Source organism: Hetaerina americana, unplaced genomic scaffold (assembly GCF_022747635.1).
Source record: "Hetaerina americana unplaced genomic scaffold, ioHetAmer1.1.p SCAF_6, whole genome shotgun sequence".
Taxonomy (NCBI): domain Eukaryota; kingdom Metazoa; phylum Arthropoda; class Insecta; order Odonata; family Calopterygidae; genus Hetaerina; species Hetaerina americana.
Window position 1 is genome coordinate 49,025,045 of NW_027287205.1, and position 72,089 is coordinate 49,097,133.

Below are 72,089 nucleotides of genomic sequence, written 5' to 3' on the forward strand. Positions count from 1 at the left end.
TTTAGTTCCCTCTCTTCACCTCTGAGGCGTCTTCCCCCAGACCCGAACTTTCCTCGAGCGTCGGACCCCTCAGCTCCGCCCACTAAAACCCTTCTCACCCCTCTTCCGGGCCCGAAGAGCTTTCTCCCCAACGCCCGACTCCTGCCCCACCCGTATCACCTGTTCCCGTTTGATGGTTCCGTTCCCTCTCTGAAGGGGAAAGGCGGCGGCCATATCCCTCCCCCTCCCAATTACGCCTATCTCTCTTATACTGCCCACCCCCGCCTTCGCGGCGGCTCCCCTCCTCCCTCACATTTGTTCTCCACCTTCCCTGGGCGTTTTTAAACCTTCTCCCGGTAGGTGCACACACTCCCTTTCTCTCCCCCCCCCTTCTTCCTGTACCTCTCTCTCTCTCTTAACCGTATCTCCTTTCCATTCCCCAGGGACAGGAAGGGTGTCTGTATCTAGACCTTTAAAAATTTCAATGCGTCGAAGAATTATTCAGCACGCGGTTTATGCCACTTCACTCTCGCGTTGGCCCCTCTTACCCTTCGATAGGCACTGCGCGGTGGATTTAGCGGAGCTGCAGCCGAAGAGGAACGAGCACACTATCATTTGTTCTCCTAACCCTTCGGGGCTTTTTACTCTGAACAATACACCAATGCAGCAGGTAGGGGAAAACTTCGTTAAGGCTAACGCTTTTGTCTCACCAAGTCAGTACGCTTGCGGCAGTAAAATTTTTTCCAATGCTAATATGGAAATTATAAATACTAAAATTTCCAACTTGAACGTTTCTTTTTCCTTTTGGATTCCGTATCTAATTCTTCAACGGGGTTCTCCGTCAATTCCAACTTTTGAGTCAATACCAAAGTCTTATTGAGGAGATAATTGTGCTAAATCAAATATTACATAGAGTAAGGAAATTGAATTTCAATTTATATATTGCTTTAGGAATAATAACCCAAAAATATAGATTTTAAGCTATATTTTTCAGCATATAAATTCGCAAGTTCTTATGACAACTATTTCATAAATATTGCCATAAATCAATGATTATTTAACAGATATCTTATATTTTGTCTTAAAAGCATTCAGGTGTGCAACCCCCTGCCACACACCCTAGCGATGGCTCGCAGGATACGGTGCATGCATATATGACACCAATGCAGTTCAATGAATGTATGTAATGGCACTATTCCTGAAAAGCATAAACAAGAACATAACATATAAGCGTATATAGCATATTCTTGTATTTTAACTACAACTGTGGTAAGAGAAAAGAGCCACCCACTGAAAAACAACGCGACCATGAAAGTTACATGCATGTAAAAATGAATAAATTTGATTACTCAATTTTTTAATAATTTAACATACAAAAAACCAAATTTGCTCAAATGAAAAATAATCTTATTGTCAAATAAGGAGAACTGATTCTATTCGACTCGGGGAAATCTGAGATTATATACGCATTAACACAAACTTATGCAGACCAATTTCCCTCATTTTTTAAAGCAATGCAATGAGAGCCCATAATCACATATTTAATAAATATTTTGTTCACCTTCTTGAGAGAATTTGAAGTTTAATTCCAGATCACCGCATCCATGTGTTAATCTGGGTCAAACGGCAACGTATGACCGTATGAGGGTGGGAATCCGATTAATAGTAGTGCAAATTAGTGTTAACACTCGATTCGTAAATTTTTCGAATTCGAGATAAAAATTCGAGAGAAATATTTATAATCGACCGAATCAACTAGCCGAAAATTATGCTGGATTCAATAAATGGGGCTTATATCGTTAAATTTAATACTTTTATTTTTTTATTTCGATTTGAAGAGGTACAGTAATCATTATATATATATATATATATATATATATATATATATATATATATATATATATATATATATATATATATACACACATATATAAACTTGATAAATAGTACCAGCTAGTCATTTGACTATTATTAGAGGTATCCTAACGTAACAATTTTGTCTACAATGGACCTAGAATGAACATCGATACATTCCTTTGTCTAATAAGACATATCCTGCTACGCCAAAATACGACTCGTACATCTTCATTCGCGTATTCTTTCAACCTCCCTTCATCAGGGGCATTGGTATATCTTTTAATATAATAGGTATCTGAGCAATATGCACATTGTCTCGAATTTTGTGAAAATTGTGGTATGAATTTCAAAGACACTTCATTTCTGCATTATTTGCCATTCTAAATATTGCAACACTGTTGAGAACAAAGGTTGTTTCTACCAGAAGATAGAACAAACGCTACTTCAAATAATTTAAAAAGATCTAAAATATATCTTGAAGGCATAAGATAAAGGACGTCTACCGATTAAGGTAGGTTTTGGATGGGCAAAACGACCAAATAAATATCTTGCCTCTCTTAACAAAACACAGCCAAACTTCCTTATCTACATCAAGTCCCTCTTCCACTCTGTTTGATTCCTTCCCCTCTTAATTCCATCCAACATTCCTATCCCATTCCTGCCCCTTCCTCGTTTGCCTAACATTCTCACCTCTGTCATAGTCTTCAACATTCCACTGCCAGTGAACATGCTTTGCAATCAATTCTCCTCTCCTCTTATGATTTCTCCCAACAAACCAATCTCATTTCTCACCGTAACTAGCATTTCATAATTTGTTTTCCTTTCTTCTCACTTCATCTTTTCTATCCCTATTGCTGCAATACTTCAAAGCATATCTATTTCACATCGTTATTATCTTAAAAATAGCCTAATGAGTTGTGCACTCCCATCATGCTGTCTCAAATTTAAATTTTCTTTCTCTCTCCTTCGCTTAAAGGCACGTTTTCCCTTCTGCCCGAACCTTAGGTACCCTGCCACCTATCACTATCTCCTGCATCCAGTATTTCTGTCTGTTAATATCCTACAAGTAAATTTTCTATTCTTTCAAACTTTTTTCGCTTTTCTTCCTTTCTGTCCTGCGTACTTCACCATCCTCATCCAAATTCTAGATCTCAAAGCATGCAGTCTTCGAGAATTACCTTTATTCGAAACCGTCCCAGAGTCATGCGAAGCTTACTTCACTTCAAAATGTTACTGATCGTTTTTGCAGTTTTTGATGCCGTCCAGAGATGGTAAAATGAGAACGGATTGAAAAACTGAATGCAATTGCCACAGAACGTCATCCTTTGGTGACCAAATACTTTGGTCTCATTAGCAGCTGAAATATTTGTAATAATTAGACTTCGAAATCAAACATTCCATTTCGAAATAAAATTCCGTCTGATGAAATAATATTAATAATATAATATTTTTATCACTCAGAAAATCTGAATAACCGTAGGTTATAGACAAAATTCCAAGAAGTTTATTCCTAGTCTTGCAGTGAACGAACTTGTCTTTTTCGTTAGTGCTGGTTTCTTACGGTTGCGTAATGAATAACATCGTTAATCTCAATAAATAGTTTAAAGTACGCAATTAGTTATTTAAAAATTATGTTTTAAATTTTCCTACGAGAAGCGCATTCGATGAGAGGATGATGAATAATTTATATTATAATACGCAACAGCATACATATGCTGTCCTCAGCTGTTTGAGCACACAAGTAATCCTCTCATTTTAAATATGTCATTGCAATTTCATTAATTGCACGACTTACTATGACCATCATTAATTTTAATATACAAATGATAGCTGCTGCTAAAACTGGTTGCATTTTTGCCCAACTATTTATTTTCCATTTTTTATATTTACTGTTATTAGCTCTACTTTAACTGAGGTTACTTATAATTGAAGTAGTTTAACAATAGATAAATAACCTTCCCATGTATTCGCGCAAAAATCAAAGGCAATCTATCATTAATGCAAACATTGCCGAGTAGGTTACACTGAAACAGAATTTAACACGAAAATAATATTTAGTTGTACGCATATTATTTGCCTAAGGCCACAGCATATCATCCCAAAGACCTTTGGAAGCAATCTCTCTTCCGAAAACATAATTTCTCACCACTTCTGCATTCTGTTCCTTTATGCGCACGTCCACTGGTGTACGTAATAAAGGTAACCACGATTCCCCTTGACCATGGCTTCCACCGTACCTTAGCAATTCCCTTTGTAATTCAGTGTATTAAATGACGCACGAGAGGATAGGTACTTATTAGTCACTAAGGCCGCAGCTGTGCGGTTTGGGACCCTTTTTTTTCATTTTATAGTGCTTTATAGGGCATTACTATAGGGTTATAGTGCATTACTAATGTGATTAAATAGGTGACGCCCCTTTTGCGACCGTCTCACTACCCTCGTATATCTCCCTATTAAGTCTTTCACTAAACTCTTCTTTCTACTAAAACTATCACTAAAACTATCTTCAAGTGTCTTCTGGAGATACTTATTTTGCTAACGGAGACGCAATCTACCTCATATTTCTGATCCTTTCTATAAAATTCAGATTGAGAGACGGACCTTTTCTCTTTTTTTCTCTTAATATCGTGATGATATTCCGTTGTATTTCCGGTGGTTTTCATAAAAATTTCTCGAATCTCAGCGACACAATGCATTTCACAAACTCCCAGAAAGATACTAAGTCTAGTGATTGAGTAGTACAATATGGCAGGTATCCAAGTTAGGAAGCCGTCAAAAATTCTGTTTAGTCACTCAAAAAGGAAAAATAATTGAAAGGATCGGGTGAAATTTAGCAACAAGCCATCAAAGAAATACATTCACCCAGAAAAGGTTTTAGCCCGAAAAATAGAAACAACTACTGCATAACGCAAAGAAAACTTTAAACGGAAATCGCAATAATATTCCGTGAAAATATTCCAGGAATACGGAATGAATTCATTTCTTAAGTTATAGTGATAATAAATTCGGTAAGGAGAGCTAGGGTGCGCACTGGCACGAAATTAATGGCTGCAAAGTAAGTCAAATATTGGTAAACTTCGAAAAAGGAGTATTACAGATGATGAAAGGGAGATCAATGGCACCAATCAATATTAGTGGCAAGTGCTTTTACGCAGAAACATATGTTGGGCAAGTCCTGGTTTTAATAAATTGTCGGCCTTGTTAAGTGTACTTACCCTATCCTTTTTAATCATATAACCTGAATGTGTACCATAATAGTCCGCTCAATAAAGTTTATAGAGAGGATCGATTTGGCCCTTGGATATACCCATCTGAGTAGGATGGGATACGCGTTTGAAAAAATACATTAGGGAGAGTGGTGGAAGGGTTTCCGGAAAACGCAGGTGAGATGGAGGGTACAGAAGGCGAGAGAAGGTAAAGGGACCAAGAGGTCAGCAGATAAGGATATTACTTCTTAAAAGAAGTCCAGGGGCGGAACTGCTTATCAGGAGCTGAATGCGCGTCTCCTTCAAAAACGAAAGAAGAATGTAAATTTGTTGTTTAACTTAAAATCCAGTCACCTCGGAATAGCGTTTGTTGAAAAAATTAATTTAAAAATAATTATCATGTAAAATACTGTGAGTAAAATCCACCACGTTGACCAAAGCTACACTTATTGAAATACACAAATCCACACACACACACACACATACATACATACATATATATATATATATATATACATATATATATATATATATATATATATATATATATACATACATATATACTATATATATATACATACATATATATATATATTTATATATATATATATATATATATATATATATATGAAGTACAAAGAATTGAGCAATAAATTGAGGCGGGCAACAAATAAGGCAAAAGACGCATGGTGGAAGACGCAGTGCGAGGATATGGAAAGTCTGCAGAGGAAGGGTGAAATCGGTGCGCTGTACAGCAAAGTTAAATCGTTATCGGGAAGTAAGAAAGGAAGAGCTACGCTAAGAGAGATAAGGCGGGTAAGGTAATAGTTGACGCAGGAAAGATCCAAGAGAGATGGAAGGAGTATATAGAAGAACTGTATAGTAAAGAACTCAGACCAACAAAGTTAGACATTGAAAAAGAAAATGACGTAGAGGAAGACAGCTTAGGTCCAGGCATACTAGACAATGAGATAGAAAGGGCATTAAGGGAGATGAAACTAAATAAGGCCGTGGGGGTAGATAACATTCCCGTGGAACTTTTAAAATGCTTAGGAAAATGTGGGAGGAAGAGGCTATATGGGCTGATCCGTAGCATTTATGTGGAGGGAATCTGGCCGGAAGACTTTGTGAGAGCAGTTTTAGTTCCGATTCCGAAAAAGGTAAAGGCTACATCTTGTGAGGACTACAGGACGATAAGTTTGATATCCCACGCAGCTAAAGTTGTTCTCAGGATGATAAACAAAAGGATAGAGTGTAGGGCAAATGATTACTTAGGGGATGATCAGTTTTGGTTTATGAAGGGGAGAGGTACGCGTGATGCCATTGCAATAATGAGAATATTAATCGAGAGGAATATAGAACACAACCAGGGGGTATTTGCCTGTTTCGTAGATTTCGAAAAAGCGTTTGATAGTGTGAATTTGGAAAAACTAATGAGTATATTGCAGAAAATAGGAATAGATTGGAGGGAAAGGAGGCTAATCCGCAACCTGTACATGTCTCAGACTGCTCAGGTGCGGGTGGGAAACGGGGAGTCAGGATGGGCAGTGTTAGGAAGGGGTGTAAGGCAGGGTTGCCCATTATCAACGTTGCTGTTCAACCTGTATGCAGAGGAAATGATCAAAGAGGCATGGGAAGAACTCGAGGTAGGAATGAAAGTGGGCGGGGGATTCGTAAAATCAGTTAGGTTTGCTGATGACCAAGCTTTAGTTTGTCAGTCAGCCAAGGGGCTGCAAGCATTGCTTAGTGAATTGGATTTTCAGTGTGACAGGTATAGGATGAGAATCAATATTAATAAAACAAAGGTTATGAGATTTTTTAGAAAGAAAAAGGCTAAGCTTAACATTAAAATAGGAGGGTACATACTGGAGCAGGTAGAACAGTTTACGTATCTCGGTAGTGTTTTGGACCAGCACGGTCAAAGTAGTAGGGACATAAGGAGGAGAATTGCGCTGGGAAAACAGGCTTTCACAAGGAGAAGGGAGTTGATGACGTGGACGTTGAGTAAGGATGTTAAGAAAAGACTCGTAAAAACTTTGATATGAAGCATCTATGTACGGCGCGGAAACGTGGTCATTGGAGCAGGAGGATAGACGTAGATTGGGGGCTTTTGAAATGTGGGTATGGAGAAGAATGGAGAAGGTGAAATGGACAGAGAAGAAAACAAACGAGGAAGTACTTGGTATGGTGAGCGAAGAGAGGGTTTTTTTTGGGAGCAATCCTATGGAGGCAGGAAAAGTGGCTGAAGGGGATGTTGAAGACAAGTTGTGATAGAGGGGAGAATGTTGGGCAAAAGAGGAAAGGGAAGGAACAGGATAGGGATGTTGGACGGAATGAAGGGAGGAAGAAAGTACTCAGAGATGAAGAGGGACCTGATATAGAGTAGGATGATGGATTTTGTGTTTTGTTAGGAGTAATAAAATATTTGTTTGGTGGTTGTGTCCATCGAAAAACCTACCTTGACCGGTAGATTACCTAAAAAAAAAAATATATATATATATATATATATATATATATATATATATATATATATATATATATATTTATATATATATATATTTATATATATATATTTATATTTATATATATATATATACATACGAGAAGTTAGTAGCTCTCAAAAACTTCACCATTGTGGCGCACACACGGGCATCGTTCACGCTTATCATCGCTGAGGCCTAGCTGATCGGGTGGTGGTTGAGATAATATTTACTATATATCATTTTATTTTAATCATACATTATGTATGTAAAGTCAAAATTTTCCACCGCAGGCAAACTATTTTATAAACGAAACTGACAAATGAATACCGAACCATTTTCCAATTTCGTACTGATTTAAGGAGGAATCATTGGGATTTCTTCAATTATGCGCTATGGCCATAGGCTTTTTCGGGATAAAGTTAATTTTTGATTTGAAGAAAATCGGTATGAACTTTTTTCATTATGACAAAATGTTTTTAAATTACTAAGAAATGACATTTCATTGAACGTTGTATCTTCTTTATTATTTAACTGCTAATTACAAATGGGGTATTTCTATGATAATTCAGTAACTTAAATGCAGTCTATAAACTCGAAATTAATAAAGATGAACTGCTTTACAGCGGTAATAGTGAATTATGTGTGTTTCTACTTTATTATAAAATTAATTAATTAACATACCAATTAATTCTGATAAATGTAAACGCGAAAATAAAATTCCAAATACAGTAGCGGCGCACACATTAATAAATGTGTGTGTGTATATATATGTGTATATATATGTATATATAACTTTTAACTTTATATATAACCTTACCGCTTAAGCATTTCACATTTTATCGTTACATTTCTGCGCTACATCCAGGATACAAACTTGGCATCCCCATATTATACCTTTTCCTTCAATTACGTATAGTTTCCGTCCAAAATCTTCCCCCTGGTAACGTGGTAACGGACTACTTCTTATGTGTCTACTAATTTGATCAGATAATACTTCCAAGATAGATAAACTGTTCTAATTACTCGAGTTTTCACCATCCAATTTTAACGTTTTACAGCACCTTCCTCTTCCTTGAAAGTCTTATAGCTTTTGTATTCATTTCATTGATTCTCATCCATGCCTATCACACTGATTTTCTTATGCGCTCAGTAATGATTGCTACGCCTTGGCTGGCTGGCTTAATAAAACTTGATCATCCGCAAAAATTATAGAATTTATGAATTACCCCCCTAACTTTCATTCCTATCTACATGTTTTCCCACACACATTTCTAATAGCATTTTTGCGCACTCATGATAAAAATATTTATCTGTCAGCAACTGCTAAACAAAATATCAAAATAAATTTTTTATATCATTTCTTTGAAAATTTATCGGAGGATAGATATCCAAATATTACATGATAATTAGGTGTTGAATTCCTCCATAACAACCTATTATTTTAAGATGATAAATAATATTTAAATAGTTGAATGCCAATGAAAGTATTTCCATAAAATTTATGGTAGCGCATATAAAAGGAATATTCAATGGAATTTAAATATTCCTTGAAGCCATTCATTTACCGTGTATAACGGATTTGTACCATTTCTCTCATGTTCGCGAAGAGTCCGTGGACACACCACGGCCGAATCATCAATTTACCCACATCAAGCTGGCGTATCGCTTAAGAAAAGTGGTTCATGCGTGATCAGCAGGTGATTCAGTGCACACCCCAATTCATTTTATGTGTGTTTCATCCCACGTCCACACATGACTCGGGTCCTGTTTTAGCGTTTCCATCGGATGGGGAACCTAGGGCAGGGACATTTCGGGGAGAGGGCTTGCGAGTTTGGTTTTGACGGATGATGATTTTGACCATATGATAGGGTGATTGTCTGCAGTCCACCGCTCATTTATCGCCTACAGCTGTTGGACATCACACCAGTATATACTTCATTTTTTCGGACGTTCTACTCGTGATTGTTTGGGCCATAAATTGACGAAATGAGAAAGTGAACGACGGGGCGTAATGCCTAATGCGTTAATTCTCTGACTGCAACGGTTGAGGTGCAGGGTATGGGATGAGAATGCGCGAAAGGGTCAAGCGCAACCTATTAGTTGCGAGACGCATTTATTTCTGTTTTAGCGAGCTCGTAGCGCTTATTCCTCAAAAGAATCAACTTAAAATTCGAAAAGATATTGAAACAATCTGAGAAGTCAGCAATTAAAAACTTCGTATTCTTGCGATCACGAGTCAACCCAGTTAAAAATGGGGAAATTTATGACCTAGACATCATAAAAGAATTCTTATTCCTAATGCGTTATAATTTTGAGTACTGGGTGTATATTCTCAAACGTAGAAGTTCATGCATATACTTTACCTTCTCTTGAAAAAAATAGATGACTAAGCATTTGGTGACCCACTCACCGTATTCATATTAGTTAGATAAAACACAAAAATCGTTGCCACAAGAATGATATTATCTATACAAAACTTCGATTGCCTAATTCATTTTGAAATAGATAATATCAATAAAAAATATCATACTTGGCAAAGCCATGGAAAAAAGTTAGAGAAAATATGTGCCAGGTTACCATTGGTGGGTACATATGTAGAACAGACTAAAACTTCATTAAAAATAAGTTGTACTCAAACGCTGATATAAGCAATTAATATTTATCTCCCGTATAAAATATTAACTAATTTAATCATTACCATTTTTGGCAATATTAATTGACTCCAAAGTCCCCATGTAATAATCAAGGAAATATCCAACCTTTTCGGCTGACTTTCCTGCCCGTCAATCAACCAGTTTATTTGATAAGTGAAGAAAGGATATATCAAAGTTCCAATGGGCAGCATTCTTGTATCGAAAGCATAAAAGGCTAATGAAAAGTGACTATAACTTCATATTTCACAACGCCATGAAACAAGGTAAGGATTTACTTCTGAATAAAGTGGCATTTTTTCCAATGGATTGAATAGAGTTGAAAATATGAGACATTCACTTTAATTTTCATAGATTATTCACTTTGGCGCACATATGGTAACATGTTTCATTGGTTTTAGTAATTTACTGGGATTTGGGTTTCAGATTATAAGTACTTTTCCATTATTTTTTTAATAATGATACAACTACAGTTTTCATTAATTGGAGGGGGCGAAAATACCGTTACTTCATTGTTGATCCGAGTTGGATTGTGGGTCAATTCTTACGCTGGAGCAATAAAAAATGATGAAAAACTGATTGATTCCTATTTTTAATTAAGGTCAAAAAATAATTAACTCGGGTGACGTGTAGACTCCTACTCAATGCCCAAAATGAGCGTAGGAAATACTAAATAATCGCTGCATAAAAGCGACTCGAGAATGGGTTAGAAAACTTCCACAGCGAGGCTTTTTGAGATGATTGTAAAAATGTAAAAGAAAGAGAAGTATTATTCACAAGCTCAAAATGAGATAAAAAATATTTTGCGTCGTCACTCAATTTTTTTCTCTTCCATCTTACCTTGAGCGAAGAGGAGACCTAAGGAAAACAGGAGGAGAAGCTCCATCGCGCCCAATTAGCGCTCCACTAATAGCGGAGGCCTTCCAGGGGGTGTTCAACCCTTCGTCCTCTCTCCCTCTCCAAAATATCCGCTCTACCCTCCCTTCTCTCTTTCTGCCCTTCTTCCTTTTAAAAGTACGCCTTAGCAAATATTTCTCTCACACTCTACCTCACTTCGATCACTTGTTTCCACATTCACACTCACTCCACTAAGCTCACTTAAGTGAATTAAGTACCCTTTTTTCTTAGAGCTGACGGTGTTGTTGGTGGCGTAAAAAAGGTAAAAAAGGAGAGTAAAATCAAGATTTTTTTCTCTCTTTTCTCCGTCAATCAGTGAGAACGATTCAAATCCAACTGCAAAAAAATTCACGACACTCCTCTTTAAGTTCCGCGCGTTCGAAAGAACCCCGCGGGTGTGAGCGAATGACGCGCGCCGCTATGTCACCGGCACCACTGAACAACAAGGTTCCAACGGAAACACTGCCGAAGAGATTCGTAGCGCGCCTCGCCGAGAAGCCCGAGAGGTTCGAATGTGTTAGGGACCCGGGGACAGGCAGAGCTACCATGCGACGAGATAGGAACTACCAGGCTGCCGGACGTGAAACAGTAGCGCTCTCGATTGGACGGAGGCTAAAGCTGTACGATGCGAGGTTCGAATTCAAGCAGTGCTACACCCAGACGCTCTCTCTATCTCTCTAGTCACTCTTTCTTTTTCTCCCTCTCTCTCGCGAACAACCAGACTTAGCTTTGGAGACTGGAGAATCAAATTAGTCACGTCACTAAAGGAAAAAACCGAACGTAGCTACAAATCCCTGAATTTATACAATTGCCGTTGATAACGATTTCAATCATGCCTAAACATATTCTCGAGTGGCCTCACCAAAAAGGAAATCGTTTGCAATAAAATGATAGCCAACATAATATGAAATTAAATTTCATATTTGGTGTTTATATTTTTAACTTTTGGAAGTGTAATATCCGGGAATACTCTCGGTGGTGATAATTTTACGCGATTTCCGATAACCTGTAAAACATATTTTAACTATAAACCATATTTAATTAAACAAAAATCACAAAACTATTTAAAACGAGATACATGCTAAATTATCATCGTTTCATAGAAAAATATTGTACAGTTTTATCTATTCCAGTTTTTAATAAAATTCAAATAACTACGGACGATGCGTCAACTTTCAGTTAAATGGAGTCAGCTGTTGATGAGTATTGACATAGAGAAATTCCTTAGAGTCAAACTATTCGCCTTTACTGGAACTCGGACCAGGATCCAGGGCTGAATGATTTTTCCTCTTTGAAGTTCTGCATGCGATGCTCTTATGCGGATAACTCCACTAAGGTACAAGTCGCGTCATCTCTCGCAGTTCTTTATTTTTATAGTTTGTATTTTAAAAAATCTTCAGTGCTTAAAGAAGGCTTTAACTTCGTTAACTGGGGCCCAACGCTCCCGCATACGATTACTTGTGAAATTGAATGCACGGCAATACTTAAAATAAATAATATCTTGCCACTTTAAAAAAGCAGAGATATAATTGATTTTCGTTATTTCGAAGGGGTTGATTAGTACGAGAAATCCGCTGGCAAACAACTCTGCTCTGAAATTTGCTGCTGTGAGCCGCTTCATTTGTGTTACGCATTTGCAGTTTAGTTCTGTGTAATTTACATTGTAATAGGTAATCCGTAACAAGCAATGATGAGAACATTAAAAAATCAGAGTGATAGATGTGGGAAGGGAATCAATAAGGAAACAAGTTCCGAAGTTTTACACAAAATAATTATATTTTTATCCTAAAAATAACCCCTAATTAAAAAAAGAAAAGCGTTAGAAACATTAAAGCATAAACTAGAGCAGCTGATAAAGTCAAAAGATTGACAGAGGCGCTCGAGGAAGGAAAAAAATGCGAAATGCAAAGAGGCTTTTAAAAAGAGAAAGCAAATCGACAGGAACCCTGAGTCGTAATACTAAGAAATAATAAGCGAAACCTGTGATATGGAGCGTAGTTATCCACAGCGCGGAAAAATAATTAACGCAAATTGAAGGGTATTGAGATGTAGGTGTGGGGAGAGATGGAAAAGGTAAATTAGACGGAAAGAAAACATAATGAAGTACTAACAGATAGCATATGCATGGTGAGGGAGGAAAGGAAATCTTTTGGAGAGATCAATAGGAAGCAATGAAGGCAGAGCATTCTGAATGGTGTCGGAATGTTGAAAACCTAACGTAGAAGACGGTAGACGGGGTAGGGGGTGCAAAAAGATAGGCATATTGGAGGGAATGAATTACGGTAGTAGGCACGCAGATTGGAGGAATGTGTTAATTTAAGATGTGGTCCATGGTTGCGTCTTGTTAGGCAAGACTTGTGAATTTATCGGTAGTTAATCTGTCCATCCAAACCCCAACTATAAGGTCAACTACCTAAAACTAAAATTGAATTTCTCTAAAAATATCACCATATGTACGATCAAATACCGATTATTATAATGCAGTTACTATTAATAATTTTGAAAACTATTTAAGATTCATGAGGGTGTAACTACAAGTAAACACGCTCTAAGCAAACAGTTGTCCCAAAATTGTCCAAACAGCGGTTTCCTTCATTGCAAATTGTTGCATTGAAATTCATATTAGCGGATGACTCCGTTAAAAGTTACTGTTACGGCATATCCCGCAGGTTCTTGGAATTAACAGATCAAAACTCATCCGCAAGAAGTGTATTTAATTCGCAATGAAAATGTCAAAACTTTCTTCGTAATAACACTGCTTAAAAATAGTTTAACGACACATTCACCTCAATAAAAACTCATTAAAGGTTAATAGAGAGAATAGAAGCATGACCTATGAAAATGATGAAGGAGATTAACTAAGTTATCCATGCGTGGTGCCTTCTAATTTATATGCAGATACAGGAGAACATGTTACCATGAGGGTTCATCTGTTTCAATATTTGGGTGAGAACCTGTTGTATTGTTAAGTCAAATTGTTTTCTTATTTAATTTCATTTAAATCACATTTCCAATCATGCATCATTTCCTTCCATTCTCATATCCAAGTAAAAAATATTGAAAAACAATCCTTAAGGCCAATTGAATGAAAATGGTATTCCCAAAGAAACTAAAATCCTAAAAAGAGATAGTAATATTGGTCAAAATTCATTTAATATTTAAGTAAATTTACAGCACTATTTCTACAGAAAAAAAATAAAAAATATCCCAGATACGCCTGGGTATTTTTTACATTTTGATACCACACCTTACCAATTTATTCGTGTTCATGGGATTTATAACGGCTCTGGAGGATTTGATGACAAAGGTAATTCGAGTTTTGTCGAAGCCTCTACGATTGTTTTTGCTTTTCCTTACTAAAGCCGGAAGTAAAACGATGAACATAAAAGTTTCGTCAGTGGATGAATGATCTTAAGTGTTTCTAAGCACCCATGAGTTTATGGCAGGTGTTTGTAAATATTGACTTGAGTTTCCTTTCCCAATTCACCTTACCCGCATTACTAAAAAATCTCTTCCACCATCCACATTCAACCGTTTTCAACCTTCCTGATTTTCTCTGAATATACGGGATAATACTTCAGGCAATTTAGTAACTATTTTAATGTTTTCCGTAGAAACAACTACCTACTCAAAATACAACTGTAACAGGGCATCATCTAAAATACTAAGATATTCATTTGTCTTTTTCGATTATTAAGAGGATTATTGCATTACCACGTTCATATTTAAGAAATAAGGAAGGAATTTTCTTAAGTTTTTAATTAGAGGAGAATTTAGCAACAAAATAAGGCAAGAAAACCGCAACTTTATTGGGAACGGAAAATGTTTTTGGACTTAGAACTTAAATTCCAAATCTTCCATTTATTGGGTCTCCAGAATCTATAGAATATATAGACCAACCAGCTTCTTCTCATCCTTTTTCAAAAGTGTATGATGGAAAATGACTTATTTTGTATTAGCTCATGGTGACCCTACCCACTTCAATACTAACTTCCATCTTAGCGATACACGCACTGGTTAAATGAAATAAAATCTTTCAGAGAAGCCCAAGCTAAATATTTCATTAACGCCAGAATTTATGACAAAGAATATCACCAATGGCCTACTTTCTAGGAAACGGTTATTACAAATTATTCCCTTTTAGTTATTCATTAGGTTATTAATATTATGTCTTCACAATTAAGTAATACTGAGTAAGAGTTTGAGGGAATTATTGCTGGTACAAATTATACTGAAATATTCGACCACCGGGATAAAAAAGGTGTATATAAATCGACATACATGCAGACTCAACTACTCGTTCTTCCCTCGGACTATATGCAAACAAAAGAAAAATAAGCATAACCACTCGAAAAAATTAACTCAAAATTAAAATTTAATTATTCAATCAAACACACCAATTGGTGCATAATGTGAGCCGACATATGTGTGTTGAAGCACACATGTTTATGTATATCAGCTGATGTATCTTTATTTTATTATATATTCTACCGTTTAAGGTAGGTTTTGGGAAGACTACAATATTATATTTCTTTGAATGTCCCAACTATCAAATATCTGGCATCCAACAGTACAATAAACCATTCTTCAAATTAGCAGAGTATCGTCCTCCTTCATTCCGTCCAACATCCCCATCGTATGCCAACCACTTCCTCGCTTACCCTATATCAAATTCTTAAGCATCTTATTAGAAGTCAAAATGTTCCACATTTATTTTTCTTCCCCCTCCTTGTTTCTTCTTATCTTTATATAAAGTCTATGAGATAGCACTTGAATTTAATGAACCAAGTTTCTCACGTGGAACCTTTTTTTTAGAAAGTCATGATTATACAAGGACTACCCAAATCTTACGATTTTTCTAGCGGAAATTCCTCTACTAATCTCCTTTTTCCTTTCCCATTTTTTTCTTCTATCCTGAAATTTAATTTTTGCACGATGCTTTGAAGGTTTCTTTTTTCTGTGGCCGGCTTTTGATATTGTTCAAGCCTTACAAGAAAGGATCACTTAGCAAACGGAGGATGTTTTCACACGCTAACTTCTTGTTTGTAAAATTAAGCTCTCGTTCCCACCCAACTACGCAATGCACCCGAGGTCATCGCAAGGGTACGTTGCAGGCTTCCTTTAGGAAGAATAGTCACCGTGTAAAACTCCTCAGTTTGGACTCTTTTGCGCCTGGAACCCGTTAAACGTCCGCCACACACATTCCACGACTGCCCTAGCAGGAGAAAGATTGCCTTTTGTCTAATTTCTCTCATCGTATCCCAGAGTAAGTGCACTCAGTTTCTTCCCGTTTCGCGATAAGAATTTAGTACTCTTCTTTGTAGTTTTCAGGTAACTCCCTCCATTCCAAGTTGCATTCAAGGATAAGTACAAGTCTTCTTCTAGGTTGCTTACTTTGTCCTTAAGGAAACAGAAAAATGTTAATATCGTCCCAGTTCATTTCAATAGTTTGAAAACAATTCTTTGCGGTTCGTTTAAATCTTTTTTGAAAAATGTGAAATCACTCAGGTAAGAGAGTTCGGATACTAATACCACCGAATCAAAATTGATTCTCAAAGAGGTTATTAGTTCATTTCTTCTAAACTTTGACTGAATAAGTATGCTAATAATTGAACATTTTTGATAACGAAATTGAGTGATTGTTGCTTCCCGTAGGACACAATCCTCATATTCTTTGTATCGTAATATTTAAAAATCCTCTTCAAAAAAGTTCTCCGACATGCTCTTTTTCCATGCCTATCTTTGTGTATTCAAAATGGATGTCCATAGATTTATAATCAATCACCTGCATAATCTGATTTTTTTCTACAACTTGCTCCTTTTTACTCCAGGTAGATAGTTGCAAAGGATAGCTGGAAAAAGTTGAGATGCACGTTTTGAATATAATGACTATTTAAGGAGGATTTAATTTATGCGTAAGTAGTTTAAAGGAATTTTTAACTTGATGCTAACAATGCCGCGAAAGGGATGATATTTATGTTTAGCTGAATTTATATTCAGAAAACAAAAATTACTTCTTTTAGTTGAAGAGTTTACTTAAAAGATAAGACCACGGCAAAAAAAATTTGAACACTACTTCGTGAAAAGATAAACTTCAGGTGACCGACAAAAATTGGAAAGTTGTGACGATAGGAGGGATACGCCCCAACGCCTAATAATGTTATCACTAATATAAAATAGAATTTTACTTATTGTAACCCGTGGAACTCTTCCAATAACTAAGAGTGATCGGCAAAAAAATGACAATGGGTAAGCAGAGCATGGCAGGGGAAGCTCAGAAGACAGCTCATTTCAGAGGAAGGAGAGGTGTCCAAAAGAACGGAAATGTTGACCTCGAGTAGGAGATGACCCGGATCCTCTTCCATCTTCATATCAATTCGGTCCCTTCTCAGCCCGGCTATCAAAGGGCGCCTTTTAAGTGCCCCTTCTTTCTGTAACTCTCCTGGAGAGCCCTCTGAAAAGTCTCGGTCCAGTGATAATTGAGCATCATAATTGACCCATCCATCACGCTGAATGATGGCAGTTGAGCGTCGCTATTCCCTCGTCCCTTTGTGGGGAACTCAAGAGAGAAAGTTTGGAGAAGACGGTTGTTGTCCACTCGTCTGATACATTGGTTCAAAATGAGATATGGATAAGAGGGCAGGACTGACTTCACAGAACTTTTGGCACAAAAGCGGGTCGGTACTCTCTGAAATTTCATGAGTGCATGAAACAAGAGAGGATCGAATTTTATGTTATATGTGGCTACAAATTTCACTGCTAGTATCACAAGTTCGTTTCGAAATCAACCGGCGTACCGCTGGGCTAATGAATATAGCGTCATAGTGAGATATCTTACCGATAAATCTACCGCCTTTACAACTGCCGAATGATCGCAGTTTCGCGGTAAAAGCGCAAGAAGGAAAATAAGGAAATGGCGACTGTAAGAACGTTTATGGAGCTAATGAAAAGGATCATAATTTTTCGTCATTCATCAATTTCAAAATTTAAGTTCTCCGTACAGTATCAGCTATTTTAAAACAATGGAAATAAGGTTTCAATATTTATGCATCAACGATTTACTTTTGCCAAATATATTAAAACTACTACGTGGCTGATAACTATTACATGATGGCTCTTCAATATGACCCATTTATAGTAAACAAGAGTATATGAGCCTTCAAAAATCAGGTGTTTTTAAATAAAAAAATGGAAAATCACGATAAATACGCAATATTACAAAGCAATAATAATGTTTACCGCTAAAAATTAGTGCTTTATTGCCGACGACTACAATCTCAAGAAATCCCCCCTTGACGGTAGTACAGGTATACATATATCATCTCTCTAAAGTATATTGATATATATTTACGAATATTGGTCACGTCAAAGTTTTTTCACATGGAAAAAATGACCCTAGCTTATAAACGTAGATTATCTAATGATACCCACCCAATCCTAAAACTAAACTAAAAAATCTTAAGTCATATTCCAAACCAATCATTTTCTCTGGCATTCCCAATTTAAAGGGAGAGCTAAACAGTGGGACTATAAAAAGTGCCACTGTGGTGCGCAAGAATAATATGATGATGCAAATATATCAAGTAATAAACAATAAATAAACGAATACTTCAACGTGGATCTCTTAACAAAAGCAATGCACTAATTGCAAACGGTTGAAATAAACATATTACAAAATGATTACATTTACCAATTTAGAATTGCATAAGAAAGCAAAAAATAATTATAAAACGAAATGAATCATATGCTAACAAGTTTCATTCTTTAAGCTTTAATTAAAAATTGATACCATGTAAAATATTTTGATATTTGCGCTCATCTCTAACGCTTATTAATTAGATATCGTAATTTGCCGATGATATGGAAACAGTAGGTACCGCAGAACTATTTGTCTCCGATCGTTTAGATATATCGTGCCACTGCTACTTAGCAATAAAGTTTTACGTTAGAAATCAAGGTAACACTTGCGGCACTGACAGTAAAAATGTTGAAATCCACCAAATCTTTCGTCCTCGCTCTGACTATCATGTGACCAATTAAATGATATTCGTTAACTCTTAATGTAAATATTCATTTTCATATCAATAAGTGCGCTACTAGGCATACATTTACCCAATATTTAAACATAGCAATACGTTATCATTCATAAATCGCAGCGATGATTTATAGCAAGTTCTACATATTTTAAATGCACACTCGCCACTATATTCTCAGTAAGCATTGTGCATATGACGATTTAGTTAGATCGACCATTCTACATTTTTAAATTGTTTCATCCATATAACCTTGCTCAATTGTTTATTTTAATTACAAATATTCAAAAATTAAGGACGTCAACGTATATTCTCTGAATGCTAAACAATACACAATATTTTCGACTACCTCTATGCCAATTTTGGTGAAGGCATTTATCTTTGATAACGGACCAACGGCCTGAACTATTTACGAGGGATTTGAATCGGCTTAATTCCCTTGAGGTTCTTCAATCATAGTTCCTCTAGCACTTAAAATTCTCATTAAGTTTTACAAATCTAACAGATTATTTTGTAATTACATTTTTCTTAAACCAATGTTCTATACCGGCAGCATATTTCTAAGTTTGAGGTAGGCGTGTTGAGTTCATGAATCAAAATGGAAATTAATATGCAAAATACTCACTGAAAATATTCCAGCATTTTCCCTAGTTCAAGCGATATGGTATCTGAGATATATCATCATTGCGTGACAAACACCATTTTGGCCGAGGGTAATATCACCTCATTTCAACAGTGAAGATTTATTTTCGCTTGCCCTTTTTCAGAGAAAATAAAAATAAATCAAAATAAGCAAAATGTTTTTGTCTTGAACTGTCTGAACACAGCGTGGATAACTGGCTCAGTTTAGAATTCATTCTCTCATTCCGCATTACGTAAACCACACTGCACTCTTAGCGTTTTGTGGAATTGCTACCCTCTCCTTCTTTTGCTTTAGGGCACAGGCATCATTTAATGAAATTTATCCACCTCTTTTCCTCTGCTTCCTATTAGCGCTTATCAAGCAAAATCCTAGGATCTCGGAGTTACACTGACGTTTCATTTCGAGAAAAATTTAGGACCAGGCACTCCATCTTCCAAGCTTAATCCCACCACCTAAATTCAGAAATATATGTTTTCCTGGACTCTGTAGACGTAATTATCCACATCGAGTTTCAAGGCCCTTTTCAAAAAAACATAAAACAGTATCCACTGATGATGATTTACTAAAGGAATAACTAACAGATTATATTAAGATTAGCCATTTTACCTTGTGATTAGTGCACTCCTCAGTTACTTTACATATGAAAAACTGCCGCCTGAGTACTCTCGTTTGGATTCGTAAGAATATCCGCTGAATATCCAAGAAATGATGGTTCGTCCGTCACATGAATTTTACTTTGGCCTTGAGCAATAGCATCACGCATCTTAGTACTCGAGGGGATTATTGTGTACCTAAGATTTAAATTCAAATTCTATTGTTCGTAAACATTCCCCTCTCAGTAACGCCTACATCTACGACTATGTTTTTACAAATCTTGAACTCTTACTTGGGACTACCCGTTCAAATATAGCCATTACTTCTTAATCATTCTACCATTCCTAAGTAGAGAATTCAAGCAGTGAAAATAAACCTGCATTAATATAACACTCAAGTTCAAGAATACAGTCAACTATTTAACGATGATATTGGGAAATGTATTCATGATATACACGTTTCCTTGGTTTCCTATTTCCCGTAAAATCTTTAACATGTGTTTTAGGATACAAGATTCTTCAATTATTTAATGTATATTAGGAAAGATAGATGTTATCTAGATTCTTCAAAATCAACTAGCTCAATGTTAAATGTTCGTTACCAAATCTTAAACGCTACGAGGTATGCAAGACATGTTGCCAAGGGGACGACTTGTTATCATGGGTGACGAGGTGGAGAACGTTATACTATTTATAGAAAGAACCTGGGTACAAAACCCAAGGTGATTACCTTACGGCAATCCAAGCGGCGCGGTGCTCTGATTCAGAGAATGTCGCGGAAAATCAAATGGCAGCGAGGGTAAGTTCCACACACAATGACTGTCTGAATTCCACATGCCATCAGATGACCTCAGTCGTCGATACATCTGATAAACGAAATTACCACTGGCCTTGAGGTTTTTTTCAGTTAGTAGGGTTGATCACCGTCGTTATGGTTGTAATATTAGACATGTAAGGTATGCGATTGGCCGAAACGGGCCAATTTTGAAATGATCTCCTTAGATTTTGAACATTTAATCATGGGTAGTAGTTCCATATGTATGTAGATAATATAGAATAATTTTACTGGCGTGTGTGTGTATGTGAATGGAATGGTTGGGAAGTTGGATAACAATAGTAAAAAAGTTTCCTTGACCGGGACTTGAACTACAGATTTGTCGACTTGCGGGACCGATGCTTTGCTATGATATGTTTACGCAAACAGCATATGTTTGCAAACTGTTCCGAACGATTGAAGTGGTAGTAGTTATTGGGGGAGGAGACCGACAACTGTGGTTATTTGCACCATTAGGAATGGATGCGAATATAGGAAGGGTAGAGAGAAACTCAACGTCGGCGTTAGCTTACTCTCAACGAAAGGCACTAAGCGGTCCACCGTTTAACGACCAATCCGACGGACGGCTCAAACGGTTGAAGTAATGTAAAACATTCCTTCCTATGTGAGGCAATTGGAAATAAAAAGGAATGTAAGAGTTGAAATAGTTTTTAAATGGTTTGGCTAAATAGAAAGAAAAACGCGTTGGACAAAATCCGGATCAAAGTAGCGTCCGACAAAATCAGGATGGTAGGTGCAATAAGGTCTTTGGTAGGAACTGTGCGTATCACCTGTTGGCGCTATTATATGCAGCTGAGTTAAACGTAGACATAAGAAATAAAGTACTGTAATTTGTAGATTTAAAGGAGGCTTACATAAGAAATCTTCTAGAAGATGGCATAAGGTTTTCAATTAATATAGAGTGATTAGTACTTACTGAATGCTACAAATGGGATTCATGAACATATCAACGCAAGCACAAGAGTGAATGTGATTATGATTGATTTGGAATATACCTAAAATACATATTAACATTGGTATAAAATGAATTACGGTGCTAAACAAGGATGCGAAATATCACTAAGTTTGATCAAAATTATAGGGGATAAATTAAATGGATGCATAGAGAATATCCGAGTGCTTACATTGATCTATTGCTCTGTACTCTGACGATGACATTTTGCTGATAGATCAAGCAGAGATAAATTGCATCCTGGGAAGCTTTAGTGAAGCAGAAGAAACAACGAAATAGAGGAGAAATGCGTTAAAAAAGAAGTAGTGGTGATTGAGAGGGAAAATGGGAAAAATGTGTGCATTGTGGGGGCCAGTGGTCGAATAAATAAACAGGTGGTAAATATTGTGTCTTCGTTATATGCTTGTATGATACGGTAGTTGCAGAGGTCAAAGCATGTGAGATGACATACAGTAAGGTTATTGGTATAAAGTGGAGTAGAGTAAGAAATAATTGTTTTTGCAAGGTATAAGAAATAGAAGGCTATGAAAATGCACTCCAACACACCTGATTGCATGGAAGGAAAATTTGGAAATTCCATAACTAATGTTAGTTTAGACAAAATGAAGTTAATATAGTACGTTTGATGGGTGGGTGTAACGAAATTAAAAGAGGATGAGTAAGGAATAAGCGGATCATAAATGATTGTGAATTGAATGCTTAGACAAATATGAAAAAAATGTGCCCTCATGGTTGAATCAAATTTAGAGAATGGATGAAGGTCAAATCACCAAAGAGGAGCATAATAGAGGGGCATATGGTATCAGAGGAAGGGGTAGACCAATGAAGTCTTGGGTGCATGTGGTCTTGGACTCTAGGTAAGCGGACTATGGCCTAACAATTATGCGAGGGTAGTAAAGAATTTATCGAATAATTATTTCTAATAATTCGTTTAATTCTACATAACTAATATCTTATGATATATTTTTTCTCTCAAGCAAATTATTTGCAAAAGAGAGCAGGGGTTCTTAAATGGCATTATATTAAGTGTTTTGACTCTGCTTAACTCGAACCAGATGGCAGAAGGAAGTACAAAAGTTAAAGTAATAATTTGAGACAGGTAACAAATAAAGCAAAAGCAGCATGATAGCAGACGCAGTGCAAGGATTTGGAAAATTTGCAGAGGAAGGATGCAATTGGTGCACTCTATGAGTACAAGAAGGCTAGATCACTATCGGGAAGTAAGAAGATAAAGTCTGTGTTGACAGTAAGATAAAAGCTGGGTAATAGTTGAAACAGAAAAGATACAAGAGAGATAGAAGGAATGCAAGGGTGGTCCCAGAAGTACCCGGCCTGACCTAGATATAATGGTAGTTGTTTTTTATGTCGGCAGTTAATGGCTATTTTGAGGAGCAAGATAGTTCTTATTATAAAAATGGTATCAAACTTATTGAACATCGCTGGGAAAATTGTATAGAGCTGAAATGAGATTATGTTGAAAAATAAATACATTTTTCTCCAAAATATTTGTTTTTTCTTTGTTGGGTCGGTACTTCTGGGACCACCCTCATACGTGTATATAGAAGAGCTGTATGGTAAAGGACTTAGCCGAACAAGGTTAGACAGAGAAAGAGAATATGACGTAGAGGAAGATAGCTTAGGTCCAGGTATACTTGGCGATGAGATATAAAAGCCAGTAAGGGAGATGAAATCAAATAAGGCCGTGGGGGTAGACAAAATGCCTACATAACTACTAAAGGTTTTAGGAAATGTGGAAGGAAAGAGGATAAATATGTGCTGATTCATAGCATCTACGAGGAAGAAATCTGGCCACTTCATAGCTTTAGAAAAAGCATTTGATAGAGTGGATTGGGAAAAAATAAAGAATATATAGTATTTACAGAAAATAGAAATACACTGGAGGGGCATGAGGCTAATCAGCAATCTATATATGTCTCAGACTGCTCAGGTACGAGAGCACCTTGAGTCTGCACGAGTGGTATTAGGAAGAGATATAAGGTAGGCTTATCCATTATCACCGATGCTGTTGAACGTATGTGTGAAGGAAATGATTAGAGGCATGGGAAGAACTGGAGGTAGGAATGAAAGTCGACAGGGAATTCGTAAAATCAGTTAGGTTCCTGTGCCATAGATATGGGATGAAAATCAATATTAATAAAACAAAGGTTTTTCGATTTTTCAGAAAGAGAAAAACTAGAACAGGCGGAACAGTTATCTCGGTAGTGTTTTGGATCAAAATGGTCAAGGTAGTAGGGAGGTAAGGAGAAGAATTACCCTAGGCAAAGAGGCTTTCACAAGGAGAAGGGAGTTGATGACATGGATGTTAATGATGTTAAGAAAAGACTCGTCAAAACTTTGATATGGAGTGCAGTTATGTACCGCGCGGAAACATGGTCACTGAAGCGGGAGGATGGGCGTAGATTGGAGGCTTTTGAAATGTGGGTGTAGAGAAGAATGGAGAAGGTGAAATGGACCGAAGTAAAAGAAACGAGGAAGTGCAAGGTATGGTGGGAGAGAGAGAGAACAATGCTTCTAAGCCTCTTACGGATCCTAGGAGAAGCTGCTTCCAGCCATGGGCTGTTTACAGTATGTGTCTTGTAAAGGTTTGATTCTTATGTAGTTTTATTTATTTGTCATATGGCGTTTACCGATTGCGAAAGAACTTGCCAGGTGAGTCAACCTCGGTGTAGGTAAGTGTTGCAGAGTTAGAGCTGCTTTGGGTCTTCTGTGAGGTGTGCAGACATAGGGATCGTAGCCCCAGATACCATCGAGGAGCGAGTTTCCAGTGTTGGCTAAGGCTGATGCTATGTATTCTGCCTGTTCTCTCATAAAACTAAGGATAAGAGGTTCAAGTCTTTTCTGATGTCGCTGTTTCTGATAAACCATGGCGCACCAACGAGTCGCCTCAGGATTTTCGATTCTGTTATCTGAATCTTTTTTACATAGGATGGAGCCACCTGGAGCCATTCTGGCGTCCCATAGCAAAGGAGTGGTCATGGGAGGTATCATGCTGAGGTAGAGCAACCTCTTTGTCTCCGACACAAGTGACACCCATGCAGAAGGTCTTAAAATGGGTTGGAGGTTGTCCCCAGTGCTTTTCCTGAAGCGTTGCTGATTTGTCGGGCCCAACGAAGCCCTTTGTCTCTCTCAATGTCTCATATTCCTGGAAAGTTTTCTAATGAAGCGATATTTCCATGTAAACTACACTGAAACCTTTCTACCAAGCAAACTCCGTGCAAAGATAAGGATATCAAATATTTTAAATGATTGGGAACTCAAATTAAGAAGTTCTTTCATAGTTTTTCATTCAACAGTATCTGTTCCAGCTCCAGAAGCAAGTTACTGAGTCGCAATTTTCACAGTTAGGGCCAAAACCTTTCACAATTGTAGAGTCACTTATTTTACCAATTTGTTTTAAAATTTCTTGTAATCAATTAACTTAAAGGAACAGTAAAAGTACCAAATTAAAAAATGCCATTAGCAGGCATATCGAAGAAATAACAGCTGGCATATAAATAACACTACCCAAGAAATTTGTGTGTATAACAGGTTTTTTTCATAGATCGATGAATCAACAGATGTTAGCAACTGTTAACAGATAATTGGAAATGCTCGGATTCAAGACGGGAAAGCGTTGAAAGTGGATTATTAAAACCACAAATCATTTTAAAAACAAGCAACTATGGCAAAAACTTGTGTGTGAGCATTAGATACTTTGATTTGAAAAAATGTAATGGGAAAATTTCATGTTTATGTGATGATGGCGTGACCGCAACGACATGAATGGTTAGACATTAGTGTCCGAAGTTCGGTCAGAACTTCGTCAAATAGCACACCGATTTATTCATAAGGCAGCTCTCATGCCAAATAGTTTTCCTCCAGTACCAAGATAGAAATTTAATTATATTATTGAAATGGTGAAATGTGGTTAAAGGTAAACCAAAAAAAAGTCAAGATCATGGACTTAATATGGTGCATTTTCCAAACATCCTCGTATAAAATCGATTTGTCCACAGAAACAAGCCTAAAAACTCGGCTAAAATGAGAAGATGTTTATTATAATAACTGGTATTCCCCAGTTTAAAGGTAGGTTTTGAACTGACCTGAGTTTACCAAGGCGAAATGCGAATTCGCGAATTCTTTGCTTCCAATAACAAATTACACCTGACCAGGAAACAGGCATTACAATAAAATCCCTTTCCAAGTACAAATACATGGTCTGTGACAAAAATAAGAGGAGTAAATGTTTTTTTTGCATATGGTATTTTCCTTTTTACGGTTGGTGACCTAACACCCCCCGCCACACGCCCTTACGGCGGCTTGCGGGGTATTATGTAGATGTAGATGTAGAATAAATCCGGGGAAACATTATTGCAAATCAAGGTAAAAATAACTAAAATTCTTCAAAATAGCACCCTCGTGCACCACAGTACCAATGCCCATGTCTTTGCCAGTGATCTATCTGAAAAGCGTCGATGGGCAACCAATAACGGTCACTTCAACATTATCGATTGTTTCAAAATTGTTTCCTTTCAAGCTTCTTTTTCCTCTTGGAAAAAAATAAATCCGGCGGATCCACATCGGGGCTGTAGGTCGGCTGGAGCGGCGCTGCCATATTGTGCTTGACCATAGACCTGGCCACGAGGATGGCGGTGTGGGACGTCGCATCGCCTTGGTGCAGCCTCTAGTTGGCAAAGTCGTTTGCCTTCCTGACACATTGTACTCTTTTACGCAGTCTTTAGAGGACTTTTGGTGGAAAACGCCTTTAAGTCGAAAAAGACGATGAGTATCCTCTTCACCAGGGATTTGCTCATCCTTAAATTTTTCGGGCGCGGGGAATCCTTCGTGTGCCAATCTGCACTTAGTCTATTTTACTAGGGGTCGAACTCAAATAGTCATGTCTCGTCACCAGTAACCACGTTTTATAAAAAAATTAGATCTCTTTCACAGAGGCCCAAGAGATCACGTGAGATTGTCACGCTAGCAGCCTTATAATCTTCCGACAGGACCATCTTGGTACACACCTTTCTCATTGCTAACCCTTGTCTAAGAATTTAATGCAATGCGGCTTTCGATATATTGAACTCTTCCGCTAACATTATGACGCTCAGGCACCGATCGCAATGGAGAATATTTCTCTTTTTGTCCATTTTCGTCGCGTTCTGCGGTTGACGGACGTCCGGGGCGTTCCTCGTCGTTAACCAACTATCTCCCGTTCAGGAACATCTTGTTCCAGGGAAAACCCATTCCTTAGAGCATTGCTGCGCCATGAAACGCGGCTTCGTGAATTTTTGACGCAACGCTCAAACAAAGGCCCTGCCTATAAGTGATCCGCACACTTTAATGTCCCACGGGTAGCGTTGCTTTCCCAAAATCTACCAATACCTTTACCGTTAAAAACCGCTCCACTCCAGCCATCTGCGTTGGTGGGAAAAAATCATTCTTATTTTTTAGATAAACCCTATACATTCATCCTCTCTGCAATCCGGGAAGATTCTTTATCCTATTCCGCACTCAACCCCGCTTATCTAATGTTCTCCCTTTTCCACACTCTTCGACACTTCATCACCAATTAAAACACTCTTAATCCATCTTTCCTGCCTCCTTCTGATTTCGCATTCACTTTTGGTCCACTTCATATTTTCCATCCTTCGTCACAACCACATTTCAAAAGCCTCCAATCCGCGATTATCATCTTACTTCAACTACCAGTTTTTCACGTCTTACAAAACTCTGTTCCAAACTTTTAACTATCCTTTTTTTAAACATCCTTACTCAACTCTTACTCGTCCCTGACTTTAATTCCCTCCTTTTTGTAAAAATATCTTTCCCAAACGCAGTGGTCAGCAAACCGCGGCTACGAGCTACATGCAGCTCTTTGGCTCCTTGGCTTCTTCCACAACATACCACGTGCAGACGCGAATGTACTGTGGCATTAAAACTTCGAGGCCCATGCGCTGTAATTCGTTCTCGTGCGAATCTATGTCGACGCATTTAAATATGAGGGGAACTTTTCTCAACATGTATCAGGAATTCAGAAACGGCAAAGTGGCGCTAGTATTTTTTAAAACACCTCTTAATGCTATTGCAACAGAATTAAAACTTTTTCCTTTAATATTGACATTGGCAACTTTGAAATGCAATTGCTGAATTTACAGAACAAAGAATAGTGGAGCTGGAAACTTCAACATCTTTGTGCTTATACGTAGAGATAAATAGGGGGAAACATATATGACCTTAGTTTACAGTTTAAGTAGTCTGCTTTAAAAGACCTGGAGGAGGAATATACATTGATTTTAAACTCCTGAAATAGTATTCCTAACCCCTCTAACCGGCTTAAAAACTAGCATATGCTGCTCTTTCCTTATTCGGGTATTCTTACATGTATTCATGTGAACAATCAGTCTTTAGCATAAACCTTATCGAGAGTAAATTAAAAGCTCGTATTATTGATGAGAACCTGAAATCGTGCCTAAAATAAAAAAACAACATACGAACTTGACTTAAGCATCCTTTCCAAAGAGATTCAAGTCAATTGTGTTTCAATAGTGTTTGTCAGTAATTGTAAGGATTCAATTTTATGATTACCTTACAATTTAATATTATCAATAAATAATAACGCTATTAATTAGGATATAAACCTTTTTAAACATACCTACAGTTTAACTAATACTTAAAAATTTAAGTAAATATATTAAGTTTAGTTTAGGGAGCGTTGCGGAGTGAAAGAAGATGTATCGTCAAGGATTGAGAAAGGTATGTTGAGATGATTTTGACATACAGAGAGGACGGACGAAAGGAGATGGACGAAACAAGCATGACGAGTGCATATGAGAGAGTCGAAGGGAGTCGAATTCGGCGAACGAACCTCAACTGGATTGGGGATGTTTAACGAAAAAGGCACCGTATTTAAGTTTATGACAATGTACCTACCCATATAGTCTAAATTTGGCTCTCAAAAGCAATTTCACTCTTCCACTGCTGATATTTGGCTCTTTTGACTAATTAGGTTGCCTACCATTGCTCTAAGTAATTTTCTCTCGTATGCTTCACGTTGTTTTGACCGTTTTGGTCCAAAATACTCCAAAAAAATAATTAAAACGGTCAAACTACTCTAGTTTATAACCTTCTTCTTTAATTTTAACTAAGCATTCCATATTCTCGAAAAAAAGCAATGCAACTAATTTATATACATTTATTCTCATCCCATATCTATCACACAGACTTACCAAAACACTCAGCAGTACCCCTAGGCTAACCGGCAAACTAAAGCCTGGTCATTCGCAAACTTAAATGCTTATATGAATTCCCCACAGACTTTCATTCCTATCTTCAGTTCTTCCAATGAATTTTTAACTATTTCCCTTACATATACGTCGAAAAGCAAAGGCGGCAATGGACCTCTCTCCTTAACACTATTCAAGCAGATTCTCTCGGGCTCTGTCGGAGCAGAGAAATGTTCGTCTAGCGGATACGCCACCTATTCCTTCAAGCTTCCTCTACTTTTTGTAGGTATGTGTAAATCAATTCCATCCATTTTACTAAATAAACTGCTTTTTCAAAATTTATGAAGCACACAATTCCATCCTGATTGATATCTATCTGGAAAACTTATGTATTGTAGCGTAAAAATATTTGAAAAAAGATATTATTGAATGAAATACTAAAATAAAATAGAAGAAATCAATTAATTCAGCAGAAAATGTTTTCTTCATTGTCTGCTGTGAATTTATTTATACTTATAACACGGGCTTGCAACTAGAAAATGAGCCCTCACCTTCGAGGGCTTTGATCCTCCTTTACCTTTGAATTTGAAGCACAAGTTGCAATGCGATTTTATTTCTTACAATTAATTATTACAGGATATCATCAGGATCTAAATACTGCCGACGGAAAGGAAATGAGTGCTTTCAATATGGTTTAAATCCATTAGTTCAGATCCTTACGCGATAAAATATTTGAATAGCTAAGGTTTTTTTATGATCTAAATCTAAGTATAAGCATTTGAGGCCAACTACAATTTATGAAAGTATACCATAATGATTAAAATTTAGTCGTAAATTACCAGAGATGGTATTGCATACTACGTGTTTTTATGCACACGCAACATATTTAGGCAAAAAATACAATTGTTTTTTTATAGCTACATAAATTCATGTTTTGCTTGAAGAAGATGAGTACGCAACAAAACACCTTGTAAAGAATGAAGTCTGTGAATCACATACTGCGTAGGAACATCTGAGAAATATACGAGATCCATGCGAAAAATTCCCCAATATATTCGCAAAACACTCTTTAGAACAAGTACTCCAATAAATCACCCACAAAAGGTCACAGCACACTTGATATATTTGCGACGTCTACGTCCGAGATTATCACAACAATTGTAATAATGGACGGTATCAGCAATCATAAAGCTATTCTCGTAGATATAAAAACTAAATTTGCGAAACTAAACAAAGAAAAACATAAAATATACTTATTCAACAAGCCAATTTTAACGTACTTTGAGAATATATAAAAAAAACAATCATTAGAATGCAATATAAAATCCCAGACCGCCGATGCAGGGAGCTCCTGGAAGTTTTTCTCAAATATTGTGTGTGAAGGAATGAAGGCTTATGTTCCTTTCAAGCTTAGATGTGACCGACAGTAACGAGCCTATATATTACAACTGAGAAGTTAAATCGGCTTGAGAAAGCAAAAGGTTCAATCAGATTTTTTAAAGAGTTTACTGTAAAGAGGTATTTTTATGAATGCATATTAATAGATGGTAAAATAACATCGTGGTAAAACAAAACGCATCATGCGCAAAGCCCTGCACACTTTTAAAAATAAAATACTATGCAAATATCTTGAGAAAAATCCAAAGTCATTCTGGTTTTCCAGTGGGGAAATACAGGGAAAATGTCCAACTGTACATTCCTTGAAAGAGGAAAACGGTGAACTTTTTGCGAAAATCGTAAAAGAGAAAATATTATTAATACGTTTCCCAGAGCGCCTAAAACAGAGATACAAAATCATCAAACGAGCTCCGTAGTATCAAAGCCAACAAAACACCAGGTTCGGAAGGAATACCTACTAAAATATTAAAAGGAATTAGCTGAAGATATTGCCCTGTTTATAAAAAGTATTTGTCTTAAGTCGATAGAGGAGGGCTCAGTACCTCAAGTTATGAGGTTTCTCGGCAGAAGGAAGATAGTAAGCCACAACCAGTATGGATTTAGGGATAGCAGATCTAACGAAACCCAATGGGGCTATTTTATTCACGATAAACTTTGTTCGAGGGGAAACCGACATACAAGTTGTTGCAATATTTCTGGATTTCAAGAAAGCCCTCGATGAAGTCTCGTAACATAAATGGTTACAGAAGCATAAAATCTACGGTATCGATGATAAAAAAATACATTGGATTAGAGACTTCTTAACATATTGCAAATAAATAGTTTTCTGTGCTCAAATAAATAGGTTGTGACCAAAGGAAGTTGATGTAAATTTGAGCGTCCTCAAGGTAACTGTAATAGGACAGCTATTTTACTCGTCATACAATAACGACTTAAGTTAACGCTTCGTTGGCAACCTCAGATTATTTGCAAACAACAAAGTGGTATATAGGGTATAAATAACCCCAGCAGATGTTGAGCGGTTTATTCTAGAGACTTAGCTAAAATATCGGACTTATACAAGGATTGGAGTTTAGTATTAAAAATAAGTAAGCAGTTCTGAAATTTTGAAGTAAAAGAAGTGATGAGCAGCATATCAAGTATATAACAAGATATTTCAGTGTTGACTACGGTAGATCCATTTCAATATTTAGCTATAGTTAAATATTAAAGGCAGTTCTAATACCCCCCTTTCCATGGGGTCCACATTTTTATAGGTAATCTACAGTTTAATGTTGGTTTTGAATGGATAAAACTACCAAATAAATATCTTGCCTCTCCCAACAACACTCAACCCAACACTCCACTGTACAATAAGCTCCTCTTCATCTGCGTATACTTCCTTTCTCCCTTCATTTCATCCCACATCTCTCTTCTATTTCTGTCTATTCCCAGTTTTGCTAGCATTCTCCTCTATATCACATCCACATTCTACTACCAATCAATATGTGTTTCGTCCATTTTCGCTGACTCCTTATGATATCTCCTAACAATCCCCTCTCCTTCCCCACCATGCCAAGCACTTCCTCATTTGCTTTCCTTTCTTTCCACTTCACCTTCACAGTCTTTCTTCAAACCCACATTTCATAAACCTCCAATCTACATCTATCCTCCTGCTTCCGTGACCATGTTTCCGCGCCGTGCATAACTACGCTCCATATCAAAGTTTTGACGGCCCCTTTCTTAACATTCTTGCTCAACTTCACTGTCATTAGCTTCCTACTCCTTGTGAAAGTCTCTTTGTCTAGCGCAATTATTCTCCTTATGGCCCCAATACTTTGGCCATTTTGGTCCAAAACACTTTCAAGATACGTAAAATGTTGCCTCTTCTCCAGTTTTTGCACACCATATTTAACGTTTAACTTAGCCTACCTCTGACTGAAGAATCGGATCTCTATTTTATTTATATTGTTTTTCATTCCATATCTATCGCACTGAATTTCCAATGCACCAAGTAATACAGGATACCCTTGGATGACTAACAAACTAGAGCATGGTCGTCACCAAACCTGACTGATTTTAAGATATCCTTCGCGCAAGACTACGAAAGCCTGTGACAATTTTTGTACGGTATTTCGTCACAACATTATCTTTCTTTAAAGCCCCCAAAAGTTCGAAGTGTAAGAGGATGCTTCGGTACCTTCACTGGCCGAAGCACTCGACCGGACATCTAGGGATCTGGGTTCGAATCCCGGTCAAGACGAAGGATTTTTACACTCTGAAATCGTTGCATTGTAATGCATACTTAGTGGATGACTCCTTTAAATATTTCTGTCGCATTATCTTGGGAAATCAACCAGATTCGTCAAATATTGTTATGAATTGTAACAGTGTGACAGGCTTTATAGAGAAAGTATGCTGGGAGCCCCTTGAGACGCGAAGAGAACAAGCGAGACAGACTTTATGCAAGTATAACTATGACAAGAGTAAATTATCATAACCCCACACTATTCTGATCAGTTATACTGTAAAGATAAGGTAAGGGAGAGTAAATTATCATAACCCCACACTATTCTGATCAGTTATACTGTAAAGATAAGGTAAGGGAGATAGACTGAAGCACAGATAGATAAAAATATTATTTCTTTCCTAGGGAAATCAGGAATCATAGAAGTACAAAATCAAAGGAATAATATAAAAGAAAAAAGAAATTGAATTATAAGCGAAAACAATAATAAACACTGCATTTACATCTGGTGTATTCTTAGTTGCATGTTATTATGTATGCTAGTAGATAGAAAATGTATATACATATCTGTAAGTAAAAATGCGTTTTTATGAAAGTATTCGTTTGTGTGCGTTCGCATTGGCATGTTTTTGTTTGTTTTACCTGTGTTTGTATTCTGTTTTACGGGTAATTTCTTAAAAACCCCACCACACGCCTTTGCGGTGGCTTGGGGGTATTGTGTAGATGTTGGTGTGAAAAATAATTACTAACTTTTTCATTAATTCGGATTATATATTAACTAATAGTCACGTATTCAGCTACAGTTCCGATCAAGCTGGATGATTTTCATGCATAAAGAGGTAAAGATAGGTCCACCATGTTACACCTAGAACCCTGGATTTCTATTTTTGATAAATAATTGAATGCAATTAAAATGTAAATCAAAGATGAGGAGAGAGTCAAATTTTATGAACCGTAAATCAAACCAAAAGACTGACTTGTGCATGAAAAGATATGATTTTTATCAATCGGGTAATATGTTGGAGCTATAAAGATACAGGGAGTTGAATAACCAGTCCATGTTGTTAGTGAACTTCCCATTAGACGGGTGGGTGGCCATTAAATTTGAGAAAGAATGAGTCAGTCAACACCGCGCGTCATTGTTTGGGAACAAGATGGGCGTGTGGAATAAGATCCCTTTGCTCTCCCCACCAGTTAACGAGTAGCATCACTGGACACAAAAGTTGGAGTCGTTAAAGTCCGGTAGAGACTATAAAACGAATGGAAGCGAATGACGAATGACGGAAGACAATATATACTTCACCGCGCCTGCCAACAATAACGTGCAAATGATCTCAAATATCAAAGAAAAGGCCACATTTGGTCGATATTTTGTATTTTAAATATTCAATATAGAAATTTCAACGATGCACACAGTAATCTTGAACCGTGGGAGACATGTAATCGAAAGGTTCGTAGAAGAGCATGTACGATATTTCGTATATTTATTTACCTGTTTATTAAATAAGGGATGAGTGTCAATGAGAAAATGGAAGATAATAAGTTTCTCGAGCATTGAAAAGATCGAAGACTAGAAACAAAAAAATTTTACAAGTTTGGTGGCAATAAATATTAGCAAGAGCAATATCTAACTTTTATGTTTTAGACGAAGATAGACAAAGTTGGAACCTACAAAGGAAAAATTGCATCAACTAAATGACTTTTACAAATTTCTTTCAAATTCAAATTAAATGATAAGGAAACTAATTTAATGTTACATAAAAATTAGTAGAAACTGAAATGTAGCAGAGTTCTGTCCGGCGCTAAAACTTGTTTGTTGAAACAAAAGGATAAAATGAGCGTAAGGATAATGGAAAATTGGTCGTTTGAGGTGTGGCTTTATTGAATCAATTCATTTTTTAATGAAAGTGTACCCTAAGATGGTATCCCTTGATCAATGATACATAGGAATTATTAATAATGAACCCTATCGGACCCTTTAAGTGCTTACAATTTAATAGAAAAAACGCGGAAAACTCTACTTCAGCCTACAAAGAGTTTTTCTGAATTAAGGGCAAAGTTATGAGCATTTTCGATCGTTTTTTGCGAGCAACTAGGGGAATAATGTGCATTTTAGGACGACGGAGAAGCGCATGTGGGAACCAAGAAACGTTCACCCTAAGGGCTCAGCTCAGAACTCCATCTCAAGACACCAGGAATTCGATGGAAATTCCTTTCCCAAATGTCTGAGAAACAAGGCCGATAGACACCCGTGGAGGAATTCCTCTTCGAAGTGCGAGCAAGGAGTCCAGAAAAATAAAATTAGAAAAAGTAGGTACCCTCGCAAGAAAACGCATTACCTTCTTTGAAACTCGCGTTTATTTTAAACCTTCAACTCTTTTTCCTTGAAGGGCCCTCCTCCCTCATTGTCCTTCCATCTTCTATCCTTATTTCACTGGATCCGCATTTTCCACGGTGCATTGGGTTTAACTTCCGTTCCCCAGAAATCTATAAGCATTTCGACCTACAAATGTGGGCTGAGGGAGGGCCCAGGGTTCAAAAACCCAAACGTCCGAAAAGTATGTGACAAGTGGTCGTATTTGTAGTTTTGGGAGTACTGTTCAAGTATCTGCCAATAATTATAATAGTTGAACACTCCCTTTTTTCAGTAGCTCCATACACAAATTAAAACTAGAATTGACATCGAGGAAATACAAAAATTCTAGAGCTCTTCTTTATGAACAGTGTCAAAAGTATTGGATTTTGAAGTAACCAACCTCGCAGCACCTCAATTCATCTTAGAATTCATTGTTGTACCAAGCCATTATTCAGGAGACCACAGGTAAATTTAAAAAAAATATAGCTGTCGAAAACCTCATTCAAATGGAAATCAGTTACAAAAGCTTGTAAAAATGTTTGTATTTCACAGCATACGAGCTAAATAAATTCCTGATGATGATTTTTGAAAAATGTCGCTTATGATCTTCAAACTGAACACACTAGCATCCTAGATCGCAAATTCCAAAAAATACTAGTATTACTATTTCTCTGAAGTCATTACACATCCTAGAGGAATCTCTAAAACCTTTGAAACGGATTATTAAGAATAAACATGTATTCAAAATGACAAATTCAATAACTTCTTAAATATTTTGTAATATAACGAATAAATCTGTTGTTTCTGGCCTTATCTTGTGGGAGTGATTCAAAATGAAGCAGAACACTTAGTTTTTCAGCATAAAATTCAATATTCGACCTAGGTCATTCTGCGTCAATCTCAAATGAAATATATGGATGAGGTGCTGTCAAATGAAAACCGAACACCCGCTATAAAAATCAGTCCGCACACCAACAAGGACATAACCCAATAACTACGTGCCCCTGTGTTTTGTCACTATAAAGTTCTCCTACCACAGCGATGGCAGTATCGATACGTAAAACTCTAGTTTCTCGCTTTTAGTGGACTGTGTGTTATGGTTGGTGTTTTTTTTACAAAGTAATAAAAAAATTATTGATGCGTCAGTACCGTGTTAATAATTTGTTCATTACTTGAAAAGTTTATGTTATTCCTCCAAAATATCTTACTCGGAAAAACTGAACAGTTTCATAAAGTTGAGTATTTTTTTGTCATATTGATGATTGCGCAACAAAAGATGAATAGCCAAGGTAATGCATTAGCTGGATAACCTATTGCATATGGCACGTTATTATCCTTCATTTGATTAAATGTATTCTGTCTCGAAAGGACCAGGGTGAAAGTCAAAACCATTCCGAAAGCTATAAAATTCATTTTGTAATGGCACTTGTTTTACCCCCGGATAGTTACGCGTCTCCATTTGCAGTACGACCTATTGAAGCCGAGTTACGCCATCGAGGGAAAGAAAACCTTAAGTGCAGTTTTAGGATAGTCCCAAGAGGGTCATTCGGTGACAGACAGAAGACGGGCGGAGCAACGTACGCGGGCAGTTGCTATTCCAAAATTCCCTCCACCTTTCCTTTGCGCTGTGGGACAAAGGAAACGCAATAACGGTCTCAAAGTCTTTATCCTCTCGTTCTTTTGAAGCATAATTCAGTTCGAGTGTAGATAGGTCTGGAAGAGCGGCACGGTCGTCTGATCCAGTTGATCAACGTTTTCCGTAACGCTGTTAGTTTAACCTCTTGCTCGCTCGTTCATCCGACTTTAATTCCAGCCATGAGAAGGATCCCGCGGGAAATTCGTACAACTTTTGAACGGAATCATGAAACCTCAAGCTCTTTCAGTGAAGAACCGTGTCGTCAGCACCGCACGAGATCAATTTAATTTTCTTAGGCACAGGCACTTCAATTGTCTCGTGGCCTTTTAACCCCTTGAGGGACAGTTCATTGTTCTCAAAAATAGCCACGTTAAAGAACGAAGAGGTGATTCTCATGGTGACTCCCTTTTATACCTGTAATTCTTTTAGAGGAAGGCTCTTCATTTTAACCGACAATATCAATGGTCATTTTCCCCAGTTAACTCTCCTTTATTGGACTTTTCAAATACCAGAATGAATTAGCTTTTCAATCCAGCGAATCATATTGAATTGCATATGTCAAATGCATTTAAATTCCATGATCTCCTATTTTCTCTGAAAAAATACACCAATAGGCTCAAATTTCAAATAATACTCAACACAATCTCACAGGGAGCATGTACTTTTTGTCAAAGTCGACGCCATGACCATCTACATCTATTTAATACCCCGCGAGCCACCGCAAGGGCGTGTGGCGGGGGGTGTTAGAGCACCACCCGTAATTAAGAAAAAAACCGCATTAAAAGCCACAAATTTATACAATCTACAAACAAAACATGGTATAAATTCATGCAAAAACCCTTACAACGCACACAAATGAAAACAAACAAACAACCAACTAACATGCACATGCACCAAGAAATATACCTGATGTCTTTGCAATATTTAATTTCGTTCCGACTTGTAAATTCAATGTATTTAATATTTCTAAAGTTCTTCGGTTTCTAAATATTATGATTTCTGATTTTTCTGGGTAACAATGAGTATTTGTATCTATCTGTACTAGAATCTATCTCCCTTATTTTATCTTTAAGGCCTGTTCTACATAAGTAGTGTGGGGCCATAATAATTTCTTTAGTGTCATCGTTAAACTCGTTTGTTCTAAACCTTTTTAAAAGTCTAAGCCTCGCTTGTTCTCTTCGTATCTCAAGTAGCTCCCAACCATAATCCCCTAAGAGGCCTGTCACACTTATGTTTTATCATAACAATTTTTAACGAATCTTGCGGATTTTCTCTGGACTTATCTAATTCATTTTGCCAAATTTTCTCCCAAGGATCCCAAATACTTCGGCATATTCCAAATGAGTTCTAATGAGAGCAAAATAACACCTCTCTTTAACTTTCTCATTACATTTCCCCACCACCCGTTTAATGAACCCGAATTTCTTAAAATTTCTCCTATTCCAGATATGTGCTCCCCATGAAAGGCGTGGTGCCAGAACTACCCCCAAATACTTAACTTAGTGACCGTAGTTATACTGAACCCTCTACTTCATAGTTTATATCCGGTTCGCCTCTTCCTTTGTTCAAAAATTGCAAAACTCTGCATTTGCTTACATTAAGCATTAATCCATATTCCTTGCTCCAATCCGAGATTGTGTCTAAGTCTCTAGAGAGTAGCTCGCGATCTAGTTTGCTCCTTATTTCTTTGCATCCCACAGTCTCGTCAGCAAATAATCTGAGGTTGCTACTGACGTGTAAGCTTAAGTGATTAATATATATTAAGAATAGAAGCGGCCTAATTACACTTCCTTGGGGGACGCCCGAATTTACATATTTATCTGTTGAGTACAATCCATCGATGACAAATATTTGTTCGCGGTTTAACAAGAAGTGTCTAATCCACTTTGTTATTTTCTCATTGACACCATAGCATTTGAGTTTGTGAAACAATTTATTGTACGGGACTTTATCGAAGGTTTTTTAAAACCTAGAAATACTGCATCGACTTGTGCGTTGTTTTATCCCGATCTATGTATATCATGAATGAAAAGACCCAATTGTGTTTCGTAAGATCTGCTCCTCTTAAATCCGTGCTGGTTGTGGCTTGGCAGTTTCCTACTATCAAGAAATCTCATAATTTGACTGACAAAAATGTGTTCCAATATTTTACAAGATCGATGTTAAAGAAATGGGTCGGTAATTGGTTGGTTTATCCTTGTTGCCGCCTTTATAGATGGGAGTTTTATGGGCTTGCTACCAGTCGCGAGGTACTGAGCCTTCTTCTATCGATTTAAGATAAACAATTTCTAAAACAGGGGTAGTGTCTTCAGCTAATTCCTTCAATATTCTAGCAGGTGTTTCTTCCGGACCAGGTGGTTTGTTGGCTTTGATACTACGGAGCAGATGTTCTATTCTTTTCTTGGTCAGTGTTATATCGCTAATGTGCTCCCCGGGTGGGTGTGGAGGATCGTTTGGTGCATTTGTGTCGTTATTGTTGACGCTCTGGAAAAACCTGTTTAAAATGTTTGCCTTTTTCACGCTGTCTGTAATAATTTCTCCGTTTCATGTCTCCAAAGAATTTACAGTTGGACGTTTACCCTGTATTTCCCTAACATAGGACAAGAATGACTTTGGCTTTTCCTCAAGCTATTAGCTTAGTATTTTAGATTTAAAAGAGTGTAAAGCTGCGCGCATAATACTTTTTGTTTTACTACGACATTTTTTTAGTTTATGTTTGGATGCATTCATATAATCTATGTCGTCACTTTTTAAACTCTTTATGATATCTGACTATAGCCTTCTTTGCCTTCTTAATGCCGATCTGACTTCCCCGTTGTATCATCTAGGTTCCTCCTTTCCGCATTTAAGTTTGAATGGGATGTTTGTCTTCATTCCTTCGCATAAAATATTTAATAAATGTTTCCATGTGTTCTCTGTATCGGTTTTCAGTATTTTTGTCTTGTAGTCTGGTAATCCTTTTTTTAAATGTTCTCATAGTCCGTTAAAATTTCCCTAGTTGAATAAGTATATTTTACGCTTTTCTTTGTTTATTTTCACGAACTTAGTTTTTAACTCTACAAAAATAGCTTTATGGTCACTGGTTCAGTACAATATTTCAATGTTTTTTTATAATTTCGGGCGTAGAAGTCGCGAAGATATTAAGTACGCTGTGGCCCCGTGTTGGTGATTTAACAATTTGTTCTAAAGAGTGTTTTGCGAATATATGAAGGAGTTCTTGGCACGAATCTCTGTTTTTGGCAGATATTCTTACGCACTACAGGTCCCAATCAATTGACAGTAGATTTGTATCACCAGCGATTATAATAATACTGTTAATACGTTTGTTGCTGAGAGTGGATATTTGGTCGTCAAGCTTATGTAGAACATCTTTATTATTATATGGGGGTCTGTAAAATGAACACACGAATAGGCTTCTGTAGTTGTAGTCCTTTACGTTGCACCGAAAACTTTCCATATCATTTTCGTCCCATCCGTATCGTGGGCTACTAAGATGTAACTTTACAGAAATGAATACACCACCACCCAATCTATTAGGACTGCCCATTCTGTATATTGTGAAACCAATCGGAAAAAAACTTCATAGTTTGCTACATCTCCTGTGAGCCAACTCTCACATTCCAGCTACTATTTCTGCCTTTGTACTTGCAAAAATGTGTTCAACATCCGATATTTTGTTTCTAATGCAACGGCAATTTAATGTAGCAATTTTTATTTGGTCAATCTCTCTTTGTTTTACGGTATAATGCATGCTCACAAAACTGTTTCGTGACGATTGATGGTTAACAGATTGAACAATGATACATAGCTTGCCCACCTTGACCGTAAACAATTTAATGTCCCAAAGTAAAGTATCGTTGAAAAAATGCATAGCTTAAAAAATAAAGCTACGAAAATAGGAGTATGGGGCGAAAACATATGTACACCATAAATTATACATCTAGCTAACAGAAGAAAGTACAGAAAAGAAAAATCCAAACAATTTAGCATGTATGTTTCAAAATAATGTAATTAGCTTATTTCTACGGTAAATATGCAACACACAGTTATAGGATCAATTCGTTGATTATGCATATTTATTGCGCCAACTAAGCGATGAATATTGTCATAAGTGAGGGAGGATCGTATGTCATAAAACGTCTTATAACTTGAAAGATGTCAGTTACTTTGCAGTCCTCAGCTAATCAAACTTGCTACAGAGAGCCAAAAGTACAGATGAAATGAATTCAGTAATCATTAAAAATATTAATTCGATCAATAGTCTACTATTTAATTACAACTCTCGTGCAAAGAATGGCTAAAGTTCTTTTCACCGTCATAATTTCTCCAGAAGACTCCGAATATTCTAATTTGACGCGAAACCGTCGCACATTTTAGCAGCGAATCACACGCAGTGTGGGGAAAAAAATAAGCATTTGGAAACGCTCCAAACGAGAAAAAAGAATGCCACGCTCAGCTTTTCCGCCAGGAGAGACAAAGAAGCCTGGGGGAAGGAGAATTCGGAACCACAACATACGTATTCCTCTCTCATTCCCCCCTCTCGTTTCGAGGCGAAAGAAATTGAGAAGGCCAGGGAGTGTGTGCGGTGGACATTTCCAATCGGGTGAAAACGATAAACACTCCTTCGGATCGAAAAAACATTCTCAAACTTTCCTCGAATTCGTTCCCCGGGCCTTCAGGAGCGTGCGGTCGGCCTTAACTGCAGTCGTAAGGTGAAACGATCGGTGAGGAAATCCCACCAATGGCGTGCGAGGAGGGGGAACCACCCTCCCCAGACCCCTTCGGATCGCGAGCGCTCCCTTTGTTGTACTCCCTCCCTCCTAACCCTCCCTACACACCCTTACCCTCGAGGCCTCCCCGTCTCAGCAACTTCGCGATCTCCATTCCGATCTCCCTTTTTAAGGGTCCTTCTCGCACGTTCTTTGTCGCCAAACCCTCGTTCCTTTAATCTCTTCGGCCCCTCACTCCCCACTCCGTCCTCAGTGCACCTATACCTTCTGTTCCATCCGCAGCCGCTACTAAACCCTCCATTCGCATGCTTCATTATTCCTCAGTAGTAAAAACAAAAGTTAGGGGTGCGCATTGGTGTGGAGACCATAAGGGGGGAGGGGAGTGGCCTGTGAAGAGAACTTCGAGCATGACTACGGCCGGACCCTTGAACTCATTTTGACCCGTCTCCCACTTAAGCAGACGGCCGACGGTTAAATATTAATGGTAACAGATCCGGCAGAGAACTTGGGATGTCGTGTGCGAGAAAGGGAATTTCAAGAAAATATTTTCTTTCGCTCTACATTCTACCGATGGGCTATTTCCGCATTTTTAAATACTAATAAGCATGGAAAAGTATTATCTAAATTTATAAAAAGATGAAGTTTCCCTGTTAAAATCACCTCCGCCTTGCAGAAAACATGGGTGAATCAGAGAATCCATCACATTCAATTGGCGTAACTGAAACAATTTAGTCAAAATATTCAATTTAAAAGATACTTAAACCACAAGCATCCAATTCCATTAAAATTGGATACATTATAGTTTGATCATTTAACGTGAAATATCATACTGGTATGAATTTCATTAATGTGATATGTTCTCTCTTGACAAATTCCAAAGAAACTGCGGGAGATGCCACAACAGTAACTTTTAACGGAGTCATCCGCTAATGTGCATTTCAAATGCAACAATTTCAGAGTGTAACAATCATTCGCCTTGACTGGGACTCGAACCCAGATCTGATCTGGGTTCGAGTCCCAGTCAAGGCGAATGATTTTTACACTCTGAAATTGTTGCATTTGAAATGCACATTAGCGGATGACTCCGTTAAAAGTTACTGTTGCGGCATCTCCCGCAGTTTCTTTGGAATTTGTCAAAGGGAAAACACCATATAGTAAGTGTTTAAAGTTGGCTTTAACCTCGTGGACAGTGGCGCCTCGCGCACGACTACGAATGCATGTGACATTGTATGTACGGTATTTCGTCATAACATCTAGTTCCTTTAAAAGCCCCAAAAATTTCAGAGTTTAAGAGGACGCCTCGGTAGCTTAAGTGGCTAAAGCACTCGACCGGATATTGAGGGATCTGGGTTCGAATCCCAGTCAAGGCGAATGATTTTTACACTCTGAAATTGTTGCATTTGAAATGTTCTCTCTTATTGAATAGATTCACATAATATACTCGTGAGCTTATCGGCATAGGTGTACATGCAAGTGCGACATATCGATGTCTAAAGTTATGGGATCTACGAGAGTTGGCTATGAACGTCATGCGGTGTCGTGGTGAACTATTTTACAGTATAAAAGTTGTTAAAGATTCGTACAAAGGTGAAGTATTACCCGATAGCGCTTCTTTTTCTGGGGAAAAATGTTTCATAATTTATGAGAAAATCGCGACCGTAAATTACCAAAAGGATCCTCTGTAATTTGTGCGTAATTCTTAGACATGATAGTGATTGTAAAAAAAATGTTTTAATTCATATTTTCAGTCGTTTTAAAATTTGAATAATTTTTTATAATTTTAGTTCTATGATACTGCGCCTAGCATTATTCGTTTATTTTCTCGGCGTGACTTTTAAATGTACTGAGACGATTATTTCTTCTCGATTTAATTGTTTTATGATTGTAATAATGATGAAGTTTTTTTACAATCTATTTTAAGATTCATTAAATTTTTTACCTGATAGAAAATGAATTTTTTACTTAATTTTCTTTCCCCTTTGTTGATTTATTTTTGTTTTTTCAATGCAACCATTTTGCATCTACAACTTGGGTTTGTTTCATTTATGCTATAATATAAGCCCCGTAAATCGTGTGGCTATTATTTAAACGGTCATAAAACTAACATATAAAATATCTCGTCAATCAGTCAACATCATTATTTTGCGAAAACCACGACATTACTAGTTATAGCGATGACTATGAAAACCTGTACCGACAATTAACTCTATACGTCTAACTTTTGAAAGCGGCAAAGAAGCATTATCACAACTTAAAGGTGATTTTGATAGGGAATGCAAAAGGGAAAAACAGAAAATATCCGTTTAACACACTTCAATGTTTACATTCAACACCACCAGCAGTATTTCCATGATCACTAAGAGATACCCCTTTTACGTTATTCAAGAATTTACGTTCAATTTCATTACACTTGTTGCCTAGCAAATGCTACATAGTGCTTCGAGCTTTCAATGAATGTCAAGAAACATGACAAATATTGCAAAACTGTCCTTTCCTCATTCTATTGTGATCTAATTACACCCCGAATAGGATGCTCTTTCCAATGTGAAATTTCATGATACCAAAATTAGCTGACCCTAGTCAGGTGGTAGCGATGTGGTTGAGCCCATTATCACTTTCGTCTCCTGGGAGAAATAACAATGGAAAATGACTTAAGTGTGGTGGCCTACGCTTTAGAAAGACATCGCTCAATCTGCGAGTATTATCAGCAGTAGCGTACCGGATTAGAATAGATTTTGATTAACCAATATTAACATAGCTGCGATCTAAAGTCCTCACTAGCATAACACAGAACATCCTAAAGTCCCATGCTTCATATTACCCCTATTATTATCACGTAATCTATGGTTTAAGTTGGGTTTTGCATTGACATAGACTGTAACGATTACACCTTTAAATCTCGTCTAGCATGTCACAGACTGACACCCAATGCTACAATAAACTGGTCTGCAATTTCACATTCATTCTATCTCCCTTCATTCAGTCCAACATCTCCATCTTTTTCCTCCCCATACCTCACCTACCAAATATTCTCCCCTTATCAAAGTCTTCAGCATTCCATTGCCAATCAAAATGAGACTCATCCGCCACTCCTGCCTCCCATGGATTCGCCCAGCAACCCTCTCTCCTCCCCTACCATGCCTAGTATTTGTCACATAACTACGCATATCCACAATGATTATCAAACGATTATTGATAGCATAGTAAGCTAGGTATTTCGCATAATGCTACTATATATATTATACACAGGTATAAGTGGGCGCTTTTTAGTGTAAACCTAAAAAATTCAATGCTAGCAAAAACTTCGGTTTTCGCCATTTTAATTTTAAGATCGCTATATCACGTATTTTTACACTCTTCCTGTAATTAAATTCAACCAAACCCATGTAGTAATGTTTTAAAATGCTGTTAAACAATCTAGTTCTCATTTTAAAGAGATGAAATACCATCTATACTTTGATTGCATAATAAGATAGGGTTTCCCCATTCCTAAAAATTATTATCGAAGCCAGTTTGACTACAGAATTAGATCACGAGTAGTGAAGAGGAGCAGGAGGAGTAAAATGTTGTGAAAATAAACATAGCAGCGTCTCTAGATTATCAGAGGAACTTGGATGGTAATCACTCACGAAGCAAATGTTAGCTAAGAGAATTAATTTCTTGCTGAAATTGGAAGCTGGCCTCTTCTACGATGATAATTAAAATGCATTATTAGCTCATAGTATTAAGTTACTATATACCATGAAAATAATATATGCCAGGAGAGATGAAATGCAGAACCGACAGTTTTAACATGTAATTTTTACCACAATAAGGGAACGGAATTACTGTTTGCGACCGCGGTATGGTAAAAATTTATTTTTGAGGTCTAAGTAGCATAGAGTGCTATCATTGATAAATTGAGTTTTCTAACACGTACTTCACTGTCTTTTTCGTAACATCTTGCCTGTATAGACGTTTCTGCAATGAATGCATGTATCTGTAGTTAATATTACAGCCATTGTTTGAAATAACTTCAATTTTTTCTTAACTAACATCCAAGTACAACTTTATTTTAATGTTATATGCTAAAATCCTAGCCACGCACTTCATTGGTGGTTTATATGGTATAATGTAGATGTAGAAAGAGCGCAGGTTTTAAAAACTAAACATGACTGCAGAGCATAAAAATCTGCCTCACTGTATACCGGTACCCTCATACTGCACCTTTAAATACTTACAGCATTCATACACACCCATAGCAAAAGCTAGCTTCAATGGCCTAGTGCCTTTATGACGTAAAAACAAAGAACTCAACATATTTCTTTTGCGTCTTTTATGTTAAGACGAATGTGCATTTTTTATTTTACAATTTGAGGATTAAAACCATTTGTGTTTACTATTATTCTAAAAAGCAATGATAATTTTAATGATCACTTATTTCAAAATAAAACCTAATTGTTATTAATTTTCAGTGAATGATAAAAAATTCCATGTTTTCATATAATTAGTCTACTAGAGCTGAGTAGTCTGAGGGCATAAAAATATGACTTGCGTTAGGTTCAAATGCGTTCACAAAGAGCCTGGAGTTGACGGAAGGCACCTAGAAGGAATATACAAAGAAGGGACAAATGAAAAATTTAATATTGAGCGTAATTTTGCATGAATCAGAACCTGGGTCATTGAGGCAAGGTGATAAGCTTAGTTTGGATGCTCTTGAGATTTGGATATGGATAAGAATGGAGAAAATAAATTAGACGAAAAGGAAGACAGACAATGACGTCCTGGGTATGTTAGAGGAAAAGCAAAGATCATTGAGAAAATTCAAAGGACAAGTAGGTGAAGAAAATACTAAAAGGCAATGGGATGCTAAATCCTGTGATAAAGAGGATAATGCAGAGAAATCGGGGCAGAGGGAGTAAAAGAATACATAGGCATTTAGTATGTAATTGAGGGGGTAGAAATCGTGTAAAGATTAATAAAAATTTAGTTTAACATTTATTATGAGATTTCAAGGATACCTTGCGTCATATTAGTTTAGGCTGGGAAGGACAGTTGCGTGCAGGCCAAGATCTTTAAAAAAAACTCACCTAAACCCCATAAAACTAACCTAAAATAATGTTTCTTCTAATAATAAATAATTTACCTGTTGTTAGTTTATAATATTCGATATTTCAGATACGTGCTATAAAAAATTAGAATTCCTGTCTAAGCGAATATCACAGAAATGTAGAGACTCAGAAAACGCGTTATTTCATAGGGACGCATTATTCCAGAAAGTAGTTGTAATAATGCAACAATTTCAGAGTGTAAAAATCATTCGCCTTGACTGGGACTCGAACCTAGATCCCTCAATATCCGGTCGAGTGCTTTAGCCACTTAAGCTACCCAGGCGTCCTCTTAAACTCCGAAATTTTGGGGCTTTTAAAGGAACTAGATGTTATGACGAAATGTTGTAATAACTTTATTTATAAAGAGAAATAAAGCATCATTACCCAGTCATCCAGCTAATAATGAAGTCGCTCGATTTTTATGAGAGATAAAAACTTACCTCTCAGTTAAAACATCTTAAGATTAACGTAAGATATTTCACGATATGGGCTTTTACGAGTAGAAAATCTCCACTCGCAAGACAAGTCATATGATTCCAAATCGGAAAACTCTTAAAGGAGACTTACCTTTGGAGTAAGCTGAGGCATGTTCTCCTGAAGCACGTATGGCGGCAGATGCAGAGAAAAGAAGACTAGAATATGTATAGGTAAGATGTAGGCGATTGATGTAGATCAAATCATCTCATGGAAGAGCCAACAGGGGTTAGCAGAGACACAGGGGTTTAAAAATTCTGAAAATAATCAGGGAAAGACTGTATTAGGACTACAATAAGTACTGCTGAACGCAAAAAGCCAAAGACATGTCAACGGTTAGTTTGGAGAGCCAGAAAATTTTGGTAGACTATCGTCTAAAGTAAATTTTTGATAGACACAAAATTAACAACCCTACGTATATTTCTTTGCCTCTCCTAGCAGCCAGACACTCCACACTACCATGAATATTCTGCCTACCTGTATAACGTCCAGTATGCCTATCCTATTCCTACACCTTACTTGCTTGCCTAGCATTCTCTCTTCGGTTCACATCCTTCAGCATCCCATCACAAATCATAATGCTCTGCATAGATTTTTTTCCTTCATTGATTTCTCCCAGTACCCCTCTCTCCTTCCCCGAAATGCCTATAACCTCTTCGTTAGTTTTCCATTTTGTCCATTGCTACGAGAAAAATATGTAAAAATGCAGACGTGAAAGCAATGTAATATTGGCTATGATGCGATAATTTCCATTGTTTAAGGCTGAAGTTTACGAAAATCCATATAAAATGACTAAAATACACTTATTAATGTTCAAACAATTTTTATACTTGATGAAAATCGGTAATAACGCATGGGTACATCATCTTTAGGTACAAATATTATAAGTTAGAGGCGTATTTCAATATATTTTAGTGGTATGTGGGGAGGGGGTGGGGGGGGAGGCCCATGACTAGGGATGCAGGTTGATGGTGGAGAGTGCGGTCCGTGGAGAGGGGTTTTGGGTAATTAGGTAAAAATGTGGGAGGAATAGGTTGCCTGTAGATAATGGAGAGAGTCTTTTGGTTGAACTCTAATGACCTAGGTCGAGGGTAAGAGAGGAAGAAGGTGTTTTTTTTAATGAAGCAATTAGCGAAAAGAAGAAATAATCACGCGCCAGAATTAGACCGGTCTAACGACAAAGTATGATAGTTTATTTTCCACCGCTGTTTCGTAAACAATACTAGTACAAAGGAAGAATAAATTGCGACAATAATTTGCCGGAAGTTATATTATGGAAGATTTTTTTCCCAGTTTTCCTTCAACGAGGATAAATTTATATTTTCCCCCTACTTTTATCGACATGAAATAAGGAACAGTTTTGAAACGCTAGATGACAAAGAATACGGCTCAACTACGCATTTTTAAAGGCTCCTCATGATAAATCAAAATGTATTGAATAGTGAAACTTGGTTCAGTAAAATTTGCATTTTAAAGTCCTTTAAGTCCTTTAAGTAAAGATAAAAAAACCTTCAATTAGAAGGCTGTTTTAAAAAGTTAATATCCAGTGAAACGCTACGCCCTTAAATGCTAATTATAGTTCATGTTGTTAATTACAATGCAATAATGCTAACAAAAGTTCAATTTTATTAAGGTGGAGGCATTATTTTGTTTATTTTTATTTGTTATTACTGGTTATATACCGCTTAAGGTAGGTTTTGGATGGACACGGATTGTGAACTCTTACATTTTTTGGGCTCGTCTAACAGGACCTAGCTTGAAACCCCACACTGCAATAAACCGTTCATCAATTCTGCATACAAGGAAAATGTACCTCCCTTCATTTCGTCCAACGTACCTACACCTTGCCTCTCCCTTCCTCAACTTCACAACGTTCTCCACCTATTTCACAGTCTTCAATATTTCATCGCCAAATAAAATGCACTACATCAACCTTTTCTGCCTCCTTTATTTTAATAATTCAAATAAGACGTTTTCCACTATATTTCTCATTTAGTCTTAAGACTTTCAGATGGAGGTAAAATGTTTCAGAAGCTCAAAAAATTGGACTTTTTCAATAGTTCCGTTTTTTGAGGGGGTAAGGAAAAACAAGATATGAAATGTCTAGCTGATAAGTCACTTCAAAATACCCAAGCATTTATCATATCAGGTAGTCTATCATTTAATGTAGGTTTTGTGAGGCCTCAGCCTGTACACGGCTAAAGTAAGACCTGGAGCTTCCCGGGCACATTAAGAGCAGAATTTCCTCTCGGGTCTTCCAGAGGGTTAAGGCTCTCCTGAATAGAGACTCTCTCACTCGCTGGAAGAACCTAGAGGAATTTCAGTACACGACCACACTTCTTAGTGTCCTCTATAAAGGCACAGCCTGACACCCCACACTACAACAAACTTATTCAATTTCGCATACCTTCTACCTTCCTCCATTCCGTCCAGCATTACTATTCCTTTCTTTCCCCTACTTCTCTTGCCATACTTTCTTCAGTGTAAAGTCTTTAGCATTCCACCCTAATTAAACTATTCTACATTATATCCCCTACATTCCACCCAAAATATATAATTTATATCATTGAAAAAGTTACTATTTAGTCAGTTTTAGTTTGCAAATAATAAGTAATAAGTTAAATGAAACAGTTTCTGGCGTACCTTGGTGGAAAAGTTTTTTGTGTGGAAAGGCGAAGTATTTTAAATTTCATTTCAAAAATATAGTAAGTTAAACTTAGAGGAAATTGGCAAGTGGTTTCAATGAGTGCAAATAATTCACAATGAAATGATAGAATGACCACATTTCACATCATTCGCCTTGACGGGCATAGTCAAGTTGACAGTCATTGAAAGTTGCTGCCGCGCCATCTGTCATAGTTCTTGATAGTTTCAATTACGGCTTTTTTATTATTGGAAAAGGAGTATAACTTAATTAACATTCATAAAAATGTATTAATAAAATATGTGAAATTAATACCATAACACAGAAATATTATATTTAGCAAAGAGTTATAATTAAATGCGAAGATATATCAATTTTGAATTCAGCCTGACGTTACCTTCTCGTCTGTGGTTAGAAAGGGTTTGAAGAATTGTGTTTTATTCGTTTAGTTGAATAATCATTTACGGAAGGAAATATAATATTTAAATGGTCATGAGTTCCATTTGTCGATTAGTTGGGAAGAAGACATTTTTTTACACATTCATGATACAAACTCTGAAAGCAATCTGACTTTACAACGGAAATAAATCTCTGGTAAATAACAATAAAACGAATCAATGACTTGATAAACATCCTGAAAATTAGTAATCACTGTGAGTTTTTCCTAATAGTTACAATATTAATCACCTTCATGACTGAGGAATGGTTATACGTTGGAAATTCTATGGTGCCTAGTTTTATGAGCAATGTTACTATTCAAACTGTCCATACTGTCTCATGGAAGTAGGAATCTTTTCATCGATGCAGTCTACACACAGGGTACCATCTATTTTTCCTTTTTCCATTTCCACACCTTATGGCTCTAGAATACCATGAGACATTTATATTTTAACGTTTGCTTAGATTACATGCGCAAATATAGAAGGCGCTGGATAAGAGGCACATTAAAAAGGTTTCAATGAACATTCATTTTTTGAAATCCCATCAGCAATCACCAAACCTGGTCAAAATAAGCCCTTATTAATGGTTAATTGTTGACATACAACTATTCGAGCAAATCCTTAATTAAAAACCTCATGCTCGTTTTCGGAATTGGATAATATGTAAATTAATATAAAAACAAAATCTCATCTATAATGATAATAAGTCACCTAGTTGAATAAAACGTAACAATTTGAAAGTGTAGAAATCATTCGCCCGAATTCTGGTCTAGGTGAATGGTTTATAAACTTTGAAATTGTTGCAATGTCATACGCATTAGCGAATCTCTACTTTAGAAATTGCGGCATCTCTGGCAGTTTTGTTAGGTAGTTAAATTGAATATCGTTGGATCTAACCCTACACTGCTCAAAATCTGGGTCTTGGTCCCGTATACCCTTTAATTCCGACTTATTATTTTCAGTTATATGGACATTTTATCGCCAATTATTCTTCAACGTAGGAGTCCTATTCCATTTTATAAAAGATTGTTAGTCATCCTATTTACTCACAGGGATTTTGAAGAAGAGCTTTTTGAAACACGGTTTCTACCGCAAATCAAGCAAAACGTAAGGATACATTGAAAGAGTATTGGGTAAATATAATGAGGATGCTAAAGATTAATGTTATCTTCCGCTAAATAGGCCTCAATTAGAATATACTCATATTATATGGGATATTCATATAGTTGGATTGAGTTCCTAATCAGCTCGCGCGCAGCGTTGAGGAGTAAACTTTGTATAACGTTGTTATGATAAACAAGAGGACGTAGCGTATCTAAATTAATAGATGAATTAGTTAGGAAATCCCTAATGGAGCGAAGGTTACCTTACAAATTGATTCTCTAGCTTAAATTGAAAGGAGGTCTCCCTAGCGATGAATATGAAAATATATTACTATCCCCATCGCACTACGACAGGAAAGATTATGAAAATAAGATTAGGAAGATAAATAATAAAGCCGAAAAATTTAAGATGTCATTTTTCGTATGAGCAATAGGGCTTCACAATAACAGTAAATGAAAATATCAGGGGAAAAGTATTGTTTCCATTCTAAATACCCTAGTATGTCATCTTAATTTAATTTAACCTTTATTTCATATTCTTTCTTGTTACTAGTAGCTTACTTTACATGCATATTGCAACAAACACGCACGCATGCATACTACCACAAATCTTTTTTGCATAATCTCTTTCCGCAATTTCTCCCACCCTCATATGCATGGCGTGACGGTAAAGGTACGAATAAAACTTTGAGAAAAGTGAATGTCATTCCACTTTGATGGTGATGCGGAAGGATTGAGCCAAGTGCCGAATATATCTATATCTGGTCAACACCCTGAAAGCCGCCGAAATGGCATGTGGCGAAGGTGGACGATTACCGGCCATACAAGCGCAACTATTAGTTCATACGTGCATTTAAAATATGTATTAGATTATATATATAATCACTCATACTACTCATACACACACTCACATACGAGAGTGGTCAGACCACCCTCGTGCATGATGCCTATATGCATCAAGCAATAGTTGATTAAATCGAAAAGGTTGGTCTTTAAGTAATTATATAAGGGTGCTTGGGTCCTTATTGTTTAGATTGGGTACCGCGTGAGGAAAGAAAGAATCTCTGAAGGTCGCTCTTATTTAATTCTGGCGGTTGAATCTATCAACATTAATTGGTACCGCAATATTCCTCCGGAATTGCAAAAACACATTGGTGGCCCGTGCGTATCTTTAAATGTAAGTCTCACCTTCTCAGCTCAGAGACACCCAACATTTTACTTGTTTCTCGCTCGCGTTTATTTTAGCAAATATTCCACAAATATGGCAGATTTTCCCAGAACTTTTCCGAATTCCTTCACTAACATCTCCTCCTATGATTTCAAAACACTCATCGCGTATTAGAAACTTGACATAGTTAAAGGAGAGTAACACCTCTCTTAACATTGTCATCGCAATAAATCGGTAGGCAAGACCACAGAGACAAGGAAAAATTGACTGCTGAATCGATCGAAAAAATAAATTACTTTTCCCTGGTACAGCTTGAGAAAACAACGGAAGGGAAAATAATTTACGACACGTAACTCAATATTTGATCTAATGGTAGGTGAACAAACACCTCCTGTCACAAGAACACCCTTCGAAAACCCCTGCAGTTTAAATGGTATGTGTACCAGAAGGATTTCCATACCCTCCTCTATTTTCACTATTTAAAGCTTTCAGTTTTCATCTACAGCTTCTACTTTTACAACAGCTCCACTTTACCTTTTTCTTTTAACCGTGCGTTCGCATCTTCTCCATGTCATTCCCACCGTCGTCAGTTCCTTTTATTTTTTATCGTTTGAACGAATTCCCTGCGACCACGTTTCTCCTCCTCCACCTTGGACCGAGGGTTAAGTCGTAAAAGAGAATTCCCTGGGAGAATCAATCTCTTCGGCAGGCGATCTGGGGGGTGCCAAAGAGTGGAACGTGGCGTTGTGTGCGCTCCAGTATTCCCGCTTCTCGACCTTCATTTCTCATTCATTTAGTTCGACCGTTAAGAAAAAGCGTTCCATTTTCCCGCCTTTGGCAAGTTTCTTAATCCAGGTTTGCATTTCATTCTGTAGTTCGTCCGACCGAAAAAATTGCTACCGTATTCACAACTTATTTAGATTCTAATTAAGGAAATGAATCACTCGCTCAAATTTTACCAAAGTTATCTTAATTGGAAAAATTTCAACGCTCAAAAGCATTCATTAAATCATTAATCCCGTTTACCTTTCGCTAGATTTACATTGTCACTTGGATAGCAGTCTTTTTTTCGTATTCTGAAAAGACAAAGGTAGGCGAAGAATAGAGTTAAGAAGTGAACTGAAAAGTTTTCAACATTTACTTTTCCGGGAAATTTCAGCATAAATAATGAATTATCATAAATAAATCTTATAAAACATAAAGGAGAAATATGAATTCAAGAAATAAATCACGAAAGAGGGGATTGGAGGAATTAATCATTATGACGTTAATGAACGTGTACCACTTACGTAAATAAAGTTGATTGAGAGGAAGTTTAACAGATTTGCGATTTTTTTATATTTTGGTGCGCAACATGACGATTTATATCACAATAAAATTTTATGCAGCGCGATTTCCATTCATAAAATGTTTTATGCCTTTCACTCCATTTTATTGTCTTTTTCCCCATTGGAATGGTTCATTTTCCCTCACTTCCGTTATATCTTTCCTTGAATCCCAAGTTTGTGTTCAACCGTGATGCACAGAATGAATACGCAGTTTGTCAAGCTTAATGAAGTTTCATTTAACTGTTGGCAGAATGTTTGTGCAATAATTTAATTGCCAACATTTATTTGGTCAGACTTTCCAATTACACCAAAACCAATTCAACTTATTTGTAATGTACTTGAAAACTTGGATATGGTTTGCGTAGAAATAATACTTTGTTGAAGGGAATAAACTTTAATTTATTTAAAAGCATGAAAAACCAATTCTAAGTTCTGAAAATACTAGAAAGACTGCTTCAATCTTCTTCATAAACACAATTATCAACCCGAAAGTCAGTTTGTTAACTGATGGTAGAGTTCACCCAGTACTAAGCCCGACGGCGTGTGAAATTAACACATCAGGGTGGAGGGGTCAGTGCCTTCCCCTGGGCCGGATATGGTATCCCAGAAAGGTCTAGGTACCCGTAGCTTGGGGGGAGCTGCAGTTACCCAGATAAGTTTGCCTGGGAATCGAACCCGGGCCCTCCGGTCAGTAGTTCAACGCTTTATCCCGACTATCGACCGATCGATCAGTTCAACGACTATCTCGACCCACAATCTTCTCTATATCCCTAAATTAAAAAAATTAACTCAATTTCTTGCCTCAAAGACCAATTTTCAAATCCATTCTACAATACACACCATATTAAATCTTTTCTAGATATCCTTACTTGGTCTACCACTTTTATTTCTAGTAAATGTCAACATTCTTAACGCTATTTTTCTCCTTATCCCTTTTTCTACGTTCAATTTCTTCTAAAAGATTTACCAAAATACGTTAATGGCCCCGGTGACGTCCCACCAGACTATTGGATGCACTGGCAACCTTCAAATCTCTATCTGAATCCCGTACCAAACCCGCAATTAGCAAGCAGCAAAATTTCCCCGATATTTACCACTCTTTCACTCCCTCAGGAATGTCTTCTCCTATCCCATTCTATTCTATCTCCTCTTGGATCTCCATGTAAATCACCACCTGAAATTTAAACACGGGCACTCCCACATTTAACAATGACACCTATCTTCAATATTAGGCACCAAACCTTTCCTTGTCGTACCAACATTCTTAGCGACTTTACGGCCTTTTCCCCTGCCAGACTTCCCCAATCTCCAAAAACATCTCCCTATGTATCTTCCAGTTATCACCTACCTCCTTGTCCTCAAACGCAACTATAGTTTGAAAACTTTCCACTTATGCTTGGCTCTTAGTAGCCGTCAGTAAACCAGGTGTTAACGTGATTCACAAGGAAACACCCTCCCCATTTCCTTCAATCCCACCTTCAAAAACTAACCGTTCGACCTCCTTTCCTTTCTTCCCACAAATCCCTTCTCACCGTCATCGGAGACGTGAGACCAGCATAACTTTGCGATGAAGGGGGTTGGCCAGTTAAGCATTATGAAAACACAAAAGTGTCATTTTAACAGCATTATACCTTAACACTGTGAGAATATTTATATTCCCTTACGTAAAAATATCTATGATTAAGTCATTCGTTATGAATTCAATAATTATGCAGGTATTCTTAATAAATGTTCATTAATTATTTATATTTGTACCAGGATAGCTGCTCTAGAGTTGTTCATATATTTTTTATCCGCACAATTTAATGAGCACAAATTAAATTAATTTCAAACTCCTAGCCTACTGTGTAATTTATATAGTGAACACGTTTTCTATTTGACTCCAGAATTGTGGCAAGCATTGTAAGTTGAAACCTGTACAGTTCAGAAACATGCAGGTAACACGCGAAACAACAACCTCAACACATCCGTTGCCTGTAAAATCATCAACTGAGTATTATACATGTCCCACGAGGTTTATAAAGAGTCTGCATTTGTTTCTCCATCCCAGATGGATGATGGTATAAAACTGTTAAGAGGGGCGGAATGTAAGTGCCAATGTAGGTGGAACTAAAGTTCTAGCCTTTACCCCTACGGGAGAAAATATTAACATTGTTGCTGCCATTATAAGATAAGAACGTCAAGTAGCATTCCGGGCACTTTCGTAAATGTTAAAGGTTTTATTGGACGGTAATCACATACTGATAACAGAAATATTGCACAAGATTCGTGTTTGTACGCGGATTCCATATGGCTACTCATACCCGAATAAGAGAACTTTCACGTGCAGGTTCACTCGCAGTTACAGTTGGCATAAAAGAAGGATGGGAAGCTTCTTTCAAGGTTATCACTGCAGGGGAAACTTGGTTTCATCACTTTGATCTGGAGAGAAAACAGAAAAGTCTGTCTGGAAACCTCCGGAAACGCAATAACAAAAATAAGTCAGTAGTGGCTTATACTGAAAAAAGTATAGTCATATCATTTTTCCATATTCATGAATTTGTGAACCAATATGTCGAACTAGGAAACACAAACGTAAATGGAGCCTACTAAAGGGATGTACTGAAAATTCTTCATGGCAATATCAACCGCAAAAGGCCACATTTCAAAGCAACAGGCTAGATGCTGCTCCACGGCTACACACCTCGAAGGCTGTTCGCCAATATCCCGTGAAAATCAATTTAAAGTGTGCATATCACCGTCCCTATTGCTCAAAATTTATAGTATTTGATTTTTTCCACTGATTAAACTCCTTTAAGGCAAGTGGTTTTCACATTCAGGAGCACTGCTGTAGGCTGCTGGCGCGAATTTGAAGGACCTAGCAAGCGAAATAACTCCCAGCATGTTTCCAAATACGAAAAAAAGGAAAAATCCAAGCTCTACATCTAATTGACACTACTTTGAGGAGGTTATCAGATTTTAGATGTGGAGTAAATGTGCTTTGCAATAAAAATATGATCATCCGTTATTGAACAACTCATATATTTTGCCTCAAGAAATTCCAACAGACTGTTAAAGGTGCACATTTGTACGTATTATTTAAAATGAACAGACTCGGTTTGGTAATTCCCCTTGAAAACTATCTTGAATAATGCTAGGAATTGTGAAAATGTCTTTAATTTAACAGAAGTAAAAAATAACAAATTATCTTTCCAATAAATTTTTTACTCGGTACAACTAGTTTCGACGCATCAGCGCCATCCTCAGGTAACTGAACCTGAGGGTGACACCAATGCGTCAAAACTAATTGTATGGAATAAAAAATTTCGTGGAAAGACACAATGGTATTTTTTACTTCAGTGATAATGGATTTATACAAAGTTAATCCCGGAAACATCGAATACTTATTTCATTTCGTCTGTTTCCTAATCGGTAGATGGGCACCATACGAGTGCGACCCAACTCTCTAAAATCCAAATGCTAAACATTGCTGTTTACATTCTATGAACTGATTTATCATGCGGCAATTAATACTGAAGGATATAAAAGAGTTCCTTTAACAAGATCTCAAATATTAAAAGTGACGCTGCCGCCGATGATAAATGCACATAATAAAGTTCCTTAAAGATTTTTAAAAATCCTTTCAAATTTCGAAGGAAAATGATTCTGGAACATTCCACACCGTTGGTAACCTTTTTGGAAGGCGTTTAGTTAGTCAAATTAATGTATAGCACACCAAAAAGCACACACCATTTTTTTCTGAGGCGTCTTCGACATTCATAGATTATTTATTTCGAATAGCATCGCACATGATGAATTAAATTTAAACGTGTGCGCAGGAAGGAACAGTAACTTAGATTAGGGACCATAGGGCGAGGGAGTTCATTTGGAATACTTCAAACGAGGAGAGGAGACAAAAAATTTCGTATTCCATATTTATTCCATGCAGCAGTTTGAACTCCCTTTCCCTCTCCACGGTGTGGTATTCATGATACCATTGCTCTTCGCCCCCTTCCATATAACCCCTGTGAGACCCTGAGTGTGTGTGTGTAAAGGGTTTTCTACTTCATTCTAATGCTGCGGGCATACTCCGACTCCGTCCCGATCTCCTCCATTCTATTCCAATGCCGCATCCCACTCAGAACAGCCACCCACTTCTTCGTATCCCCAGGCCCCTCAAAAAAAGAATCCATTTTATGAACGGAACCACCGGCTGCAGCAGTTTTTCTCCTCGCAGCTCTCAAACCCTCCTTTCTGGAGCCAGCGATAGAGTGAGAAGGAGCGAATGAAGAATACGTAACAATGCGTCCAGTGCTCAGGAAACAAGAACCCACAGACCAACTGGACGCATTCCTCAAAATAATCTATTTCCAGTCACCAAAATGATTTTTTTCCGCATTAATAATTTTGGCATGTAGGGTTCATCTCTGCCAATGCGAAATAGCCAACGGATGTGAAGTACAATTTTACAATATACACCACACATAATTGCATACACCAAACATATTGCAATTAATACCAAGACTGAAGGTGTTTGCTGAAAAAGTGGCACGTATAAACAAGCCACTACATATGGCAAACGTGGCCTTGGGGAAGACCTTCGATAACTTTGAATGGGGCAAAATTTTCAAGGTAAGTGAAGTATTTTAAATGGACTACAACGACAAATGATTACCCATGAACTCTACAAAAATAAGGTAGCAGCCATGAAAATGAGAAACAGAAGGTAAATATAAGCCAAAAGAGAGAAAGGAATTGGACAAGGATGCTACATCTCGTCAGCACTATTCCACGTATTTTTAAAAGATGCACAAGGAACTGGGCATTGAAGTAGACAAGGTGAAGAACTTAACGTGCTCTTGTTTACCAATGGCACCCCAGTAGTAGCCGAAATGTTCGACGTTCTGCTAGCAATTCTGAATTCTATGAACCAAGTACCTCGAGAATATGATATGATAATCAAAAAGAAGAACATTAAAATTAATATGTGCGAAAGGGAGAACCAAGCGACAGATACCACAACTCGTGAAGTGAAACTAGTGAAAAAGAAATCGTTCATCTACTCTGGAGTAATAAGGAAAATGTTCGACCACCATCAAACAACGAATAACTGCAAATAGCAAAGTATCTTTCCAATAAATGCTGGTGTGAGTTCACCCCTTGCCACACACCCTAACGGTGGCTTGCAGGGTATATATGTCTAAACAAAATAAAAAATAAATAAATAACCAACATTCAGGTTGATAATGTAGTGGCGGCTTTATGTAGTTCGAAGCTAAATTGGAGTTTGGACGGCAGAAATCAACGCTTACTCAGTTCACAAAAGCTGGCGCCTCATAAAAATTTCGAAAATATAAAATTAAAATGCAATTTCCCAATTGACATACCTTTAAATAAAATAATAAGGTCCATTTTACTCCATATACAAAACAACCGCATTTAATTACCTTCATGAGTTTAATTGGTACATGTACTTTCAACTATTGAAATAGATATTGACGGTACACCCAGCAATTTGTTCTCTTACCCTACATTGAAACTTTTACAACCTTGGTTCAGGTTACTCTCTGTCAAACTTATTTCTTCCATTATTCATTGAATCCACATCACAATAGTCTCTCAACCATGCTCATCCTCTTGCCTCTAGACCATTTTTGACACCAACCCAATTTAACAAATAATGTTTCATAAGTTAACTATAGGATAACAAATCAAGCAAAAGAAGCATGGTGGAAGACGCAATGCGAGGATATGGAAAGTTTGCAGATGGAGGGTGAAATTGGTGTGCTATACAAAAAGGTTAAAGCACTATCTGGAAGTAAGAAGGGAAGATCTATGCTAAATGTTAGAGATATGGCGGGAAAGATAAAAAGTGGACACTGGAAAGATCCAAGGGAGATGGAAGGAGCATATACAGGAGTATATAGAAGAACTGTAAGGTAAAGGAACTTCGACCAACAAAGTTAGACATTGAAAAAGAATATGACGTAGAGGAAGATAGCTTAGGTCCAGGCATACTAGACAATGAGATAGAAAGGGCATTAAGGGAGATGAAACTAAATAAGGCCGTGGGGGTGGATAACATTCCCGCGGAACTATTGAAATGTTTAGGAAAATGCGGGAGGAAGAGGCTATATGGGCTGATTCGTAGCATTTATGAGGAAGGAATCTAGCCGCAAGACTTTATGAGATCAGTTTTAGTTCCTATTCCGAAAAAGTTAAAGGCAAAGTTACATCATGTGAGGACTATAAGACAATAAGTTTGATATCCCACGCAGCTGAAGTTGTTCTCAGGATCATAAACAAAAGGATAGAGAGAAGGGAAAATGATTACTTAGGGGATAATCAGTTTAGATTTACGAAGGGGAGAGGATCGCGTGATGCCATTGCAGTAATGAGATCACAAATCCAGAGGAATACATAGAATACAATCAGGACGTGCTTGCTTGCTTCGTAGATTTGGAAAAGGCGTTTCATAGAGTAAATCGGGAAAACTAATGAGTATGTTGGAGAGATTAGGAATGAAATGAAGAGACAGTAGGTTAATCCGCATGCTGTACACTCCTCAGACTGCTCAGGTGCGAGTGGGGAGTATTCGTAAAATCTGTTAGGTTTGCTGATGGCCAAGCTCTAGTTTGTCAGTCAGCAAACGGGTTGCAAGCATTGCTGGGTGAATTGGAAATTCCGTGCGACAAGTATGGGATGAGAATCAATATTAATAAAACAAAGGTTATGCGATTTTCTAGAAAGAAAAAGGCTAAGCTAAGCATTATAATAGGAGGGCAAAACCTAGACCAGGTAGAACGGTTTACGTATCTCGGAAGTGTTTTGGACGAACACGGTCAAAGTAGTAGGGACGTAAGGAGAAGAATTGCGCTAGGCATAGGGGCTTTTACAAGGAGGAAGTTGATGACAGGGACGTTGAGTTAGGATGTTACGAAAAGGCCCGTCAAAACTTACATAAGGAGCGTAGTTATGTACGGCGTGGAAACGTGTTCACTGAAGCAGGAAAATAGACCTAGAGCCTTACGATGTGAGTGTGGAAAAAGATGGAGAAGATGAAATGGACAGAAAAGAAAACAAATGAGGAAACGCTTTGTATGGTGGGCGAGGAGAGGGGTTTGTTAGGAGGCAGGAAAAATGGATGAAGGAAGTATTGATCGGCAGTGGGATGTTGAAGAATGTAATAGAGGGGAGAAAGTTATACAAACGAGGAAAGAGCAGAAATAGGATAGCGATGTTGCACTGGATGAAGTACACAGAGATGAAGAATGGCTATTTGTAGAGTAGAAGCTGCACAGTGTTTTTTTGAAGGTATTTATCTGGTACTTGTGTCCATCCAAAACCTACCTTAACCGATAGATTTCCGAATAAAAAGTTAACTGAGTGAACATCAGGTCTCTTCTTCTTGAAAATGCTTCTTTTGCTAAAAAAATTCTTCCATCTATTTATCCGCAAATAGGCTCCTTTCCATTTAATAATAGGTAACATTCGAAGATTACCCCTTCTGCAATCAACTTTTTTTTTCTGCTCAGGTTGAATAAAACCACATGCATTATCTGAAACTTCTAATGCTAGCCTACAATGGGCTATAAGTAACTACCTAACTCAAACTAAAGGTCCGGTTTGAAGGATGAGGGTAGAGCTCACTGTAAAAGTTGCTCATACGTCGTGCAAAAATCACAATTTAATTTAGGGGTTCAGTTGGTTACTTTCTTTGGATCACTTACCGTGTTGACAGGCAATTTTGGTATCCAGAAACTCGCACTGGATAGATCCTTGGATGGGGTTGTCCCGTCCCGTCTCCCGTCCCGTGAAGTTTAAGTCAGGATTCTACGGTCAATACTCGAATGATGTGCCTACTAGACTGCCAGTAACCTTCTAACCTTGATTAACCTAAAATATTAAGTGGAATAACCGCGATAAAGATTACTTCACTAACATTGAGTGATCTTCTTGCAACACTGATATGATTCTCGCCGTTGTATTACAATTGCACTGCCTAATCGGAAAATGTTTCCCTACAACGTGCCCTTTGTACACCAGACTCCTCTATTTTGTATTTGCTCTGGGTATCATTTTACCGCTTCGTGGATAGGCATACAATTAATGCAAGGAATTTGGCAGATAAATCCCTCTAAACGATTCAAAAGGCAAACTCCATGGCTTTGTGCTTAGAGGATGGCAGATAATCTCCATTATTCTACGTAACTCATCGAATAACAAGTAATCGCTTGGCTTTCGTTTTCTTTCAGAATTTTAATCATATCTTTAAATGACAGGCAAGGCCTTCAAAGAAAGCTTCAATTCTGTTCGTTAAACCTGCTTTTCTCGTTAGGCAAATCTGTTGAGCTATCCGCTTATACCTTTATGCTACTACAATCGATTTTAATAGAGGAATGTTGCAACCGATGATTGCCATTAATTGATAGCATCATGCGTTTTAATTGTACAGTCGCAGGCTTTACTTTATGGAAACATTCCATTGTTATAAAAGGAATAGATAAAATTGTAATTTTCATTGTACGTTTCATTAGTACGTCCCAGACTGAAAGTGGCTGAGGGAATCGAGCCCCTGGTTATATGAATAAAACTTACAGTGGAAACCACAAGTGTTGAGTGTTTTCCTTTTCCAATTGTACGCTATGACAAATAACCAGTTTCATTTAATAATTTAGAAATAATGTTCTGTGCGGTATGACATGCGTATCATTTTGCATGTTTTTCATCGCCTGATTGTTGTCCAATAACATAAAAACCGTATGTATACCCAATTAATAGATTGTGGAAATCGTAGACTGTGTAATTTATGCATAAAAATCCCTTGTCATCGCAAAATTTACCTTCAGAGGATTTTTCGAAGGAAAGCTTTTTGACTTTCTATGAGGGTCATGCTATATTAAACGGCTAGAAAAGCTGTAAATCAGTGTAATGAGCATGAATGAGAATAAATATAAGCAAAATACATTAAAGGTTGAGGAAGAGAAAGACAAGGTTAAAATTTAAAGTTCTCCGAAAAACTAAAGCAAATTTAACATTTTATCTATCTCGGGAGTGTTTTAGACCAAGTTGGTCAAAGTGGTATAGACAGAAGAAGTCTTATTGCGTTATACTAATAAGCTTACAAGTGGAGAAAGGAAATAATGAAAGGGACCAGGTAAGGAAACGGTTGTTAAAGCTTTGATATTTATCGTGGTAATAAAGGGCGCGGAAATTGGTTTTTGAAGCAAGACATTAGCCATATGCTTTTGAGATGTGTGTTGAGAAAGATAGAAAAGTATAATGGACGTAAAGGAAAGCAACGAAGATAGAGAGGAAAGATGTTTGTTTGGAGCAACCCAAAGGAGGCAGGAAAGTTAGATACAGAGCGTTTATATTGTCGACGGTATGCTGAAACGACTGTGATAGAGGGGAAAACAGTAGGCGGGCGAGGTACAGGGAGGAGAATAGGCATATTGGGCGAAATGAAGAGAGGAAGAAGGTGTACGGAACTGTGAAAGACTTTATTTCAGTGAATGGTGTCAGTGTGGGTCTTATTAGACAAAGCTATGATACGAGCGATAATATCCATCCAAAATATTACAAGTAGAATACCAATTACAAAAAACGACCATACTATTTCTCACCAGACTGAACTGCGCGAGAAGGTAGAGGATACGAAATTTGCTTAACCTAATTACCTGTTTTAACTTTAATTATCCCCGGTCACTTAAAAACGTGATCTACTACAATAAATTAGTCCTTTCCGTATGCATTTTCATAAAAAAAGTTTTCCGTTGTTCCCATTGAATACAAGACCATTAATAACCTTACAAAAACATTGCATAATAAAAACTCAGAAGAGATGAAGGCTAACTTCGTGGAAGGGAAAACTCTTGTATCACGCTAACATTTTTTTCGCGGCCCTTCACAACGAAGCAATCGCTAAAAATGCGGCCGTTCCCAGTGAAGTAACATTGAACTGCCATATAATCCGAAGTAAGACTCCACGCATGCCTCGCCACTCCATCTGGCACACTGAGGTTTTAAATATATATCTATATTTATATATACTTTTATAAATGTGTACCTCATGTGGGTCCCGCAGTGCGAAAAACGTGGTTCCGAGCCCTTGAGCTCAAGTCTGTGAGGATAGTGGTGGGAATCGTCAGCCCTCTTGCGGAAGGAGGGAAGAGACACGCGGGCTGCGGGCGTAGATATATGGGATTCTCCGTGGAAATGGCAAATAAAAAATAATAATAAGAAAAATGTACATGGCAGAGAGGCGTGTGTCGGGAAGGCGAGCGATGGGATGCAGGGGAAGGGGGGAATGGAGAAGGGCGTGAGTTAGGCCGGAAATAAAAATAAACGGCAGAAAAACCCCGAAGATGCCCGAGCGAAAGAGCAAGAACCAGAGACTAGGAAGTGCATTAGGACAGAAAAGGGATTTTTACAAGCGCGGTCTGCGGGGAAGAAGGTATCGGATTCCGTGGAGGGGAAAAAGGGGGGAGGCATATATATATATATATATATATATATATATATATATATATATATATATATATATATATATATATATAATGGGCTGACACAACATAACACAAATAGAAAAGAATAGACACATATAAAAGAACACTTACACGGTAAATTGTTCGAGCTTTCGGCCCTCTCAGGGGCCTTCTTCAAGAGAGACTCTCTTGAAGAAGGCCCCTGAGAGGGCCGAAAGCTCGAACAATTTACCGTGTAAGTGTTCTTTTATATGTGTCTATTCTTTTCTATTTGTGTTATGTTGTGTCAGCCCATTATTGTGCCGCTCGTATGAGTTTTTCCGGACAATCGTTATATATATATATATATATATATATATATATATATATATATATATATATATATATAAGGGAAGGCAAGGAATCGGATACGAAGGGATAAAAGGTCTTGTCGAAAAGGAGGGGGGAGAGAGAGTAGGATAGTCCTAAGAGGATAGCAGGAAAAGCGGCTACAAATCCTTTCATGGATTACCCCCATGAAAGCAATGGTTTTCCATCTAGCCATTCAATCCTTCTTCCTGGAAATTCTCTATTCTCCTAATTCTCATGTTTCATCTCCCACTTTTGTGACCTCCGCCCCAAATACTTGTCTTTTTACGACCCCATATAACCTATTCATTTCGTTCAAAGAAGATCTACTGTGGCATTTGGATAGATCGTTAGCGCTGGTATTGACGACTGGTTCTCGAGTTTAAGATATGAAACCCACAGCTGAACTCCAGCTTTAAGGTTTCCCGAGAATCGCTACTTACTTAGATATAACCAGGGTGGAATTGGTCCCTTAAACACAATAGTCTCAATTTCACACACCGTAAAGATAAACTCTGGGAGAATTGTCTCATATCAGACTTGGGGAAGGGGTAGAGTCTATCGTGACGAAGTGACAATGGTGCTATGGGAGCCCGACACGTGTAAAACCAGCGTGATGTCGATTATGGACGTCTCCTAAAATCCACAATGGCGTTGTACTTAATCTGCCATGGATTGGACCCCAAAAGGCCGTTTTGCATTATGCTTATTTAAGTTATTGAAATCAGCAGGTTCAATATGGCAAGCACACTTGATGCTTAGTCTCAAATGAACCCTTTTACGTGATAAAACTCTCCTTTCGATGTTTGCGCATATGTGAACGATTTTGTTTCGTGTTTTCGCCGACACCAGTGTTAATTGAAAGATGTTTATTGCGTTAGTCTCTTCATCCTTTTCCGTAAATATATCTCTAAACAGCTTTATAGTGTGTCAATATGCGGTTTTTAGAGAGGTTTATGATTTCATTTTCAATAGTAAACAAGAAATCTCGGCTCCATGAAATTTTCTTTGCATGCTTGATATAAACCCGCAACTGGTAATAAAATACCCTAATCAAGGCTAAATTTTTATATATGAGAAGAATAGAAGTATTATGATTTTGACGACGAACGTTGTGGATTATGGTTGGGGAAACGAAAAGTTGGTAGAAGATTGCTGGGAAGGTAGAAAGAGCGCCGAGGTATTTTCGATAATACGGTATAAAAGATGCATAATACTCGTACATATATATGAGAAGGTGAAAAAATAAATGGTATTCAGCTAAAGTCGTTAAAACTATAAAAAACTACTGTTGTAATCTTCGGAATTTCGCAGGGGGAATCACTTATATACTTGTTCCACATGGTATAATATTAATTCGCGAAAATAAAAACTAAAAGATCTATCAATAGATAATGTATTGTATTCCAGTCCGCTACGGATTAATAAGTTACAGCCGCCAGAGAGAGTGGCAAGGATAGAACTTATCCTTCATGAGGATTATTTTGAGTACCACCTCGGAGTGAAGCTATGCAGCAAGATAAGACTCCACTCCCATTATCTTAACTAAATGTAGAGTTTACCACTACATATACGATCGTGCTCGTGCATTTTCATTGGCGATTAGTTTTAAGTTATTCTCAGGTGTGGCAAAGTGGACTCGTAAAATTGAAATACAGTTTGCGAGGAAAAAGTCTGATGCACAGGAAGTTTACAAGGCCCTGAAATAATCCTTTAATAAATCAGCCAATTATAGTTCCTTCATAACATTTCAACGGGATGCTTATCCTACGATAAAATTCTACTCGCTTTAGTTTTTTGCCATAGGCTCCACGTTCTGAAGAATAACGGAAAGAGATTTTGTCCGGATATACCTCATATTTTACACAACTGAAAGAGTACAGATTATATTTCATATACTTCATAAACATTCACATTAGAATAATACTCTAAAATACAAGATTTTATATTATGGACATTTGAGTGAACTACCGTGCCTTAAAAACACAAAATCTTCGCTTTCCACCAGAATGAAGTGTTTTCACGATCTCTTGCTGATTAAATACGCGTCCTCCGTGAATAAAAGATAAAAGGAATCCGTAATTCATTATACCTCTTTGAAGGATGAGTAGTGAGGCCAAAGCGTTAAAACTTTAACTGATAAATACTGACGGAGTTTTTCGCTAAGTACTTTCATTCAGGGCGCGGTCACGGATCCAATATTACCCGCTATTGCCTTCCCCAACCATGGCCCAAGTTTCCCCCACTGCCCAGTTGGGAATCACTGATATTCTATCCCTGCACCAATTATTCTTAGTAGCGTAATAAATCGCGTTAAAACGGGGTACCTACGATGTCATTTACTGGGTGATAGTGATTTTTTCCTACTGCCATTACACCAAATTTCAAGCGTTTGGTGTACGAGTGATCGAGATTTTGCTCCGTAATGCTTTCTTCATAATTATTATATTCGCAGAGCTTTCTTGAACCTATCAAGTTCCAGGTTCAAGCCCAATATTTAACGGATATATAATATAAATTATTGAAAATGTTAGTGAACTCATTAAATCTGACAAATTAACTGAGCACTCCTTTCTTGTTCTGAGCGTTTATTTATCTCATGAAATAAGTTCTGACACAGACATCAATATAATTTCTGTATAAAAATACCGTTTATAGGGATTAAATACTAGTTGCCAGTGTGGTGATTTACGCAGCATTTCTGATGGTAATACGGACCTTACACCAATTACATTTTTCATGCATATGATTTTATTTAATAATTCACCTCACTCTCTTTATATTTTTGGTGATTATTATCATTGAATATAGAATAATCTTTACCTTTTTTGAGAGGAATTTGCATAACTATTCAATAAGCGAAATGATTAGAGGTTTCAGAAGGAACAAAGTTATTTTAACGAAATTCAGTCTTCTTCACTGGAAACTTTCCAGCTGAATAATGACCCTGATATTGGACCTGTTTTATAAAACATATTTTATTACGTTGCATTGGAAAAGAAAGTAGTTTCAGCCATGGGAAGAAATTACTGTAGCCAAATGAAAAGCAAATTTCTGTATTTTATTGGACACTGATACGAAGGAGGAAAAAATAATACAGATATGTAACCTTATTAATATCCCATTAACTATGATTTTTTTAAGAGGACGCCTCGACAGAATCCCATTAACTAGATTGCGTGGGATGCGAACATGTGTAATTAAATTAATTCCCATTTTTGCAATTTATCTTGTACATATTTCCTACGCTGACTGAAGAAAAATTTTCTTTGCTAAATTCCACATATCACAAGATATTTCAAGCACACTGCATGAGTTCGAAAATTGAATAAACTCATGAATATAAATCTAAATGTAGAGTGAAAATTTTCACGGGGTCTTGCATGGTTTTAATTTTTCTGCGGCCAGTCTTCTAAGGGTGAATATTTTTAAGGAGAGTTTGGAATTGAGGTTTTACTATTTTATTGCATGAAATGAAATTACTCTAACTATTTCATGGTTTTATACTGACCTTTGAGGCAGAAAGATGAGCATATATTAGAGACAATTGAAAAGTGAGTGGAGCTGATAATGGAGGTAACTAGTTGGAGAGAGAGGAAGACACACGCTGAGGATTTAAATGGGATGGACGAAGAGAGAAAGCTACTGGGTAGAGCCGAAAAAGGCAGTGAAATTGGATGAAGTAAAAAATGAAAGCCAGAGATTAGATGAAGACGGCAGTATAAGGAAGAGTTGGGAAAGAAGGGGTAGAGGATATTAGGATAGCATTAAATCATGCAAACGTAACAATTAAATGAAATAAATAGGTACTTCTCACGATACTTAAACATAAAAAGTGGTTAGAGTCCGTCCTAAATCTACCTTTAAAATAGATGGCATGCTTCAATTAATTGACTGGTAACATTATGCAGATGTATAACCCAATTCTAAAAAAAAATATTATTCGACAAATCATATTGGATTGTAAAGCTTCAGGAAAAAATAACTGAGGAACTATAAGCCAACGAGGATAAATTGAGGTATTAATTTTCCTAAACATGAATAAACAGCCATAAAAGTGTTTGCCCCACAATTCCTGCGTATTTATTTAACGTATTGGGAAAGAGATTCTAAAAGTATCCCTGTTTTAGCTCTCTAATATCATACTTCATCACATTAAAAGTTCTCATTCACAAACTCACTGTAAAATGGTACACTTTGACTGCGGACTAAATGAAATGATTAAACAGAAGTTGAGAATGAATTATCAATGCGTGATTGGCAAATGTCGAATTACCTCTTTCGCTTTCCATATTTCCAGGTAACTAATTTATGCGAACTAAATGCGTGGGATAGCCGAGATGTTACAAATTTTGCTATATCCCAAACTTCCGGAAAATCGGGAGGTGCGGTATTAATTTGCCGAATCTAGTTATTAGCCAACCATCGACTACAATCGCCATAACTTTTCGTTATCAAACGGCCGCTAATGACCTATTTAATGTTTGAAATGCGTCAAAAGTTGCCCGGTTGGGCAATAGACAGAACAAGTAAATATTTGATCGACATTTTTTTCAATTGCTTCAAAACTGTCATTTCATCAATGCATTTAGCATTTTCATGAAAATTTAATTATAAATGCACCAGACATCTTTAAATCGGTTGGCAACTATCAATAATTCGACCTTAATATACGCATACAATAACATAGACATTTAGTCATGTGTATCAACTGCTTCAATGCCGATTCAAAACTCGATTCTTTATTAAATTTGAGTAAAATCAATTGTATAGAGATCAATCTTTGACAGAAATGTTACATTGTACAAGAATAGAGCATAAAAAGTTACGATCACGAACCAATAATTTGAAATACCTTTAATGACTTTAAATATCTTTAAAGAGTTCATAATAATGGGTCCAAGAATAAGACTTTTCTGAGGGAGGTTTATGATTTCATCGATAATTTTTTAATGAGAACACAATTGTTCCACTTCTTTAAAAACTAGAGTCATTGATTCTGCTAGCTATGGAGAAGGGTACCAAGATCGGTAAGAATTCATTAACTGTGTTATATCGATTAAAGTAGCTTTTAGATAGGCAAACAGAAAGCAACATTCCTAAGCATCACCTTTATGACTCAACGACACCATACACCTTAGGCATTCATCCATTTCAGCACACCTACCTTTTTTCATTCCATCCCACTTTCCTACTCTTTTCTTTCCCTGCCACCCTATACTAACATTCTCCCTCTATAAGTGTTCAGCATTCTATCGGGGACGAAAATGTTTTTCTCCTACTTTTCTCACGTTCAGATGTCTTCCCATGCTATTCCTATTACTTCGATTTTTTCCTTTCCGTTCATTTTACATTTCTAACCCTTCACCAAACCGACATCTCAAAGGCCATCTCTACGCTTATCCTCTTACATTCTTACTACTTCGTCCATCTTTTTGTATGATGCGTCCAAAATGGTTTGACTGCTGACTGAAATGACTGCTTCGGTGTGGTCACACGCCTTACTGAGAAACAGACCCTACGTGAACTGCCGTTCGTCTGGCTCTTACTCTTCGACCTATCTGTAATATGATCCTACTAGGAGCTGCAATACTATAACTGCTCCCACCAGCAGAGCTCTAGGGATCTTCAGAGGGTACAAGCCCTTCCTCCACATCAATCTGCAGATCATGGGGATGGTTATGATATGATAGATATACATATATAATGACCCAATAATTACTTAGTTGACTTAATATTTATTGACTTAAAATTGATTCCAATGCCATGTGACTTTAGGTGCCACTTTTTCCCTGCGTCTCTTGGCCAATGAATGCGCACTCTAATCCTTTGCAGTTCTATGCACTAAGGCAGAGTGTCCTTTTTTGCAAGTAATTGCTATGACTTTTGATGAAAATATTGTCCATCATGTGACATTTTTATATTTCGTCACGGCCTTGTATTTCAAAATTTACAATGGGATGTACAATAAAACCAATTGTATGGGTTTTAATGGAGGATATACAATTAAAATATAAATAGGTCATGCAATAATCATGTCATGCATACCATTGGGGTCATGGTAGTCAAGGAGTAGAGCTTTAGACTACTGACCAGAAGGCCTGATTTTCAATCCCTGGCACACCTCTCTGGGCTCCCTCCACTTAACCGGGTTGTGATTTTTCGGATACCAGAACTTATCGGGGAATCATAGTCGGTACAGGGAAAGGTTTTGGCTCCATGTCTGACTATCAGACGCAGTTGGGCTGAGCATTGGGTGAACTTTACTACCACCTACCGAATCGACCTTTGAATTGATGACTGTGTTTTTATAAACCATAATTCTGGAGAACATAGCGCCATGTATAAGAATATAAAGTACGCTAAACTAGCCTATTTTTCCGCGAACTAATGTACTAATGCGTCAACAACTCGAAATATAGTAATTAGCTCTAGTCTATTGGTGATGTTATCGCTATATGAACTGACCTTCTCATTTTCGCTTATGTTAGTAAACAAACCTGCTTCCTTCAACGTAAAGTAATAGTTGCTTTACTGGAACCATATGTGAAAGTTAAAACGCATTAATTTCAAAACAGTAGGATATCCAAAATAAAAAGTCATTCAAGTAATAAAAGGACCTTGTTATCACTATTACATTGATATATTTACGAACTGTGAATCCATTTCTGAGCACACTACTAGTCCAACATATTTCGATCTGCTGGAACATGTCAGAATAACAGCACGCACGTGCATAGGAAATTTTCCCCCTTTGATGAAGTGATGTGAGGAGGAGGAAGGGATAGCCAGCAGAGAGATGAGGAGGGAAGATAAAATTCGCTGTCGTAAAGGCGAAGTATGAGAGAAATATCAGAGGGCGGGAGGGAGAGTTAAGGAAAGGACAGACTACTTACAATCCATTCATCAAGCGAGGAGACCTTTCTTCCGGATGCCCCCGGCAGATGGGGCGAGAAGGGGAAACCGTCCGTAGTCCTGAAGTAATGGCGACAGAAAGCGGCCCCTGGAAGAGAAATAAAAGGGGGGAGGTTAATGGCAGAGCGGTGAAGAAAGAGGAGGGCATCGGGTCCCTGGAAAGAGCGTCTGCAATGGAGACCTGGGGCTTGGGGGAGGAGAAGAAGGGTAAAAGGACGAAGAAACAGGGACACGAACGAATGGCTACACAGATCCCACTGCATCAAGGAGTTACAATCTTGAAGGAGGTGACCGGGGGATAGGATTGCAGCATATGGTATACAATTGAAAAATATGAGGTTCTGTGGAGCACTATGAAGGGAGAATATAAGAACGCGTCAGCGGTTTTTGGGTAAAAGCGAGGAAAATGCA